We start from the raw sequence: 52767 nt of genomic DNA on the forward strand, positions 1-52767 counted from the left end.
AAAAAAAAAAAAAGCACCTGTGATAGGTTGTCAAAATAATCAAAACCCAGGGCCGTATTACCGCTTAGGCTGTGTAGGCTAAAGCCTAGGGCGGAACATTTTTTTTGGTGTGACTCAAAAACTACATTGAGATATTAGTAAAATATCAATACCTATGTAAATTTCTTTCAGCCTATGGGCGACAAAAACCTTAATCCGGCCCTGTCAAAACCAATAAATAAAATGAATCTGACAACAATATTGATATAATAGACATGTTACGATGTTTACATTAAAAGAGTGCTTGAAATCAAAATGAATAATTAATTTTTTTTAGTTTAATTGTAAAAGTAATAATGGGCGGTTTCATCGGGGTTTTTTTGAAAAAACCCATCAAAAAAAAAAAAGGTATTTTTTCCATGTATTAGATGCACTGTTTTATTAACAGATGTATTATTTTATTAAACCAGATTGCTAACTATAATAATACTTGAATCACGAACTAAGATATACTAGGTATATCTTAGTTCGTGACGTGAAGCCACCATCCACCGATTAAAAAGAGGCCATTGGGGTCTCATATATAGACTTAAAGAAATAGACGGAACATTAGGCCCGAGGACTGGGAGTTGTGGTCGTGCCAAACGGATTAAGAGAGATAACATGAGTTTTATCATAAGAGTGAGCGAAATGTCCTCTGCTCCGAGGACAGCCAATTAGCTTTAATAGTGCCCGATCACGAGGACAATTGCGCGCGTGGTCATACCTAATGTTCCGTCTATTTCTATAAGTCTATGGTCTCATCACACCTATTTAATGTTGATAACATGATAACATTTTTGATAATGAACATAGATAATTTTTACAAACACAAACTATTTAATCGTAGCTTCAATCACTTACACAGGACGAGCTGTATCGCAGTTAGCAATCTAGTGTATTCTAATCAACTGTGGTTTTATTATATTTCTCTTTTCGCTTTATCTCTACAAGGACCCTACCAAAACCTATATGATAATATATTAAATATTGACATTCCAACCTTTAACCAATAATAAATTGTGAATTGTTAATATTTTCAGTGAAGTCAGTGGCGATATTAAGCTTTTTGTTTTGTACTTTTATTGATAGTTGTTAACTTTTTATTTAATCGTTAATTTATGAATCATACCTCCAGTCATTGGAAGTGGACGTAAAGCCGGATGCGAGTTTAGATCTATATTTATTGATGGTGTTCATACACATTTTAATAATAACAACAAGTTAAAAATAAATGTACAGGAATAAAAATAAAATGAATTTCTATTTTAGGCAGAAAGGCATCCCGGGGTTTTTTTTTCAAAATGTCGAGTGGGCTTAAAATATTAGATATACTTAACACAGAAAAGAAGCCCGCGTTTTTTGGACTGAGTCTTTCATGGCAACCCTAACCGAATCGCATAGTTTGCATAAAATTCATATTTATATTTGAAACCAAAAACGATAACGGAAAAGATGAATACCCATATCTGAAATCAAAATCATAAACGGAAAAAAAAAGATAAAATATGTTTTCGGTTTCAAGTCCTGCATAATGGATTGTAAATTATTTCTTTTTGTATGAAAACCACATGTTGTTTAGCAAAAAGATAGTTTAGATATTTCTATGTATTGCAACTTTTGGAACATTTTGCAACTGCTATAATAGGTGTCTAATATAAAATATATTATTTTAAAATAATTACAATTCTTCCGTCATATCAAATTTAAATTATTAATATTATCAAAAACTTGTTGTTCATAAATATTCGAGGGTGCGTACTCGAAACTTTTTAAGTATATTATTACATTATGTTATACAAGCAATGACATTTTTAATTTATTTTTTTGGCAAAAAATTATTCAACCTATTGTATTTTTTCCCCACTCCCCGTATAAAAACGATATACATCTGTTAGCGCCAATATGTTATTCCTTTATCTATCATTTAATTATTAATTGTATAACGGTGGTCACACTGAGCCCTAGGCCAGTGGTCGTAGGCTCGGCGCGCCACAGCGGCGACGTAACAAAAGATGTATTGAGTCAGTTCCTAGTCTTGTAAAGGTCCGGCGACTCCGTAAGTCCGCCGCGCACCTCCGTACAACCGCGACCAGTGACCCCGTTAGTAATACCGTTGTGTAAAGTAAACCTTGTGTTATATTACCGTAAATATATATTATACACCATCACCGACACAGTGTCTGTCGTGTTTGGGTGTACTGAGAATTGTGATATTATTAATAAAGTCTCTTTAATACCGTCTACACTCGCCTAGTGTCCGTTATTTAAAATCCTGACCCGTAATAATATTCATTTGAATATTAGCCGCTAAGGCGCTAACACATCTGTTTAAAATACTCAGATCCACTGCGTTTTATTTAATTTGCATGCTAAATATTTACTGAGGTGATACAAACAAAAAAATAGTACCAATAATGTACCTAGCTGTTTGGCATGTTTTATGACCTACTTATTAGAAACCTTGTTTTAAATTTTTAATAATTATAACTTCAAAAATTACAAATTTGTTACAACAAAATGTTTGAAAATTGTTGATATTTTAATGAATTTTGTCAAGATTTGAACCATATATGGTTATAAAAAAGAATATTTGACCATATACCAACAATTATTCGTACATTTTTATTTTTATGTCTGTTGGATAATGTGATACGGTCATGTGTGCTCAATGATCCATTGTTATTTTCATCTTAATGATGTATATCAGCTTTTATTTATCTTTAAGTATTGAGCTGGAAAGTTGTTGCTGAAGTTGATATTGCAATTAATAAAATTGATAAGAACTTTTTCTATTACATACACCTTGCAATAGTAACTATTGTTTACTCATAACTCATAAGAGTGAAAAATCATTTAAATGTGTTGTTTTATACTAGGCGGACTCGGTACAATTTTCTGAAAAATTCAATATATAATTATTATAATGTAATTTTGATCTATGAGTTCAGACCTATAATTTTCACTCTATCTCTGTATTTCTGTAGAAAAATACACCATATTTTTTTAAAATCAAATAATAAATATCTAATTATAATACGAAATATTAGTTAGTAATGAAGATGTAAAAGAAAAAATGCGATAATAAACTTTTTGGTTTCATGTGGGCAATAAAACGTTATTTACACATTTCGTTCGACTAGGTACTATTTTCCCAAATGGTTTACCCAGTTGCACTAGATACATATTTTGTTTAGTATTTTAGAATAAACTTATAAAATAATAGGTACCGTCGTTGAACAATTCTTAATATCATTCTTACTTCATATTTCTACACGAAATCATTTTTATTAATTTTTTGATGGTACCTAACAATATGGTTAAACATATTAATTTGTTGTCTTTATGTCTCATGTTCTATGTAATTGGAAATTTAGATGCAACGTTAACAAGACAACATCGTGAGTATATTTTATATTTTAATTACATATAATGACAAATCACATAATATTAAAATATTTTTGGAGAATCTTAGGTATACTGCACATAATTACAATTTAAATGTATTCAACGTATAGAATTAGTGCCTGTTATTTTAATGAAATAGTAATTAATGCATATTATTAAATAGAATGAGATTTCTTATCAGATTGTATTTCTAACAGAAAAATCTTCAGAATTTAAAATCATGACCAATATTATGCCAATTAATTTCTTTACCCAGATTAAGGTTTACCTACATTGTCAGTTTTTACTTACTGTGAGTTATGATCATTAGACAAAAATATCTATTCAATTTGTTTCATTATTTTATTGATTTTATTATTACATCAATGGATTACAAAGTATTTTAATAATTACTTGAGAATAGAAATATCATATAAATTATTAAAAGTATGCCAAAGTCTTATCTCACAATTTAACAATTATAGATATTATTTATAATAGAAAATGTTTTGAGTTCTTTATATTTATATATTCATGAACATAAAGGTAAGAATATTATCCTTATACAAAGGCCAATATTGATGTTTAGTTTTAAGGCGAGTAATATTAGGTTAGCTAGTAACTATTTAAACAATAAAAAAAAATTGTTATGTTGAGCTTGAGACACATACGGTTATATGTTGTACAAAACTACAAATACAGATTGTATGTTTGTCAGCAATAGTGACATTCTGTTAGAAGTCAACTTAACCTTGCAATCATATTGTTTGTAAAATAGCTAACACATGTTTTACTAAATATTAAATAATTTAGAGTTTAATCGTGCAGTGGAATGCTTTAGTAAGTACCTACCTAATTTGAATTTACCTGACGGCTGACTGTATAGACATTTATCATATAAATACATTGAGTTTCTCCCAATGTGATCAATTATCTTCTGTATAATTCTAATCGTTATAAAAGTAAGTTGATTGTTTTGAGAGTTGGTTATTATGAAAGATAAATTTCTGAAATCTCTAGTTCTTAGTATAGTTATAATAAATGTTGATTGAACATATTATATTACTTAAGATGCCGTTCTGGTAACGAAAATCAACAGTGAAAACATGCCTTTGGACTTCCCATTGTCCTTAAATGACACTCAATAAACATAGAAAGATGATTTTTGAAACAAATTACAATTGGATTTGAAATTTTCAAAAATGTTTAATATTAAAAAATGAACATAAAGTGCAACATAAAGTGCTACATTAACTACTGCTAGTTCCGTATTTCTTTCGGACACAATCATACGAATTTTGGAATTATTAATTTTAAATTATAAACTCACACACAATTTATAAGTCAACAGTAAAACAGTAAACACAATAGTGTTATCACAATTTATATACGTGAGTACGGTAGGTATCGAACTTGTAACCGATGAGTCCAGATTAAAATTAATTTTTACACTGCAGACTATTCAGATCAGCTAGTATTTTGTGTAAAACTAAAATGATGTGATAACATGACATACATAAATTAATATCGACTATTTTTATGTCTAAAAAATACTTAAAATACAATCGGCAACGTCTTAAATTGGTTTTGTGTGGAAACGTTTGAATGAAAAGGAATATGCGGAATCTATTGAGCGTTTCACTTTTACCACTTTACTATAATAGGTTGTTCCCTCATGTATTATCTCGGTTAGGTTAGGTGAAAATAACTGTTTGTAAAAAAACATTTTCACCTTAAACATCAAAATCTCTGTTTGAAAAACACTCCGCGTTGCACCTAAAGGGGCCAATTATTTTATTTGAACCATATACATACCCACTGAAACACACACAAAAATGTCATCATCATTGGCCCAATCGTTTAGCAAGAGTTTATATAAGTACATAGTGCAAAAAAAAAATATATATAAAGGTAAATATTCGCTGTCATTACTTATGTATAATCTAAACTTTTATAGGGCAAATGTTTGATGAAAACCTCATGGTTGGGTCAAAAGGTTTGTTCACTTTTTTGAATAATTAAAACGCACACATTTTTTTTGAATAACTTTTTGATAAAACTCAATATTTTACTGATTAGAAACAGCCAACAAATATAATCTGGTGATGTTTGATCCATACAGCTTGATCACATACCACATAATTTCACAGAAGGCCAAAAAACAACTACTGTCTAGTTGGTACCTAAGTGCTGGCTGTATCAAAGTTTCCCCATACTATTTATGTACATATAATTAATTTGTCGTTCCCTACTTATGGTGCAGATTCATTTTTTTACTTTCCTTACATTAGCTAGTATCCACATCTGTATTTACTTTCATATAAAAAGGGCATATGAACATTAAATTGTACTAAAAAAATTAATTCAATTAATATTTTTTATAGAATATCAAAATAACCCAAGTGAAACGTTTGATACCGTTCTGGCTAATTTCTGTAAGTATACATTGCTAGTTATTTAAAGTGCAATATTAAAATACTTATAAGTTATGAATGTTGTGATGTATACTGTGCTTATGGATGATAAAATATATTTTAATAGGAAATACTATTACACATAAATGTTTATCATATAAGCAAATATGCATTAATGATAAAACGTCCAGCAATATCTTGATTTTAACGATGTAAATTTCTAAATATCGGTTATCACATAGTTATATTATTACGTGTAGTATTGGAAAAAAAATGTAATTAATAAAATAAAATTAATTTTTCAATATTTCGAACATCGGTGTTGAGGGAAGTAGAAATCCATTGTTGGATTTTTTGTATGTAAAGGTGGGGGTTAGTAAATAAGTAGATCACGAAATTATTACTAATACACTACATACTATCACGTGCGTTACACAATTAGTAACACTGGAAATTTAAAAGTAAGCAACGACTTATTGTTAACTTAATTCTAAATGGTAAGATAGGGTCATTTGAAGGTGATAGTGGCGCTCCAGTCACTTTACTACAAAAAGTCATTTTTTACTATTATTTTAAAAATACCTACCAAATTAAAAAAAGAAATAGATAATAGTTAATCTTTCATCAGTAAATGGGGAATCTATATTATTAGTCAGTCAAATAATTCAAATAATAATTCCTCGAATAACAAAAATATTAAATTGCCGTTAATAGTGCAACAGAAAATCGAGTAAAAATGTTATTTTTATATCGTCCTTGGTTAATTTAATTGTTTCTAAAATGGAAAATATTTTCAATAGTTATAACTTATAAGTAACAATATAATGTGATGTAAATGAAAATGAGAATATATTAGAGACAATAGAAACAGTCAACGAGAAATTTCCAGGAGTAGAAAAAAGTTTTGTAAGTATAGAATATCTTGTGAGTATGTAGTAGTGTAAATGATTATTTGTGTGAGTATGGGGGTATGTGAACAACGAGAACGCACTCGCTGGTACATGTCATTATTTAGAGGAGAGGAGCCTGTGAGATTAGAATTAGAAGGACTAATATATCATTTTGAAATATTTGAATGAACATCTCTCATAAACCAAAAAAAAAAAATACATTAATAATTTACGAACAACATCCATTACCGAGAAGAGACGAAGTATTCAATCATGATATAACGCGATTAAATTTTTTTTTAATTTAATTGTTTAGTGGAAGCGTATTTACAACCTGCAGTGTCATCTGCATGTTGTCATATTTGAACTATATAAAGTATAAACACTCATTAATTATTGTATAAATTGAATAGACTTTATTATGGTCTTGATTTAGCTCCATGTACTCTTCAAGCTGTAATGGAAAATATTTTAATTGGGCTAGAGAATATTCATTTGTCTTTAGATAACATAATTATTTATGGCAATTCTCTAAAAGGCTGTAAAATAAATGGGTGACCATTTGGGATTTTAGCCAACAAGTTGTAACAGTTCAAAATCGTACATCATAAAACGGTCCTTTTCAGGTCCACCAATGAGAATATAATACTACGAAAAACCCTCTAGTACAACTTTACGCTTTTATTACAAATCCCCAAGTCCTCCTACAACTCTAAACACCGGGGCTAAACGTAGGGGAAACTACCACGTTTCTAACGATACTCTCCGTACACTCATAGCCCCGAAACTAAGCAGGTAATATCAAATCCCGTGCCAAAGGTGAACATAACGACCCACGACGGTAATGCAATTACTAATCGGTACGGGACATATATAGGTTCGTAATCAGTATCAGTCTTCAATCAATATCCAAACATCAACATATCTTCGAGAAACCGAAGATTTGGAGATCCGAAGACCCGAAGCCACCAGCCCGATTGTGATCATACCATCATCCTGACATTCCGAACGAGAAGCATCGAAGCAGTATAGATGAGTCAACCAATCCGGTGCCGCGATTCGCGACCAGAATCGCAGAAGTAGTCGCCGACCTCATACAGCAATCGCAGACCAAGTACGAAGTACCTAACCTAACCTACGAAGTACCCAACCTATTAGGTTTGATCCTAACCCCGTCATACGATTACCGACGAGTGATCACTCGACGGAGTGTGGCACGCACGTAGCCCGCCAGTCGCAACCGCTCGACACACACGGAGATCTCCGCCGAACAACGCGCAGCCGAGCGCTAGACCAGAGATCTTACGACGCCGTTAGAGACGTATGAAACTATCAACGGCTAGGAACGACAGAACTAAGCCGCCCGAGACAAGGGACCCAGAAAGGAGAACCGTCACGCAACTGGCGCACCGCACCCACCGTCACCGACACGTCGCTGTACCCCCTCATATCCTCACCCGGCCACTTGCCTTGAGTTGTGCCGTTCCCGAGTCTGTTTCCACCTAGTAGTAGCCGCTTATTTAAGTCAAGCGCCATCGGTGAACAGCTCCATCCCCAGGTATTGTAAATACCATTTAATAAAATATTCCCCTCGTTGTATATGAGATCAATCAAGCATACGCCTGATCGATTACGGAGCTCTCACCACGTCGTCTCGTTTCGGAAAGTCCAGCCGACGCACCTGTGATCTTCACTGTCCATATCTATGGAAAATAACTTATTCGTGTAAAATATAGAGTAAGGCGTGATACCATTTATCACTATTACAACGATAGGTCGCATAGTGCCGGTGTACCGGATCAGAGTCCTTGCCGCGCATAAACTTACAAGTGTTCAAACTAACCGTCTTTCCCCTACAAACAGCTAATGGTCATTGTGTTTAATTTGATTAAAATATTAAAATAATTGCAATCTGATTAACATGTGTAATATACTTCATATTTTTATAGCGAATACAAAATTTCATGATATTTCAAGAGCGGATGTTTTACAGGGAAAACTCCGTAAGTATACATTATGGGTTATTGACATTGTTATATTCAAATATTATTTAAAATACCTACACCGAGCTTATAGACGGTTGAAAGTATTACAAATACAAATGTAAAATACACATTAATCTCACATATAAACAATATGTATTAATGATAATACACAAAGCGATTTACATCAGGGATTGAGGAACCAATTTCCCCAAGAAGTAGCACAATATGAAAAATTGTATTTTCGTTGTATTTCTTATTGACAATACGATCACAATTGCTAACAATCGTACAACAATCATGTTAACCGACTTTAACATATGTTTAATTTTTAAAGCATACATAAGTGTTAATGGCTATTGAGTTATGATATATAACTAGTAACTGCAGTTTCCTTTAAAAATTACTTCTAATTAATTTGTTATCATAAATATTGACGTATCGGGACATCTTACAGCCATTGCCATTTATACACTACAAATTTCGAGTGAAATTTTTTAATTAGATGTTCGATCCATTGTTGAAAATTAAGGCCCTCAATGGGTGGATAGGCCCATCGAGCAATCTTGATATTCCCTGTAGGCCCCCATCAATATTATACTCAGGGAACCCATCCCGTATATTTTGTAATATTCTTAAACTCCATTGAAGCCTAGGGGCCCCTGTATAAACTCGTCGATACCTGTATAAATACATATTATCTATTCTATTTTGTTGTATGTACTATTGTGTTGAAACTAAATTACCTATAAAATGTAAACATAAATAAATGTAATAGATGTTGGAATAACAAAAATAAATAACTATAATAATAATTCATTTTTCGATTAGTGATAGCTAAGTATGACGTATCTACTATCTACGTGATACGGTGCAGTTATGGGACACTGCTGACCGTCTCGTGAAATAACATAATACCTTGGTTTACATATTACGTTATTTTATTACATGTCTCAAAATAATTATATGTAAATACCAATTACTATCCAATTAATGATTCCCTATGATTTTTGAAATCTTTAAATATACTCAAAGACCATATTTTCATATTCTTGAGATTTTTTGTACCACTTAAGGAGTGTGCTGTGGCGATACGAATTACGAACCTTTGTTTTCAAATGAGAATACCACTTTTTTTCTTTAAATTATTTAACGGATAATTTTTTTGAGAATTTTGATGTAACGAAATCAAAATTCGAACAAGTGGTTTTATAGTTAATGGACTATTTGTACTAAGGATAATAGTCCATAATAGGGATTATGCTTATATAGTACTACATATGGAATATTGGAAGAAGAAACATAACTAAATAAATCAAGAAGGATTTTACTTGCTTTTTACCTAAGTGTTTGACTAAATAAATTTAAAATGACGTATTATTTTATGTTATGTATTTATGTGTATCGACTATAGATAATAACGTACACTGTATACTAGAAAACTAACTGTTCAAATTTTGATTTCAATACATTGAAGCGTACCTTGCGGACGTGGAGTGGTGGTCCTGAAGGTGGAGTAACACTCGTGGGTGATGTAAATAAAAAAAAAGACCAAAATCGTTTGATGTCACACGGACATGTGTGATTATATTTGGTAGTTTAAACAAAATCGCGAACAGTAACAAAACAAAGACTGATGCACGGGAACGTTTTACGGTTCGGTCGTGTCGGTGGTCAGCAAAAATAAAACGGTGTTCGGGTGACGGTCGATTAGCATGACTTACTGTCAACGCGTAATACGAAAAAGTGAGTGTCGACCAATCCGGTTCATCTAGCGGCCGGCCGACGGTTCCTGGTGCGGATGTCGCGCGCCGGTGTCGTCCGTCGTTGGTTGGCGGTTGTTTGAGAGGTACAGCGCGGATTTCCGCGTAAAGGACGTTTGAATTCAAACTGCCATCACGCGGGACCGCGTCAACATCAAAATTCTCAAAAAAATTATCCTCTAAATATTTTACAGTAAAAAAATGGGGTTCCCATTTGAAAAACAAAAGTTTTTATCGCTTCAGGACACTCCTTCAGTGGTACAAAAAATCTCAAGAATATGATAATAAGGTCTTTGAGTATATTTAAAGATTCCGAAGATCAGATTTTGAAAAACTTCTTAATTAAAGAAAAAAAGGGGGGTGAACATACTTGTTGGATCACCCTGTATACAATATATAAACGCTAAGTATATGTGGCCCTTATAAATACATCCTGGTAAAAAAGTACCTATCAGCCCATTATACACAATATAAAAGTACGTGTGATTGATTCACTTAAAGTATAAAACAGTACCAAACTGAGATTTATCAACAATTTAATTTATCTTTTAATAGCTACTGATTATAAAAACAAACAATATGATATAAGTAAGTATACATAACTAGTTATTAATAATGTTATATGTTAAAATTGTATAATGTTTTATGTGTTTATACTTTATAATGTTTATATATGATTAAATATATCATAATAGGTAGAACAAATACAAAAACGCATTAATCATCCAACGAAAATGTATTAATGATAATACGTAAAGCGATCCCTATAATTATATTGCTATGTTACAATTTGAATTCATACCTATCGGCTTTCATATGCCTATATTATTACAATTGATTATTTGAAAACAACTTTATGTTTAAGTATATTTTTTTTAATTTTGCATCGGGGAAGAGGAAAATAAATCACTTTGAAGAATGTGATAAATTGAATTATTGTTGCATTTATTATTAATACAACGTTGAGACATATTAGTACGGTATATTGTTCCTATATTCTTTTTTTTTTATTAAGAGAAACGGCTTCAACATCTTCGGTTATAAGCCTGACATAACATTTTTACATGGTATTTTTCTTAAGATAAGTTGTTACACAAGTTGTTTTTACAAGTTGTATAAATTACAATTTTTTTTATGATATCTGTGTTACATTAAAATACTTTCATTTTTGGTGTTTGACTTTTGCCGAGTGCTTCTGCTATGGTAGGTGGCAGGCATGTTGAGATTGGTAAGAGTTGGGGAATATTGTGAGCACTAGTAGGTAACCAACTGAGGTTTATGTACCAAAATATATGGTATAATTAATTTTTTTATAGCCAAGACTTCAGATCATATAATGGGAGCCGTGATTTCATTGTTTGTATGTAAGTACCTATGCACAATACTAGTCATGGTGTAATATTAAAATGCTGAATAATGTGTGCTGTGCCTTTAGAGTTAAATGTGATTCAATACATAACAATATGTAAATCAAATACAAATACGTATTAATCATATATTCCTATACGCATTAATGAATAATGATAATACTCTAGATTGTTACAAAGAAAATTCGAAAATGAGAATTTAGTCAGAATGTTTTTTAGTTTAGTTTTGGCTTTGGGAGAAATTAGTTTTGAGTCTGTATCACTCATTTTATGTAAGTGCTCTTGTCAATTAGAAATCATAGTACCAGACTGAACTTAAAAGTTACGATGTTGCTATCAGAAGTTTGTCAAAACTCGGGATACTCACTTGTTAAATGATCGAACGTTAACTGATGTTTCTCGCCTCTGACTTATGTTTATATCAAACTCAAGGGTCTGAGTGGCAACAGAGTTATGATTTATAACTGAATTATTGTTTTAAATATTTATTCATTTTAAACCATAATTAACGTATCGAGACATCTATTTGTACCTAATTGCGATTATAATATTATTCGAGTGAAAAATGTTGGTTAGATATTCGATTCATTACTGAAAATTATTTGTCATACACCATTAACTCCAACTGAATAATTTAAATATCTTAAGGTATATTATTATGTTCTATTTTTGTACCCGAAGTATGTGTAGTAAAATTGAATGAAATATAAAAACATTAAAAACTATAACGTTAATGTAATATACGCGCGGCGGTAGTCCACTGTGAGGTAATTCCAAATTTAACCACGGTCCGCGCTGTTAGTTATGCATAGAATTGTGATCTCGGATAATCTCAGTCTCGTTACATATTATTCCGTATTTTTATGTTGTAATTCCATAAACACAAGTATTTGTAGTCAATTCTAATGAAATTTAAAAACAGTATCCAACTGAGATGAATTAATAATATAATTTTTAAATTTTATAGTTAATACTTTTATAAAAAGTAATGATTTTGATCAAAGAATCAATGATTTAAGTAAGCATACATAACTAGTTATTTATAAGTTTATAAGTTACTTATGTGCGGCTGTACCTACCATAACAAGTTAATGTTGTGCATTGTTATGTGAATACAAGTCCGTTAGGTTTCAATATATAATGTTATTATGAGCCAATGCCCTAATGTATAATATTTTATATTATACGTTATATAGAGAAGAAAGTGAATAATCAAGAACTTATAATTGGTGAGTTTATTGTTTTTAATAGTCTATAATTAAGCACAATTAGATGTTTCAGTTGTAAGATTAATTTATACTTATGACTGTGTATACTGCAAATATTGATGTAATATGAAATGTATCATTTAAAATGAACCTAACAACACACACACTTGCTAGAACCTAATTCCAATTATTGCAGATCCATTGCGTACGTTTATTGATGGATATGGAAATAAAAACGGTATGTACTCAATAACTCGTTAAACTCGTTAAAGAACAATAAAATATAAAACTCAAGCGATTTTAGAATTAATTATTTTATCATAATATATGCTCTAAGACTATGAGTTTGTACTATAATAATATATTAATCTTCATCCATAAATCCATTTTTTAAATTCAATTAAACTAATATTTTTTTTTTCAGCAAAATTTACTTGTTCAACACCAAATATATTTTGTAATGAATACAGATCGGATGAAAAATTTGCCATTAGTATGAAATATTTTAGTATTGTGACCAATTCACAGATCATCACAAGAATTAACTGTGTTTTTCTGATTATTTAGATAGTGTTTGAAGTCTCAAATATTTCATGTGAGTAAATTTCATAAATATTTCATTCATTATGAAGTGAGATTTTTGGAAAAACTTAAAACATTTATGCATTGAGTTAGGGTGAACGGTATTGAAATCAGAACCGGGAGTGCTATTATATTAGTTATTAGATTTGAAGTGCCGGAATGAAACAGCTAGTATACCGTAAAACCGGCACATACAGCAAAAATCAAACATACTGGAATACGGTGATACAGAAAAACCGTAATACGGTTTAAAAATCAAGATCCACATTATCACGGATTAGTGTGAATCCTGCATATCGGTACTTCGAGCAATCTCTATTAATTTTTTTATGAATATTAATTTCAGAAAAAATCGGTACAAAGAAAAAAACCATCACCCCACGGTATAACGGTATCACGGTATGTACCGGTTTACGGAATACCGTTTCAGCTGTATTTTTGCAAAGACCGGTATGCCGATGAAATACTGATAATACTATTTACTACAGTCTTCTTTTAGACTTATTATAACACAACTTTTTTTTCCCTGGAATCTTTTCTCATATTCGACTACAAAGTATTAATACAACTATGCAAGTAACTAAATATAAGCTAATATACTTAAATAACTAAAATTTATTACATGTCTGTAATTTAGTAGTTGGTCGATATTTTATTTTCTTAGTTTAAATTTGAACATGTTTTTTTCATTTATTTTTTATCATAATTTATCATAAAATTAATAATACATAACACCTTTATTACATGCATGAAAACATTAACAAATGACCAATGCATCTAAAAATAAACAAAAACAAATTATATTAAAATATAAAAATATTTCATTAAATTATTAAAAACTATAGGTGGAACAGCTTAATGTTAAATGGTGAACATTAGTTGTACAAGGTAGATAAATATTATATATTTATATTAATAATATGAACTACCTAATATTGACCAATAAGTTTATAAATGTTTAGCTTTTGTCAAATTTGGTTACTATTTTTAACTAATTTTCCTCCGAACTATAACTAACAGAAAATATAGCTAGTACTAATAAAAACACAACTCACAGAATTAAATAAGTTTGCACTTTTATATTCTTGAATATGAATAAGTACATAAATACAATGTATTCCTCAACACTTTAATATACATATTCTTGTATTTTGAGTACTGATGTAATATTCATGAAACTAGTTCCAATGAGAACTGTACCTACTGTGTTTGATTCCCAGTTATTATTCCTAAACCCACGCATTCTAATTTATTACATGTAAATTTCATATTCATATTTAAGTTAAACATATAGTCATATAGAAGAGAATTTTATAACTATAGAAAAAACAATGTAAATATCGAGGTACCCTGAATTGTTCAAAATTTCATATTTTTACTGAAAACCATTTGGATATAATGACAAAATCTCAATTCTCAATTATGACATTAAATTGCATATTTTGTTTGATCAATACAAATAGTAATGCTGGTTAACATAGAGTAATGCATTCAACTCATTTACGTAATAATATAGTACCTTTTAAATAAATTATGCGATCAAAATATTTATTGTTACTATTATATAATTAAGTATAATGTATTTAATTCAAAATTAAGAAACTAAATTAAGGGTAACTGTTATATTTTTATTTTTATTTTCAGATAAACTTTCAACTCCATCTGAATATTATATTGATTTTATATAATCGAGAATAAATCATTGTATTATATAACTTATGATAATTATCTAATTGCACTTTATATATTTATAAATAGTATATTATATATTATGACAGTAAAGTTTTTGTGAAGCTTCTGATTTATTGTCATCAATCACCATACTTTTAAGAGCACTTTTATTGTATTATTATTTATTAGTTTGTTGAAATATTACGTACTAGTCACTACTAGTGTATTTTTACGATTCGGAATAAATTATTGATTTTAAATTTCTTCATACTTGTTTTCCGTTATAACCAAGGTTCAGGACTTATAGCAATTGCATACTTTTTCATTTATTGTAAAATGTAGCAGGGTGCGAAATAAATTCTTTTCTCTATGCCATGATACCAAATCTAAAATTTGAATGTGCATATTTTTGCATATTTCATACATTTTGCGAAAATTGCTTATTTTTACAATATTGTGCTTAAAAATATGAATTGTTAATATTGTTACTGACGCCAGTGTCGTTGTCAATGTAAGTATTGTAACGTTGCACTGCAAAGTTTGGATTTTATAATTATATTTAATAAAGCATTAAATATATCTTTTCTTATTTTTTGTAATTAAAGTATGAATTTTACATTTTAACAATTTTAATTTGATTTCCAACTTCGAAAATCCTTACGATTTTCCCGAGGGTTTGTAATGACGTAAGAACAAGAAATCGCAGTTTTCCATATTTTTTTACATATGAAAAACGTTGAGTCCTGTATAATGTTTTGCATATCATTTCGTTTTGAATTAAATCCACATGATGTTTGGCAAAAAATAGTTTCCAATTTCCAATGTAGTGCTAATTTTGGAGAATTTGGCACAGCTATTATAGGTGATAATACAAAATATATAGTAGAATAATTATAATTCGTCTGTCATGGCAAATTGAAAATATTAATATTATTAAAACCTCGTTGTTTATAAATATTCAAAGGTAAGTACTAGAAATGTTTTAAGTAAATCGTTACATTATTTTAAATTTATTTATTTTGGTAAAAACTTATTCAGCCCATTGTATTTTTCCCTGTATAAAAACAATTATACATGTGTTCAAAATACTTAGTCACTGCAGTATATTTAATTTGTATGCTAAATATTTACTAAGGTGATACATACAAAAAAATAGTACCAACAATGTACCTGCTTAACAGAATGTGGTATGACCTACTTATGAGTAATCTGTTATTAAATTTTTAATACTTACAACTACAAAAATAACAAATTTGTTACGGCAAAAATGTTTGAAAGTTTTTGATATTTTGATGAATTTTGTCAACATTTGAACCGTATTAAGTTATAAAAAAGAACATTTAGGAAATATACCAAGAACTATACATACAGTTTTAATCTATGTCTGTTAGATAATGTGATACGGTTTTGTGAGCTCAAGGATTTGTTGTTATTTTCATCGTAATGATGTATGTCTGATTGAATTATTCTCTAGGTATTGAGTTGGATACTATTTTTCCCAAGTCGAGAATACAATTATTAAAATTGATAAGTACTTTTTCTATTGCATACACCTTATAATGTCAACTATTGTTTACTCATAAAAGTGAACAATTGCTAAAATGATTTTTTTTGACAGTGGCTTCACTCCTTAAAATTGTCTGAAAAATTAATTTTTTGTAATTTTGATTTATGATTTGTTCTCCATCTCAGTATTTCGTAGTAAAATACCCCACATTTTTTTTGAATCCATATCATAAATGTCTTATAATAACATGAAATAGTATGTAATTATGAAGATTTAAAAGAAGAAATGCGATGAAGGGTCGGATTTTTTAATAGGCTAGAGGTTAATATTTAACATATTATAAACACAAAAAAATACCATAGTTAATGTAAGAATAATATAATATTATATGCACTATTGAAAAATGCTTATTCAATGGTTTCGTTCGAAACATGAATTTTTGGGTGTTATGTTGACAACAAAACGCTATTTACACACTACTTCTTTCCCAAATGGTTTACCCAGTTGCACTAGATCACATTTCGTTTAGTATTTTAGAATAGACTTATAAAATATTACCGTTGTTAAGCATTAATTTTTTAATATCATTCTTACTGCATACTTCTAAACGAAATCATTATTACAAATTTTTTGTAGGTACATAACAAGATGGTTAAACATATTAATTTGTTGACTTTATGTTTTATGTTCTATGTACTTGGAAATATAGGTGCAACGTTAACAAAAAAAGACCGTGAGTATATTCTTATCATTTTACTACATATTATTATGACAAATCACACAATATCATATATTCAAAAATTAAATGAATGCAAAGTATAGAATTATTATTATATTTATGAAATAGTAATCAATACATATTATTAAATAGAATGAGATTTCTGATCAGATTGTAATTTTTACAAAAAAATCTTCTGAATTTATATCTAACTTATCTTAGATGTCAATTATTTCACAATCATCTTGTTTGTAAAATACCTTACACGTTTTTTAATAACTATTAAATTATTTAGAGTTTGATCGTGCAGTGAAATGTTGTAGTAAGTAATTTTATTTTACTTAATAGTTAACAGTAAAGCGTTTACCATAAAAAATACATTGAGTATCCCTCAACATGATCAATTTTATACTATTATGAATAATAAATTACTGAGAGCTCTATAGTTCTAGTACAGAGAAATGTTGATTGATTTTATTTCTAAAATGCCGTTATTTTAACTATATGATAACATGTCTTTGGACTTCCCATTGTCTTCAAATGACCCTCAATAATCGTAGAAAGAAGATTTTTGAAACCAATTACATTATGATTTGATATTTTCAAATCATTTTTTAATTTATAAATTTAAACATCTTTTATATTTGACTGTATTCGATTATTTTGTTTTATTATTGGTTAATAATTTGACAACATAGGCGGGTATAGCAGCCTTCATATTAGGTATACAAGATATTGTTTTTTGGGCACTTATTTTTTTTTTAAATATACATTAATTTTAATATTTTGAATAGTGGTGATTTATGTGCCCTATGTTTTCAGGTCCTTATAATCAATTATTTAATCCATCAATTTTTTAAGATTCTATTCCAAAATAGAAAATTTTTAATGCAGTGCAAATGTAAGCAAATTATTAGATAATTAAGAAAATACTTCCAATATTAACTTCAAACATTGAAAAAATCAGCAAAATGGATAAACAACACTCATTAAATTAAAAAAAATTTAAAACGAAGGCTTGATAAGTACTTTACCGCACTGCTAGGGTAAATAATTTCTACCATTTATACAAAAAAAATACTTACTTCTACTACCTAATTATTTCTCCTATAACTTTAATAATCTGTAATCTTCAACCAATATAGTACACGTTTATACACAAATATTTTCATCGTGAATAGCAAAATATGTTTGAAAAACTCTCCACGTTTCACCTAAAAGGGCCAATTGTTTATTTGAAACATCTAGTGACAGACTGAAACACACACAAATGTCATTATCATCGGCCCAGTAATTTAGTGAAGGTTTATATAAGTACATAGAGTGAAATAAAAATATATATATGTAAATATTCGCCGTCATTACTTATGTTTAATTTAAACTTTTATAGGGCAAATGTTTAATGAAAAACTCATAAAGTGGTCAGAAGGTTTGTTCATTTTTTTGAATAATCATTTTAATTTTTGTTTCATAACTTCTTTATACAATTCAATAAAATTACCGATTATAAATGGCCAAAAAAATATAATATTGTGATTGAGGAGCTATACTGTTTGATCGCATATCACATATCACAGAAGGAAAAAAAAACAACTACTCTCTAGTTGTTACCTATGCACTGGCTGTGTAATAGTTCCCACATACTATTTGTGCACAAACAATTCATTTGTCGTTAACTACTTATGGTGCAGATTCATTTTGTACACGTGCCTTATAATAGCCAGCAACTACATATTATGCTGTATTTATTGACCTATCAAAAGAGCTCATGACCATTGAATTGTACTAAAAAAAAAAGATAATTTTTATCTTTTTATAGATTTACCAGAGGATCAAATGAATAATTTTGATACCTTAGTGTCTATGTTCTGTAAGTACTCAATGATAGTAATTTATAATGTAATATTTAAATACTTATTATATATACTGTGCTATGGTTAAATGTATTATAGGTAGTACGTTTTACTGATACACGTACATATTTATCATATAATCAATATAAATTAATAGTATACCAAAATTGTATGGAGTACATTTGAGTTTCAATATGCTTTAAAACAAGAGTTAGAGGATCTTGTGATAATAGAACTTGTAATGTGTGTACTGTATTTCCCTTTAAAACTATTATTACTAGGCAACAAAACAATGGTTAATAAGAAAAAATAAAGTAAAACCTGATTGTTAATAAATAAAGTATCAGTGGACTGTATTGAGTATGTAACAGCACATCACACTCATGAACAAATGATAATTATAGCACAAATATTATAACACGGGGAGTAGACGCCCACCTACTATATAAAACAAATGTAGTTTGATAATAATAATAAAAGGACGGAACCTTAACTTAATCCGGGATATTACGAGTATACTAACAACAAATAATAATATTTATGATAATACTAAAAATGATAATACAAAAAAGATCATAATTCAAACTGATAAAAATATCTTGTATCACGCATAATATGCTAACGCGTGGGATGGGTATTTTCCCGAAATTTCATGGAGAGGAAAAAAAAATAATAAAAAAAGAATGATAACCCAACCTAGCCAACATCCAATATACCACAACTCGTACCAGAATATACCAGAGATCTAGCAGTGACACCACCAAGAAGAAATAATTTGAAGTGTTGCCTTGTTAGCGGCATTCATCACTATGCTTAGCAAATCGAAAATATCCCTCGACTTGCTATGCAACACCACCTCAAGTTGGTCACAGTGTAACCGCTATTATACCATCGACAACCAAGCTTATCATTTTCGGCCAAAAGCTCATCACTACCGCTCTCAAAATCGGGAAATCTTTTTTTCCTCCATGAAATTTCGGGAAAAGTGCCTGAAATAACCTAACCTTCCGTTGTCTGGTCCAAACAGAACTTGAAGACGTAATATTTCATGATAAAATATGCGAATGGACTTCTACTAGACTCCAATAGTTGTAATAAAGAAAATTAATAATAATAATAAGAAAATATTAGTTTGAGTCGATTTAAAAAATTTTCTAAATCCTTCCAGAAAAGTAGACAAATATCCGTTGCCAAAATAAGAGACGATGTATTCAATCATAATATAACTCGAGACATTTTTATCAAATTTAACTGATTTATGTGAAGCGTATTTACAACTTAAAGTAGCCTCTGCAAGTCGACTTATTTGAACATTATTAACATTCATAAATTATCAATCAATTCAATAGACTTTTTTATGATATAGCTTCGGCTCCAAGAACACTTCAAGCTTTAATGAAATATATTGAGTTAGAAAGTATTCAAGTGTACTCAGATAACTTACTTATATGTGGTGGTTCTCTAAAAGGTTGTAAAAATAATGAGTTGTCAGCATATCATCATTTTTCCGAGAATAAATTATTATTAAAACGGTGAATTAAGAACACGCACATAGTGATTTGGTGTGCCTCTAACTTAATAAACATATATCCTACAATGCTCGGTTCCTTAGCTGTTTGAGTGCACGCGCCAGCCGTTGTTGCTAGATCCCAGATGGGTGACCATTCAGGATTTTCAACAATAAGTCAAGGACTTAAACGTATACATGTACAAGTGTTCAAACTAACCGTTTCTAAATTACAAACAACTTAATATATGGTTGTAGTGATGCATTTAACTGAAATGAATAAATAAATATTTATGTGTAAAATAATTTATGTTTTTATAGTGAATCAACTTGATAACGGTCTTTCATATGAGGATGTTTTAAATGGAAAAATCCGTAAGTATAAATTATGAGTTACTAACATTTTTATCCTCAAATATTTTTTAATATACACTGCTCTTAATTCTTATAGATGTGTAAAAGTATTACGATAAGGAATACAAACACAAGTACAGATTAATCATATATTTCATTATTATCTAAATATGATACAGAGAGCGATTTACATCAGGAATTAGGGAACCAATTTCTTCAAGAATTAGAGTGATATGAACAATTGTATTTTCGTTGAATTTCTTATATTGACAATACGATCACACTGCTAATAATCGTAAAACAATAATGTTAACCGACTTTAACATATGTTTATACCAGACATATTTGTTATTTGCTATTGAATTATAAATTATAAATTTATTTTCCTATTAAATTTTCCTTGATTAATTTAGAAACATAATTATTGATTGATCCGGACATATGACAGCTATTGTGATTTTTACTCTTCACATATTTTTTTTTGATATTTCATCAACTGTTGAAAATTGAGGGTCATGTTCATGACATCAGGCTAACTTTATAATTTTAATACAATCACATATTATGTAATGTTTACTTCACTTCCGCAATATAAAAATATGTGTAGTTGATTCTTTTGAAATATTAAAACATTATCAAACCGAGTTACATCAATAATTTAATTAATTTTTTAATAGCTGCTGATTATAAAAGCGAATACGATCATGTTAGTAAGTACACATAACTAGTTATTAATAATGTTATATGTTAATATTTTATAATGTACTATATGTTCATATAAGATTTACTATATTATAATAAGTAGTATAAACACAAAAACGCATTAATCATCTAATCGAAAATGTATTAATAATAATACGGATTGCGTTACATAGATTCCTGTGTACAATGTAAAGTCATACAAATCGGTTTTCACGTGATTATATTATTAAAATTGATTGTTTGAAAATAACCTAATTATTTTTAATTCTTCATCGTTAAGAGAAAAATAAATCACACACACAATCTCTTATACGCCCTTTAGTTTTTTTTGGAGTTCTGATGCTTTAATACTGTAGTACTGAACATTATTCACGTAGCCATTTATATAATATTATGTATGACTCATGTGAGAAGACTATTAAAAAAAAATACCAATTATTTTAATCCTGTGTAATTGATTAGACCAAAATATAAAAATAGTAACCAATTGAGGTTTATGTACCTTAATAAATGGTATAATTATTTTTTTCTACAGCCAATACTCCAGATATGTTAATGGAAGAGGCGATCACAGTTTTTGTTTGTAAGTATTCACAGTACTAGTTAGTCAAGAGGTAATATTAAAATACTATATTATGTTTACTGTGCCTTATATATATAATTATAATTCCCAATAACTGAGAAATAATATAATATCATATCCATATGACAGTTTTCTGATGGAAATTTTAAATCTGTTTCTTCACTTTAAATTACAAAAATATAATGTCCATGTAATATGAATTCTTTTTTTTTGTAGAGAGATTCCATATTTGTGGTTTCGAATTTAATAATAGTAGTTGATTTTTTTTTTGTCAACATACTAGTGTGATAGTATGAAAATTATTTTTTTGATATTTTAGTCATTATGTGGTTTTAGTTGGAGTTTTAGTTTCGTTTTTGATAGACTTTACCGTAAACACTTCAAGTAGTATAAAAAGGAGAGTTCTAGCGCCATTCATCATGCTGGCTCTTCCCTATACCGGCTTGCTCATCCCAGACCATGCCAGGTGCTCATCCCACCACCGGTTGCGCACGTTTACGCGTTGTATGTTTCTCCCCTCACAATACTCACCGTACCTTTACTCACCCGCCGCCGTACATCACCGAATCTGACACCTTCACTCATCCCCGCATGATTCTCCGCTACCGTCAAGCGTGATATTTAAAAACAAGTTTTTTTATTTGAAAATAATATATAATATTTACAGGGTATAAAAATAAATATAAGGTCTAAAATCATTAGAGTTATAATATATACAAAGTTTACAATTTTCTAACATCTCCACTAAACTTATAGTAATTATAATCTGATCATTTAGTATTAAACAATAAGCTGCTGTCTTTTCTGTGATAACTGTGTCCGTTTCAAAGTCCTTTCGTAGGTCCACGGTAGATGATTTAATGTTATCATTCTGGTACGACATATCAACGACGATTGGCACCTAGTTTTGAAAAATATGTTTTGATAACAATGGTTCGCAATAATCTCTTTCGTAATACGATTTTTGAAAGTTTGTATAAGCTTTGTAGAGTAGGCTGGGGGTATTATTGTTAAAATCAGCTCAAAAGTCTTCACATGGATTCACTTCGGAATTTAAATGTACCTAAAGATTTTTTAGTTGACAGTGAACAAACCGCTAGGCGTCAGTTAACAAACCTTCCGATTCGGTTGGAGTAGTTCGTTTTTCGAATAATGGGTTGGTAGTTTTATTCTTCGAGATGCGATATGAAATAAACGGAATAGAAATACAGAAATTGAAATCAACTGGATCATCGTCTTGCTTGAGATTATAGTATTGGTTGTTCATAACCTATCTCTGGTAAATATGCCGAGAAAATGAGGTATTTACCTTAAACGAGCGATTTTTATAAGTTTAAAATCGAACAATGAGCTCTACTGGGTAACGTAGATATTAGTTTTTTTTCGCTTTGATACACCCACCACTTTTATGTATTGATAAACCGGAACTGATTTTGTATGAGTTTCCTTTATACGGTGTGAGATACAACCCTTTGCCCAAATGCGATGGTGTGTTTCTATTAAATTCATTAGCAACCTTCATAACGTTGACTACGCCGCCAGTCAGGGCTCCCAGAGCTGACAGGTTATCGGAATGTGTATCAAACTATCAACACACAGATTTTTTTTGGAATCGATATTATTCGTGGAACTTTAGTCTTCTTAGTTTTGAATGTTTTTCGCGCGACGGCTAAACATTTTTTAGTCAATTTCATCAAATTGCCCACAGCCTTTATTCTAGTTGCTTCTTCTAGCGAGTGACAACGTGTACTGATAACATTCCCGTCGTTGCAGAGATATTTATTATGAGATTCGTCAAACAAGATTTTCAACTTACAGTTGAAAACGTGGATCCGCCTACAATGTTTAAGAATCAAAGGCATGGACCTCTTCTTGAAAATGAAAACACAACTCTAAATGAAAACAATCATTTTAACTGCTTTTTGTCACCTCTGACTTGTAATTATATGAACCCCTGGGGTCTGAGTGGCTATTAAGTTATGATATAAAGCTAAATGTTGGTTTAAATTTGAAAATTTATTCATTTTGAATCATATTTGACGTATCGAAAAATCTAGCAGCCATAGGTTATTAATTTATTATATTATTCAAGTGAATAATTTTGGTTAGATATTGAATCCATGTTTAGTCAGTTCGAATGAATTATAAGATAAGTATTAAACTGAGATAAATGCAAAACATAATTTGTCTTTTTATAGATGACAGTTTTCTAAAAACCGATGAATATGAAACCAGAATCAACGATTTAAGTAAGTACTCATAACTAGTTAGGTTCATTTTCATAAGTGATTTATGTGCGGCAGTGGCTACCATGTAGTCAAGTTATGCATAATTATATCGCTACATGTCCAATTACTTATACATTCAATATCTATTTTTACGAGCATATGGCCAAAAATAGAAATATTTTGTATGTTATATAGAGTTGAAAGTGGAGAATCAAGAATTTAAAATTGGTGAGTTGTTTTGTCAATAGTCTGTAATTAAGCACAAATAAATGTTTCAATTATGAAATTCAAGTGTACTTATGACTGTATATAATTTAAATATGAAATGTATCATTTACAAAGCACCTAACAATAAACAATTACTACAACCTAATTAAAATAATTTCAGTTCCAATGCGTGAGTTCATTAAAAGATATAGAAATAAATATGGTATGTAATTATTTAACTTGTTAAAAAACAATAACATATACAACTGACTCGTTATTTAGAATTAACTATTTTATCATAGTATATGATTAAAACTATAAATAACTAAACTAACTATATAAACTTAGAATTTTGACAAATATTGTAGAACCCATGAAACTTTTCAAATTATATTCAATTAGAAATTCATAAAAATGTTCATATTCATATCTAAGAATTAAAAATGTAATACAAGTGTTAACACCCGACAATGGGGACGTAACACCCGAAGGACCACTCGGGAGTGCCCGAGAACAATGTTGTTTTTACTTTATGGTGTCGATTGGCACGTTTACCTGCACGCCCGGTTTGGGGGTGGATAGGCAACTTAATCAGCGCACGGCGACAGGAGGGATTGAAGTCGCCGTCGCGCTGATTAACGTCCCGCGATAAGCATTTTAATTGCTTGGCGCGAACATCACCGCCCACTTTGAAGGAATCCCTTCAAGACATTGGGAGTGGACAGAGCTTGACAGCTGGGCGTGTCAACGGTCCAGAGGTAGTGTCTAGAGTGGCCACTCTGGAAGTACCATCGGAGGCAGGATGAAGCTCACGTATTCGTCCAATCCGCCAACGAAGAGGATGTGTCGCTTCTTTCACGAGGACAAGCTCATCAACTCGTAATTCTTGACCTGGTTCTGACCATTTTCTCCGAAGTTGAAGACTACTGAGATATTCGTTCTTCCATCTGGTCCAGAAATGGCGATGTAGATCGGTAATGAGGCGCCATCGCTGATATTTTGACATCGGTTGATTGACAAGACTTGGTTCTGGAAGCGATGTGGAAGGTTCAAGAGTCAAAAAATGGCTGGGAGTCAACGCATCCAAGTCACCTGGATCGTTGCTGATAGCACACAATGGGCGAGAGTTCAATGTTGCCTCAATTTGCGTGAGAAGTGTCAAAAATTCCTCACTTGTCAATTTGTGCAATCCAACGGACCGAAGAATTAATGACTTTGCGGATTTTACTCCGGCTTCCCATAAACCCCCAAAATGGGGAGAGGCGGGAGGATTGAAGTGCCAGGTTATTTGGTGTTTAGCGAGGTGATTATGAACACTTTCTTGAAAACCTTTCGAATGAGTGAATTGATGTAAGGGATTCAACAATCGTGACGCTCCGACAAAATTAGTCCCGCAGTCACTGTGTAATTCCTTGATGGGTCCGCGTCTGGCGGAGAATCGAGTGAATGCCATCAGAAAACATTCTGTGGACAAATCTGAACTGAGCTTTAAATGGAGCGCTTTTGTCGTGGTGCAGACGAACAGGCAAATGTATGCTGCTTTCGGAACCGACCTTCGTCCACGTGCTTCCTTCAACGTAATTGGTCCAGCATAATCGACTCCGGTTATTGCAAACGGTTTCACTTGCTGCACCCGAAAGCTCGGCAGACTGGCCATCTTGGGCTGAACTGCACGCGGCCTGGTGCGGAAACATGAGATGCAGAGCCGTATCCGAGATCGAATAATCTTTCGTACAGATGGTATCCAAAATTCCCGTTGGAGATGCGCTTGAAGGGATGCGCATCCTGGATGCTTCAGTCGCTGGTGATGATAGTCAATCAGTAACAATGTTAATCGATGGTGGCATGGCAAGAGAAGTGGATGTTTGTGAGAGTACGGTAGATCAGCATTCGTGAGACGGCCCCCCACTCTGAATAGTCCATAGTCATCAATGAAAGGATCTAATTTCCGAATGGCAGGAGAGCAACGCAATCCTTTTGTTAGCGAGGATATGTCATCGGAATATGTTGTTTGTTAGACGGAATAAACTAAGGCCAACAAGGCTCGTTCTCGCTCGCTCGCATTAACACTCTGTGTAAATGTAGGAGGACGTGATTTCGAGAAGCGAAGACAGTAGGCGACAATGTGAAGAATTTTATCGAAAGACGAGAAACGATGCAGAACGTCAATAATTGAGCATGTAGTCTTAGTAAGGAGAACAGTACATTTTCGAGCTTCAGTGGAGACGTGATCATCTGTGTTGTCTGAACGAGGGACAACAGATGGCCAATTTTCCGGTGATTCCACCAAGAACTCAGGGCCCGTCCACCACAACGGGTGATCAACAAGTTCCGACGGGAAAAGTCCGCGGGAAGCACAGTCGACCGGATTGTGCTGCGTGGGGACGTGATGCCAAATGTCTGGTGACGTGAATTCATGAATTTGACTTGTTCGATTTGCCACGAATGTGGCCCAACGATGAGGTGACGATTGTATCCAGGCTAGCGCAGTGGTTGAGTCCGTCCAAGCATGCAACTCATCAATTTTTAGACTCTTGGAGTAAGTATCAGCAACGAAGCGTAACAGTTTGGCGGATAATACAGCTCCACACAGCTCAAGTCGTGGGATAGTAGACCTTTTGAGAGGTGCTACTTTGGATTTACCTGTTACAAGGTGACAATGAGCTGAAGTAGCTGTTTGGGTTCGAAGGTAAACTGCTGCCGCGTAACCTTTTTCTGAGCTATCCGAGAAAGCGTGAAGTTGCACAGTGGTTGCCTCGTCAACTGTTAGACGACGAGGGATAGAGATCGATTCAATCAACTTCAGTTCTGATTGATATCGTGTCCAAACTTGAGCAATGTCTGTGGGTATCTTATCATCCCATTTGAGACCAGCGGTCCAAAGCAACTGCATGACGTGTTTGGTCCAGAACGTTATGGGAGAAAGCAAGCCTAATGGATCGAAAACTTTGGCAATGTCTGAGAGGACTGACCGCTTTGTCGGGTCGGTTGACGATGGTTTTGTATCAAATGAAAACACGTCAGCTCTCGGATCCCATTTTAGGCCTAGTATTTTTAATTCAAATTCATTTTTTTCATTGTACACAAGGGCTGGAGACATTGCTTGAGCTTCTGCGGGAACAGCTTGTAAAATATTACTGTTATTGCTGGCCCATTTTCGGAGCTCAAACTTGGCTAATGAACACAAGTTTATAAGCTGCGACTGATATTCAAGAGCATCCTTTTCGGTGTTAGCTCCAGTGAGAATATCATCGACGAAGGTGTCGTTCAGGAGAATTGACGCAGCGATGGGAAATAATTTTCCATCAACGATTGCCAATTCCTGAATTGTACGAAGAGCTTGATATGGTGCCGCTGATGTGCCGTAGGTGACCGTACAGAGACGGTATTCCTGCACTGTGGCATTTTTCGAAAATCTCCAGAAAATTCGCAGGTAATCTCGATCAGCAGGCCGCACCACAATTTGCCGATACATCTGTTTGATGTCAGTCATAAATACATATTTCCACAACCGTGAACGAAGAAGAACAACTTGAATGTCGGGCTGAAGTTTCGGACCTGTATACATGCTCTCATTCAAGGAACACCCAGCACTTGTGCGAGCCGAAGCATTGAAAACGACACGAAGCTTGGTGGTGCTACTGTCCGGCCTAAGTACACAGTGATGCGGAATATAATAATGAAACACATTGTCTAAGTTTTCGAGTGGAACCAGTTCCATGTGACCAGCGTCCAGGTAATCTTGCATGAAGTCTGCGTACTGGTGTTGGAGGTTTTGATCATTACTCAGTCGGTGTTCGAGTGCCTGGAAGCGGCGAAGGGCAACAGATTTTGAATCACCTAACAGAGGTGACGCTTTCCGAAATGGAAGAGATACCATAAATCGTCCAGTACTCAGCCGAGTTGTTGTCTTTTTATAAATTTCCTCGGCAGCACGCTCATCTGGACTGAGATGGCGAACAACCGGTAACTCTTCAAGTTCCCAAAAACGCCTGATAGACAAGTCAAGAGTTTCAGAAACAGATAAACACATAGCGGTGACAGTTGACTGAGCATTACTGTCGACAGGTCCCATCAGGATCCAACCGAAAACAGTCTCGAAGGCAATGGGCTCGCCAGGCTTGCCTGTGGCTTTTCCATTTAGAAGTAGCATTGGCAAGATATCGGCCCCCAACAACAGATCGACTGACTGAGGACGATGGTACGACGGATCAGCGAGTGAGAGGTTTTGAATGTGCCTCCATTTTCCCGGCACTATAGGAGCTTGCGGAGTTGGTCCTGTGATTTGTGGGACGATGTAAGTGTCCACGCAAAACGACGGTGCCTGTTTGCCACGTGGCATCACAGTGATGGTTGTTTGACCACGGACTGGGGACGTTGTACTGCTGGCAAACGTGGTAATTGCTACTGTCGAATGATGTCGCTTTAGCATCAACACACACGCAGTTTGTTCAGTTATAAAACTCGCTTGAGCACCACTATCAAACAGGGCTCGAATTGAATGATGGGTGCCATCAGCAGCAACCACATCAAGTAGGACAGTAGAGAGTAGGACTACGTTCTGAGGCTGTCCTCTGACAATCATTGCTTTGGCACTCTGACCAGCCTCGGTTTGGTCTGCCGAGAGAACAGTGGACGAGGATGGAAGATTTTCCTTTGGGTCGAAATGGAGCAAACTATTATGAGACCGATCACACATTGTGCATTTGTATTTTGAAGGGCATGACGAAGTAGAATGTCCTGTGCCTAGACAATTTATGCAAAGACGATGCGTCTTGGCTATCTGGAACCGATCATTAGGTGATTTTGAAAGAAAATTTGGACACTTCCGGACCGTATGTGATTTTGTACATAATGGACAGGTAACCACGGTGGATGAGCTGGTAGTAGCAGCTAGAACCTTTGGTGCAGCGTGGGGACGAGATTTGAAAGTCAACGATTTTTGAGAAGGTTTTTGCTGAGACGTGAACGACGTCAAACTCGACGTGTACTGTCCAGAACGTGCTTCCGCTGATCGTACATGACTCCTTAGAAATTCAAGGAAATCGGTAATCGATGGTTGATGGCGGTCACCCACAGTGATTTCCCAACGCGCTCGGAGGTCATAATCAAGATAATTTTCAAAAATGTGGACCAAAATTGGGCTCCACTGCCGCGTTACAAAATCCAAGTTATCCAAGGCAGCTGTGTGCTCTTGAATAGACGTGATTAGAGTTTTAATTGACGACGCGTCGTTCGACTTGACTGTATGTGGAGATAACAAGGCGTCCAGGTGGATACGCGCCAAATCACGCTTATTTCCGTATCGCGAACGTAATATTTCCCAAGCTTTTATATAATTTGCCGATGTCAAAGGAATATGTGCGATAAGCGTCAAGGCTTCACCTTCTAGCGACGTTTTCAAAATCTCGAATCGTTCGATGTCTGAAAGATCAGCTGGGGCGTGGGATAGAATTGACGTGAACAAATCTTCAAAACCCTGCCATTCTGTTAGAATTCCAGAAAATATAGGAAACTTTCGTGTTGGAAATTTGTAAGTAGATAGATTTCCGAAACTAGCTGTATGATTTTGTACAGACTGAGAAGAGGAGGCGTCGACAATTTGGTGCAATGACAGGCTATACACATCTGCGAACGCAACCAACTCATAATACAAATTATCAAACTCAGCAGAGAGCTTGAGACTCACAGAATTATCTACAACTTCGACTGGTGCTAATCTTTTACCAACAGAAATCTCCATAACTTGGATGTCAGATTCTGCAGTCGAGCGAATTTCTTTAAGTTCCAGTAGCATAGCTGAAATTTTTGCTCGTTTTCCAGGATTATTTTTTTCAGCTTTGAACTCCCCTGCAGCAAGGACAAAAGAGGTAATTTTTGCAATGGCACGAACCATCCGAGCCTTTGCATCGACATATGTCATAGAAGCTTCAACAACCATGATGACACAAATAAAGTCGCCTTGATACTATAGTAGAACGACAGTGAAACACAATGTTTCAGGAGTCAAGTAACAATTACTTTGACTCAAACGGATCTCGATGTATGTTCAAAACGATCTGTCAGAATAGTGTGGTAAATGACGAAAAATTGATGAACATGTATTTTTTCGGTCGAGGTTTGTAGTTTTAATCCGGCCGCGAAGGACCAAAAATGTTAACACCCGACAATGGGGACGTAACACCCGAAGGACCACTCGGGAGTGCCCGAGAACAATGTTGTTTTTACTTTATGGTGTCGATTGGCACGTTTACCTGCACGCCCGGTTTGGGGGTGGATAGGCAACTTAATCAGCGCACGGCGACAGGAGGGATTGAAGTCGCCGTCGCGCTGATTAACGTCCCGCGATAAGCATTTTAATTGCTTGGCGCGAACAACAAGATTCCTGACAAGTTTGTGTACATTTATCAAACAAAATTAATTCCACCTTAAAGTCTACTTAAATTTTTATGATTGTTTGAAGGTGAAATTTTTTCAACATTGGATATTCCCTCGATTTCTCTTGTAGCGATTTCCTTATTTTGTTTTTATTCAAAAACAAATTACTGTAATACAATTTTCAAATATTCTGACTCGTTTTAGCCTGTCGACGGACATTTCCATTTTCCTTTTTCTTTTCTATAAATGTTAATTAATTTTTATTGGTTGTGTCCTCTTAGACACATAATGTACAAAAGAGTGACATCCACTTACAAGTTTTTTTTTTTAAGCGCCAATTTATTATGTATCATCAATGTCATTTTGTGATGAATACAGGAGGAATGAAAATTTGAACAGTGGTAAGAAAAATTTTGGTATTGTTACCAATTCACAGATCACAAGTATTAACTGTGTTTTTCTGATTATGTAGATAGTGTTTGATGTATCAAATATTTCATGTGAGTAAATATCCAATATATTTCATTCAACGTGTTGTGAAGGATTTCACAAGAACATGAAACTTTTAAGATGTTAATGCATTGAGTTAGTTTTGACGGTATTAAAAACGGAAACCGATATTATTATAAATTAGATTTTGGGTATTGGAATGAAACGGTATACCTTAATACCGGCGTATACAGCAAAACTTGAAACATACCGAAACACCGTGACACCGGAAACCGTAATACGGTTTAATAATCAAGATACACAGTATCACAGATCAGTGTGCATCCTCCTTATCGCTATAGAAGCAATATACATTTTTTTTTATGAATATTAATTTCAACAAAAAAACCGTCAAACCTCGGTATACCGGTATTACGGTATGTAAAAGTTTACGGAATACCATATCAGCGGTATTTGAAGAAAAGTTGGTTATACCGATGAAATTCTGATAATACTATTACACAGACCTTTTATACCAAAACTGTTTTTCTCTGGAATCTTTTTATGTTTAACTATTCATGTAACTTAGTATAAGATAATATTCCGATATAACTAATAATTATTACATGTCTGCTTGTAAAATTTTAAACGGTCGATATTTTACTTTCTTAATTTAAAATTTTTACAAGATTTTTTTATTTAGTTTTTATTTAGTCTTCATTGGTCATAACATTAATAACACATTTATTTCACGATAGAAAACATTAACAAATGATAAATGGATCTAAAACTAAATAAAAACAAATTTAATTAAAATATTGAAATATGTCGTGAAACATTGAAAAATATTTTTTTTTTTTATATATTCATGGTAGAGCATCAACTACTAGGGTTATTAGCTTGCAACAAAAATTGGTAATTAGTACATAATAGAGTATAGTTATACAATAGATTCTTAAATTAAATTATTCATATCAATTTGTTTTAAAAATATGATTATTTTGTTGGTGTTGTCATGGATAGGACTTAGGGCTTCAAAGAGGTCACCGGGCAATTGAAGACTTTTTCTAGTATATGAATATGGATACGGGCATACGGCAGTGGATGGTTCTTCTCTGCGCATAAGATGTCCATGGGACATCTTTGAGTGACCTATACGTAATCTATTGATAACTACTTCATCTTTGCGATTTGATGTATGAGGTTTTGACCAGTATTCGGTAGTATTTTTTATTTCTCTCAGTTTGTTATTTTGTGTACGACACCATTCAGATTCCCATAAATTGGTACAAAAGGTTTTTTGTTCCAAAAATATTTTATTTCATCAAATTATTAAAAACTATAGCTGCAACAGCTTAATGTTGGTGAACATTATAGTATACTAGTATAAGGTAGATAAATATTATATCAATAATATGAACTACCTCATATTAACCAACAAATTAATAATTGTTTAGCTTTGCCCAATTTGGTAACTATTCTTAACTATATTTCTTCTGAACTATAATTATCAGTAAATATAGCTAATACTACTAAAAACACAACTCACAGAAATAAATAAGTTTGCACGTTTATATTCTTGAACAAGTACATAAATACAATATACATATTCTCATATTTTGAATATTGATGTAATATTAATGAAACTAGTTAAAATCAGAACTGTACTTTCTGTGTTCGATTCCCAGTTTTTATTCCCAGACCCACGAATTCTAATTTAATACATTTTCATTTCATATTCATATTTAAAATAGATATATAGTCACATAGAAGAGAATTTAATAATTATAGAAAAAACAATGTAAATATCGAATTTACCCTGAATTGTTCAAAATTTCATAATTTTACTGAAAACCATTTGAATACATGAATACAATGAAACAATCTCAATTCTCAATTGATAAATTGAATTGCATATTTTGTTAGATCAATAAAAATAGTAATGCTGGTTGACATACTTATAATGCATTCAACTCATATACGTAATATAGTACCTTGTACATAAATTATGCGATTAAAATATCTATTGTTTCTATAATTAAGTATAATGTATTTAATTCAAAATCAAGAAACTAAATTAAGTGTAACTGTTATATTTTTATTTTTATTTTCAGATATACTTTCTACTTCATCTGAATATTATATTGATTTTTGTTTTCAGAAATAAATCTTATTATTATATAACTTAGCTACATGATAATTATCTAAATGCAGTCTCATATTTATAAATAATGTGTAATATATTATGACAGTAAAGTTTCTGTAAGGCTACTGATTTATTGTCATCACTTACCGTACTTTTATGAGCACTGTATTATTATTTATTATTTTGTTGAAATATTACGTACTAGTGTATTTTTACAATTTTAAATGAATTATTGCCTTTATACTCCTTCAGTCCTTCATTCTTGTTTTCAGTTATAACCATATATTATAATCTACAGTCGGCTTCTCATTGCACTGTGATTCGCCCGTATATGTCCGGGTTAATACCCGTAAGGGACGGGTACAGATTTCCCGATTTTGACAACAGCCAAAAAATGTTGATGATAATATCTCGAGTTAAATATACCACAACTCGTAACAGTATATACCAGAGATCCAGCAGTGACACCACCAATAAGAAATAATTTACAGTGATCTACGCTCCTCGGCGCCGTCGCTCCGATCGAAAATATGCCCCGACTTCCCATGCAACACCACCTAAAGTTGGGCGTCATTCGATTGCGTCCCGTTTCAACCTTTTCAGTATGTCGATTGCGTCCACAAGTCGGATAGGTAAATTATTTTTTTTTTACCTTCTTATGTTTCGATTGCGTCCTGTTGTATGATATATAAGCATAACATTTTGTAAAACGAATAGTCATAATTAATAATTATTTTGTAAATAATAATAATACAAAAACCAATAAAATAAATCCAAATATATAATAATAAATAATTTAAATAATATATTTCTTGTCAGTGTTATAAAATAATAATAATACAAAAAACTCGATTCTAAGGCACTTGACGTACTAAATCGCTACGTGATCGTAAATCGATAAGAATACCAACCTTCAGATAAAATGTTCGTAAACTCATCAAGTAAAAACCAATTCGTGTTTAAATATACCTCCACACAACGTATGACAAAAATATTAGATTTAATTTATCAATTTATCTGTCACATTATCTCTTACCTACTATACAATAGGACGCAATCGGCACACGGAAAAGGTGGGCAAAAAATCGTTTACCTGCATTTGGGACGCAATCGACAAACTCCGCTAAAGTTGGTCACAGTGTAACCGCTGTTATACCCATAGACTTTATACTCATAGACGGAGCATTTTGGTGGGATGCGCGTTGGTGGTGCGGTCATTCCTATCGTGCCAGCAGTGATACCATTCCTTGCCACCAAAAACATTGTTATTAACACTTACCACATAATATTATAAGACTTTATAAATATAATAGCATAATACTATAGTATAATGCTAAATAATTATTGCTCTAATAAAAATAGTAAATACCTATTGTAGTAATTATAATCTAATGGAAACATTATTAATTATCAGGGCTCAGGAATCTATGCATTTCCATATTAAATATTTATTCAGAACTCCGGAAAGCAAATACAATAAGTTGGATTTGTTACAAATTTTTTTCATAGTGTCTGGATAAAATTTAAAAGTTTTTTGCACATATTTATGCATATTTCCAACTTTTTTCCTAGAAATTGAATATTTTTTTATCTTTACTTTTAAATAAGTATTTTTAATATTGTTAACACAAAAAATCAAATTTTTATACCTATGTATAAAAAAATATCAGATACTAATAATAAGCAAAACTAATGAATTGTTATAAAACATAGTCTTGATATAATATATATTTGTCTGCAGTCTAGATCAAGTGATAATTTTAAGAGTTGTAGGTGTAGCTAGACTACAATATAATAATGTATGTTAATATAAATATTTGATTTATTTAATTAAGTATTTACAACACTTAATTAATTGTACCCTTTTTCTCGCTACTCATTCCGAAATAAAACAATTTTGGTAAATTTTTTCCTCATAGAATTGTTATTTTTTTTTTCTGTTGTCACTACAGCATGATGAAAACCAATGTTTAAATATTTGAGAATAGCCATACCTATTATTTGATACCGGTGTGAATTAAATAATTGTTGGCCTATACAATGGTCATTTAATTCTTTAAAAATATATTTTGTTTCAGGTATATTTTATTTTTTTATTTTATTAAACATTTTGTGCTTATTATTTGGTAAAAAAAACATTAAAAGACCGAAAAGTTCTTTCTGCTTCATTACATATCTCCACAACATCATAACTAGGTTTTATCAAAGCGTTGTTTCGATCTTTTTGGTTTATTAATTTAAAATTGTGATTTGAGCTATCAATCAAAAATGGGTGACACATATCACATATTATTTTATTTTTTTTTTTTTTTACCACAAAACCAGCAATATAACTTGTAACTTCTTCTAAAAATGGTGTCAGTCTATTTAAAGATTGTATATAATCATGATGTTGTTCAACTGTATTGAAATCCTCTTCAATATCATTATTTATGATACAATCTAGACCTACATTTACCACAGACATTTTGGTGCTATCAAGTATTGCACTACAATTGCTGTGTGGAGGCAACCTGATTTCGATCAACCGTGCAGCTCGACGGCGTAGATGTGATCGTCAAGGTATTGCCCGCTCACGAATTGTGTTAGCGTATGGTACCTAATTGTCGTGCGATAGTAGTAGACTGTAATAGGAAAATTGAAATGGGTGGCAGAAAATGAAAGTGAGAAATAACAATGTGTTGAATTTCTGTATAAAAGTATCAAAATAAATATGACGAATATTAAAACGTTGCTACAGGGAAATAAAGCTTAAAGAACTATGTTAGTAGTAGGTGGGGGCCGACGACCACAAGCGGTCGCCAATACAACGGGACAATAATGACAAATAATACACTTCTAAAAAAAATAATGACTCAATGCTCGAGTGACAAAACAATACGAGCTTAAACAATAATAATAATAAAATCGGTGGATGATAATAAATTTGATAATGCGGACGGTACGACCCGATAGTAGCTGGACAAACTGCGTCGGTGATGATAAGCTGATCCGCGATCGATGGTCGTCGGTCGATGCGTGCGTGCGTAGGCTGTCGTCTGACGACGGCCAATACTGAATGCGCGTGTGGGTAATAACGGCGGTTACGTCACTACGCGTGCGGATATCTTGATCTTAACACAAAATATTAAGAGATGGATAGGTATGACGTGATTTTGATAATATCCTATACGCTATATCCAAAAATGATACGCGGTCACGGCGAGAGCGTGACGCGCGAAAGTGCGAGGTGCTCGGACGACTTGGGTAGGTACACCACCGCGTGGTGCGAGGGGCTGCGGGCGGCTGAGTATATAACGAAGTTGAACGGTTTAGCGAGGTGCTAAACGCTGTTGTGATGATGGACAACGAACGCGAGCACTATAATGGTGAGCAAAAACGGCTCGGGCGGGCACGGAATCACAAAACGGATATTGACGGCGACGGCGCACCGGTTCGCACAGAGATCGGGCGGACACACAGACGAAGAAAAACGAACGATATATTTTGTCAAGACGGATGAGGATCGGTGACTTTGCGATTTTGCGACATTTGCGACTTGCGATTCGCGACGACTGAAGGCACTGCGTTGGCGGCGGGGAAGAGACCGCCGGCTGCACACCGATAGCGTTCCCTCTCCGGAGATATCGGAACGGTCGTGCGGTGAACATTATCTGCGACGAATGACGATAACGTTATGGGTAAAGTCTAAAAACTGGCATACGCAACGAACAATTGCTATACTGTGAACCACTAATTTCACTATGGACTAATAGTTTTTTATAAGCTAATTTAAATTCTTTACAAGATGGGTTGTTGTTAAACCCACTTCTTTGTCTTACTGAGCTAAAAAATGTCTCTATATGGTCTTGAGATAGTTTAAAAGACAATAAGTAAGCAAGAGAAATTTTTTTTTGCAAACAAGTATATAATTTTAATACATTTTGTAATGCTTTTATAAGCCCAACAAAGCCAGTTTTTCTACCAGATTCTACCACAGTTTTACCGTTGGGCAACCTTAAGCCTAATACATAATTATAAAATTCCTGTTAAAATGTTCATACTTTTCAAATTGTTTTTCATCAAGTGCCAGGCAATAAGGATTTTTAGAATATTTACTTCTACAATTGAGTATATCAAATGCATCATTCATTAGAAAACAAAACTTGCTGCAGCATCAATATCTTTAAAATCATCACATCCTAAAGATTTGCAAAATTTTAGACCATTTCCAACACTATTACTCAACACTTGTGTTGCTAACTTGACGTTCATTTTCTCATTATAATAGTATATGTGTTTATTTGTCAATTTTGTAGCTGCTTTTAAACCTTCATTCTTTTCTTTGAAGTACAACATTTTAATATGGTTCCAAGTCCAACTTATTTTCTTTTCTTCTTGATTAAATAGATACTCCTCTCCTAAAGTGTTTCTAATCAACTTAATCATATGGCAAGCATCATAAAAAACATATATGGGCTCTTTATTATAGGGATTTTCAAAGCTAAAACTTAATTCGTCATTTATATTAAATTAACCACCCAAATTTGAACACATCTTACCATTACTGTAAGCTCCATTAAAAGTGATCGAATGCACTTTGGCACCCGTATCACCCATGAGAACTAAACACTGTTTTAATAAATTACTTCTTTCATTTCCATTTAGGCCCGCTACAAGAAAATAGCCTATTGGCATTTTCCAATGTCCATTAACTCCTACAGCCATAAAAACGAGTGCATTTTTTGCATGAACCTAGTTGTCATTCACTGTATCGATATTAGTACCCATATCAACAAAGCCATGTATTTTAGTTCCATCCCGTTCAATTTTTTCTCTTATGCTCATCTCATCTAAAACAATGTTGCAAATAACAGTTTCATTCTTGGCTTTCTCCTGTATACATTTTAATGCTTCTTAAGTAAAACCTGGGTCTTCATTCACAACTTTATACCATTTACTTATGGTTTTGGGATGTGGAAGTACTTTTTTGAAACTCTTTCTAACAAAATTATAAGCTTTATTTGAGTAAAACTGCAAAGTTATGGTAAATTTCCTCATTTCTGGTGTATATGGAAGCTTTTTACCCTTCATATTAAGCTCAACTAAAGTACGTAATGATTCAGAACCAATAGACTAAATAAAAGAATAAAAACCAAAATAAATAAAAATTAAAAAGCAAAACTATAAAACTATAAATACATTATTTCATTATTGTGAAAAAAATTAAATTATTATTAGTTAATTTAAGTATTAGTTTACTCAAATTAATAGTAAAACATTAATAGCTATATTTTCATCAATATTTTTACAAGAATTAGTTGAAATTACCAAAAAAAGCATAGTACCCATTAGTGGCGTATTTAGGAATTTGTCATGGGTAGGGTCCAGAAAATTTTCATTATACAGATCTGACTTATATTTGCACAGAAAATAATAATATATTATATATATATGTATTAGATAGACGTTTAAATACGTATTTATGGAGCCAAAGTGGGGGGTCCGGACCCAATGGACTTCCCTGTAAATACGACACTGGTACCCATCAATTAATAATATAAATTTACAATCAATTACACTTTAGTTTTGTTAATATACCAGTACCGTGAGTAAATAATTTTTAAATTGAATCCAAATTGCACTTTTTTGTTTAAATAAAGTGGAACCTCTATTTTACAAAAAAATTGTGAAATAAAAATGATATTTTATCATGTATACAACTCGTTTTTAGTGTAAAAAATGCATATAAATAATAATATATAATATTAGTAAATAAAAATAATTAAATACATTTAAATTATAGGTATTAAATATATATATATATACATTTTGTTATAATATAGAATTTTGTCAAGTGGAAGTTAGTTAAAGAGAAGTACCACTATATTCGAGACCACAATAAGCTGTAAGGCTAACTAAGGTAGTACTTACTTTTAAATTATAAACAATATTAATTTTAATTACACACTTTCAAATTATGTTAGGTTTGTTACAAATAAAGACAAATTAAGCATTAAATGAATGAAAAAGTATTCAATTAAAATAGTATTCAATAAAATTAAAAGTTATACCGAGCAAATAATTCAAAAATAAAAGTATTTTAAATAGTAAACAATACAGAAAAAAGTATTTGGTTATATTTACTCAAATACTTTACAACACTGGTTACAGGTACCTATACAAGGTGATTTTTTAAACGTGCTCACCCCCATTTTTTCCTTTGATAATACATTTATTCAAATTCTGATATTTATAATTTTTAACTATACCTAAATACTAAATAGCATATTTTCAAATTCCTGATTTTTTTTTACCACTTAAGGAATGTCCTGTAGAGATACAAACTTCTCTTTTTCAAATGAGAACAACGCTTTTTTATTATAAATTATTTAGTGCATGATTTTCTTGAAAATGTTGATGTATCTAAATCAAAATTCTAATGAGTAGTTTCTGAGTTATTAAAATGTTTATACTGAGCATAATAATAATTAAAAATGGTTTTACAAAAATATAAATTATATGTGATTTTAAATTTGGTATTAATCACACTTGATAATTTTCACAAATTATTTCTATTTATGGACTAACAGTAATTACTTAATAACATTTTCAAGAAAGGGGGGATCCCATTTAAAAACAGAAGTTTATATTGTCACAGGATCATCCTTAAATGGTAAGAAAAGTATAGGTTTCAAGTGTTTTCAAACATTCTAAAAATCAAAATTTAAATAAATAATGTATAAAAAAATGGGGATGTTTAAAAAATCACCCAGTATAATAGGTTAAAAAATTACATGCAAGTGGACAGATGCATTGTCAGTTAAAAATTGTTTTTTGTGTAACTTCAGAACAAGGTCATCATAAGTATAGACTTTTTCTGTCAGCCTTTTTACTTTTTTTTCAAATTAAAATTTTGAGTTTGTTTTTCTCTGTATATCTTTTTCACCATGTCCAAATGCCTCCGTGCTTTTCTTGGAGTTCTAAAATGACTTGGCAATAAAAGTCCAATAGAATTTGCATTTAGCACTTTACGTTTCATAGGACTTTGAGAGCTAGATTTTCCCGGATAGTCTAGAGGTTCATAACCTTAGATGAAATAATAATAATACATTTAGACTGTTATATTACCTGTGTAACAAAATAATGTTTGATGATAAATAAAGTTTTGCATACCTGTACGACGTACGTCTTTTAGATGTTAGAAATGGAACAGCATTATTTTTCAGATATCCACTTGGTAGATAATTTTCTGGCACAAATGATCTTGGCATATTATCTTGTAGTATGGCGGGTACCATTTTATACTACACACTTTTAACCACAGTTGCTGACGATCTTTATTTTTAGGAAAACTAAAATAATATAACAACAAATATTTAATGCATATTGAATAACATATTAATGTTCTAATATAAATTATTGTACTTACGAATGAAATGATTTCTCTGATCCCTTAATATCATATTTTTTACAAACAACACATATTCTAGGCATAATTATTATTTTTTAGCTATTACACAAACTTAAAATAAGATTGAAGTCTATTAATAAAATATTCTGTGAGGATGCTTACCATATTACGATAAGTATACTGTAGTTGTAACACAACCTGGTTGTGTTTTCGCGCATGCGCAGAAAAAGTTCCACACATGTGCAGCGCACCCTATATTTGCCGCGGGAACTACGATCATGCTTCGTTTATGAGTAGAATGTCTATGGTTATACCATAGAACAACCACTCTTATCATTTCCGGCCAAAATCTTATCACTACCGCTATCAAAATCGGGCAATCTGTAACAGCCCCTACCCATAACTAGCGATCGTCCTCGAGCGGACAATGACTATAATGACTACAACAGCGTCGAATTATGCTGTTGCTCTTATCATTTTGTTTATTCCGCAATAGTTATTATAATTTTTAAAAAAACCAAGTTCAGTTTGCTATTGGTACAACTGAGCATTCAAATATTTTAAAATTGGCATTTAACAATTTGCCTGTTCAAAATAAAAAAATTTTTTTTTTTGTTTTTTCGAAATAATATTTAATGGAACTATTCGACACACACCGGTTCGCCGCCGGACTATTCGTCGTAGCCATTTCGCCGCTAAGTGTACTTTCTCGCGATATATCATTAGAGATTGATATATAACAATGCTAAGACCTTTTTTTTAATAACTTCGATTTGTTCCTCAATTCAAGGTTTGGGTGGTGGGGGGAGGGGGTCGATTAAAATGTTTTATTGCAAATATTTTTAATTAGATTATTATTTATTATTCCTAATGGTGTTTACGAATGACTTAAATGATTATTCGTTTGTATGGAACATTATACTATGTTATATTGTAATCAAAAATAAAGTTAATACTCATATGCTTATAAGTACAATCAATTACCCAACAATCCTGGGAGGCTGAAGTTCACCCAAGCTCCCCCCCCCCTTGTTATGTCTATGAATTGTGCATAATATGAACAAAGTCTCGCAAAACAACACTTTGTGTGTACGATCTACGTTTACGGCTTAATATTATGTGACAAGAATTTAGAAACAATTATTGGTTTAGTTTTCGTTTTTAATAATTTTAAGTTTCAATATAAAAAATAATTTTGGAAAACCTATTTCGTCTATGTTTTAAAAATAAACATTCTAAATGGAATCTGAATTATCACTGTTAAACCATTGAAAACATTGATTATAACGTAATTAATAAAAATTGACTAATGCATGGTGTCATAGAAGACTTCTCGTAATACCAGCATACAACATATAGTTAAGTCGTAGGTAAGTATTTATGATTTATATTTGGTGACAATTTAACCCATTGACCGTGGTGGCTTGGCAATGTGGCATCATGTGGGTACCATACATCATAATGAGGTAGGTGTTTATAAATTATATGTAAATAAACAACTAGAAACAAAAAAAAATTTCAAGTTAAAGATGATGTCAAAAGTTAAAATAATACAGAAATAAATAATAAACAGAAACTTCTGTTATGTTTTCGACTTAATAATATTGTAATGAAACATTTTATGATATAATATTATATAGATTACTTAAAGATTTTCATTTGACGCCTAGTGTATGTCTTCGATACTGCCAGTGCGTTATTGAGTTATGCCTCTATATTACAAAAAATGATTAAATAATTATTTATAATATTTTAAATTTCAGCATCGTCTGTACCTATCGTAATTATAAATAAAAAATGTAAATACTCTATTAAAAATTATAACATCTTGTTTAACAAAAAATAAATAAAACAATTAACTAGGAATGATTGTATTATAATATTGTTGCACGACTCAGTCCGTATGAGTTCACCCCTGCCGCCGCTATAATATAGGCTTAGAGTTTTTCGTTGCATACAGTCAACGTATATAGTATTGTAATGCTCCAGAGCGCAAATCGCCAGTAATCGCGCTGCAACGATAATTCTTTTTTTGTTGTATTTGTTATTGTCAGGAGAATGTTCTTATGTAAGCAAAAATTAAGAAAGTTGAGCAGAAAACTAAAAAAAATCAAAAATTAAAATAAATGTGGAAATTGTATAAAAAAAATTAAATATTAGATGATTTATTGCTAATCAATAATTATTTTCAATTTAGTGCGAAATATTTAAACAGACCATGTTCATATAAGTGAATAGTATTCTATATAGTGTATAGAATAAATGAATATTGGGTGCAATAATAATTTAAAAAATAATGTCACAAGTAGTACAAATCCACTGATTTTCGGTTGAGGTTCAAATAAAACATCAGAAATCCAAAAACCTTATGGGTTTTATTGTTTAAGTACTTATGCCCTCATAATAACTGGGTTTTATGGAGTTTTATTGGCCTGGATTGACATGGAGGCCAGTAGCTTGAATCAATTACACTGGTGCCGTATCCTAGTGTCAGCAATCTAGTTTATTCCAAATAACTGTGGTATTTTTATATTTGACTAATCGCGTTATCTCTATAAGGACCATGCCAAAACGTGTAAGTATAATGTATTCCATAAATTTAAGAACATGAAATTCCAAAATCACTGAATACTAAAATACGAGTATATAATCTTCAAAAAAGATAACAAATTTATAGATACAATGGACACATACCAAGATAGAAAATTTTGAATTTAATTTCTATTTCACTCATCAATATTTGTTTTTTTAGTTAATAATTTAAACAATAAAATGCATCTATAATTTTTATATTGTTTCACTGCGATGATTGGATCTAATAATTATATTTAATTAAGCTATAAACTTATTTTTTCTTTTTTTTTTTAAAATATGAATTTTATATTTTAACAATTCTAATTTTTATTTCCAACTGCGAAAATCATAACGATTTTTCCGAGGGTTTGTATTGACTTAAGAACAAGAAATCGTAGTTTTCCATATTTTTTCTAACATATTTAAAACTTTGTAAAACTATCAAATATTTTCAAATTTGAATCAAACATTTTCTTTTAAATTTTGATACGCTTACTAGTTACTGATAGTATATAAAATAAGGACAAATTATTATTTTAGTATAAGTAGTAAAAATCCACTGTTAGCAACCGATGCAAATAGTTTTGTAAAAATAAATATTTATATTCAAAACCAAAATCAAAAGCGGAAAAAAAATTATATTAGAAACCCAAATTGAAATAGGATAAAATGTTTTCGATTTCAAGGTCCCGCATAATGACTTGAATATCATTTCGTTTTAAATTAAATCCAAATAATGTTTAGCAAAAAAAAATAGTTTCCATCTTTCAATGTATTACAAATTTTGGAAAATTGCGTACTGCTATTATAGGTGACTAATACAAAATATATAGTAGAATAATTGTAATTCGTCCGTCGTGGCAAATTGAAAATATTAATAACATCAGAAACATGTTGTTTAGAAGTATTCGAAGGTACGTACTCGAAATTTTTTAAGTACATCGTAAGGTTATTTTTAATTATTATTTTTTTTTTTTTCAAAATTTTATTCAATCCATTGTATTTGGAAACCGTGTAACAACGATTGTACATCTGTTCAAAATACTTTGAGCCTCTCATTTGCATGAACCTAATTGCATGCTAAATATTTACTGAGGTGATACAAACAAAATCATAGTACCTAATAATAATGTACCTTATTAACAGAATGTGGTGTGACCTAGTTAAAACCCCTGTTTTAATATTTTAATATTCATAGCAATGAAAAATTACAAATTTATAACGATAAAAAAATTGAAAGTTTTTGATATTTTGAAGAATTTTGTAGAAATTCGGACCTTATATGGTTATAAAAAGGTATATTCAGAAAATATAACAATAATTATTCATATATTCTAATTTCTATGTCTGTTGGATGATGTGATACGGCTTTGTGGCTCAATGATTTTTTGTTCTTTAAAATACACCACATTTTTTTTGAAACCATATCATAAATGTCTTAAAATAATATAAAATAGTAGTTAATTATGAAGATGTAAAAGAAAAAATGCAATTAAAGGTCGGTTGTCTTTTTCTTTAGGCTTGATGTTAATATTTAACATACTATAAAGACAAAAAAGACAAAAAAATATCATAAATATAACAATAATAAAATATTGTATGCACTATTAAAAAATGGTTATCTTAGTATAATACCTTAGGTATTAGTAAAACCTTATTGTTTCGTTCGATACATAAGCTTTTTGGTTTCATGTAGACAACAAAATGTTATTTACACACTATACTATTTTCCCAAATGGTTTAGCCAGTTGCACCAGATCACATTTCGTTTCGTATTTTAGAATAGACTAATAAAATAATACCGTTGTTTAACATTTTTTTAATATCATTCTTACTGCTTACTTCTAAACGAAATCATTATTACTAATTTTTTGTAGGTACCTAACAAGATGGTTAAACATATTAATCTGTTGTGTTTATGTTTTATGTTCGGTGTAGTTAGAAATATAGATGCAACGTTAACAAAAAAAGAACGTGAGTATATCTTATCTTTTTACTACATATTATAACAAATCACATAATATTACTATGCTTGAAGAATCTATTAGGTATAAATGTATAATACATATAATTAAATTTTAAATGTATAAAATGTATAGAATTAGTATTATTTTAATGAAATAGTAATCAATACATATTATTAAATAGAATGAGATTTCTTATCAGATTATACTTCTAACAGAAAAATCTTCGTAATTTATATTTTACTTCTCTTAGATGTCAACTATCTTGCCCTCGTCTTGTTTGTAAGACAACTAACATGTTTATCAACTATTAAATTTTTTAGAGTTCGATCGTGCGGTGGAATGTTATAGTAAGTATTTTGATTTCACTTTACAGTATAGATATTTACCATATAAATCGTTGAGTAACCCTCATCAATTTTCTATTATTATTAAAAATATATTACTCAGTGCTCTAGTTCTTAGTACAATAATATATAACTAAATCTATTTTGTTCATGATTCCGTATTTTATTCAGCATCACCACTTTAAAAGTTGATCACATTTGCGAACACCAATAAGTCGTTGCTTATTATAGCTATTAACAACATATATTACCTTACTCGCCTCTCTGACACAATAATACCAATTTCAGAATTATTCATTTTTAATTAAAGTCAACAGTAAAATAAAATAATGCGATCGTAGTTTACGGGTATATGAAGGGGTATCGAACAAGTAACTAATGAGTCCAGACAAAACAAGTTTTACACTGCAGACTATTCAATATTCAAATAAGCTAGTATTTGATTGCAAAAAAAATAACGTTATTATATGACATACCTGTATGTAATATTAATATCAATCATATTTATGTCTAAAATAATTTTTTTAATACAATCGGAAATGTCGCAAATTAGTTTTGAGCTGAATAGTGTGAATGAAAAGCTGTATGCGGAATCGTGTAATGTGATGTCATGAATTCCTGGTGTGAACCATTCTCCGCGTTGCATCGAAAGGGACTAATTGTTTATTCGAACCAGATACCTTCTGAAACACACACAAAAATGTCATCATCATCGGTCCAGTGGTTTAACAAGAATTTTTTATATATATATACATACGCACAGAAACTATAGTGAAAAATATTAGCTGTCATTATTTATTTATGATCTAAACATTTACAGGGCAAATGTTTGATAACAAACTAATAGTAGGATTACAAGGTAAGTATGTTCATTTTCTTGAATAATAAAAACGCACATATTCTTTTGAATATCTTATTGATAAAACTCAATATTTTACTGATTAGAAACAGCCACAAAATAGTATCTGCAGTTGATCTATGAGCCATACAGCTTGATCACATACCTCATATCAAAGAAGGCCAAAAAACAAATACTGTCTAGTTGGTATCTAAATGCTGGCTGTATATGTATTAAAGTTTTCACATACTATTTATGCACAAATGATTAATTTGTCGTTAACTACTTATAGTGCAGATTAATTTTGTCCACGTGCCTTATATTAGCTAGTATCTGTTCTATTTATTCAATTATCAAAATGGCTCATGACCATTAAATTGTTATAAAAAAAAATGTATTTAATTAATCGTTTTATAGTTTATCAAAAGAGTGAATATGATAGTTATGATACCGTAGTGAATAGATTCCGTAAGTATACATTGCTAAATATTTAAAGTGTAACATTTAAATTTTAAATGCTTATAATGGATACTGTGCTTATGGATGTCTAATATAATATTATAATAGCAGGTTTTACTAATACACATACATATTTATCATATAATCAAATATGTATTAATGATAACACGTTCAGCGATGTCTGAAACATAATGATGTAAATTCTTAACTATCGGCTATCACAAAATTATATGTACATTTAATATAAGAAAAAAAATTATAAAATTAATAAATGGCGAATCTATATGATTAGTCGGTCAAATAATTCAAATGATAACTCCTCATTTTTATGTCGTCTTTGGTTATTTTAATAGTTCCTAGAATGGAAAAATATTTTTAATAGTTATAATTGATATTAGAGAGAATAGATATAGTCAACGAGCAGTTTCCAGGAGTAGTAAAAAGTTTGTTAAGTATAGAAGATCTTGAAGTTAAGGCTCTAAGCTATTTATTAAATATCTAATTATTTTCATCTCAATCCACATCTCTTTTCGTCGTCGCAAGATCTCGTGAGTACGTAGAATTGTATTAGTGTAAACTCGGAGTTACATGTCATTAGTTAACAAAATACAAAATATAAAATACTGCAGACACAAATAACTTCACAGTAATATGAATAACTCGCTGTATACTGAATATTTTCATATAATTTCATTTTTAATTGATAACAAACAACATTCTACAGAACACAAATTCAGATTAGTATTTAATTTTAAGAAATGTCATATAATATTTTGTAAGAAAAACTAAAAACATTTCTAAACATTTTTTAATGACCTATAATTAAATTATTATATTCAATTAATATTGAAAAACTAATTTTGATGAGGGCTGTAAAATATTTTCCACTCTCAAATAATAAAAATATTCAAAGTTTGACGATTCTACAATACAAAATCATTATTCCAGTTAGTTGTGTTTTTCGGATAAATTCGCATAACCACCGGATGTGTTATTTTTGAAGCAATATTAATTAATGGTGTACCAAAATTGTATGGCACACTTTTGAGGTTCAATATGCTTTAGAACAAGAGGTAGAAGAAGATCTTATGAGATTAGAACTATAGAAGGCGTAATATGTCATGTTTAAACATGTGAATGGACATCTCCATAAATTGTAATAAAAAATAAATAATAATAATAATAATATATGAATATGTGTCGATTTAAGAAATAAACTAAATCCTTTCAGAAAAGTAGACAAACATCCGTTTCCGAAGGAAAAGACAATTGATTATAATCATAATATTGCTCGAGGAATTTATATGAAATTTAACTGATTCATCAAAAGCGTAATTACAACTTAAAGTAGCCTCTGTAAGTCGACATATTTAAACTTGATAAACTCGCATAAATCATTGTATCAATTCAATAGACGTTGTCATGGTATCGCTTTGACTCCAAGTGCACTTCAAGATATAATGGAAATATTTTAATTGGGTTAGAAAATATTCAAGTGTACTAAGATAACTTACTTATTTGTGGTAGTTCTCTAAAAGGTTGTAAAAATAATATGTGGTCAGCATATAATTATTCTCTCGAGTATGAATCATTATTAAAAGGAGGAATTAAAAACACGCACATAGTGATTTGGTGTACCTCAGTATCTATAATGCTCGGTAACATACACTGCCATATCAGTCCCGGATAGGTGACCATTCGGGATTTTTACCAATAAGTCCTTACCGCACGTACACTGACAAGTGTTCAAACCGTTTCCAAATTACAAATAAATTATGGGTATAGTGAAAAATTTCAAATTCGGCAAAAATATATAAACAAATATTAATGTGCACTAAATTAATCTTTTTATAGTGAATGACTATTTTGAAGATATATGTCATGGTCAGATATTTTAAAGGGGTATCTTCGTAAGTATACATTATAAGTTATTTACATTGTTATATACTTATATCCAAATATTATTTAATACGCACTGAGCCATTAGATGGTTAAAAGTATTAAGATAAGTAATACAAATGCAAATACAGATTAATCAAATGTTTCATTATTATGTATTTATGATAATACGGAGAGCGATTTACATCAGGGTATAAGGAACCAATTTCTTCAATAAATAGCGTGATATGAAAAATTGTATTTTTGTTGTATTTCTTATTGACAATATGATCACACTTGCTAACAATCGTACAACAATAATGTTAACCGACTTTAACATATTATGTTTAATGTTTATACCACACATAAGTGTTAGTGGCTATTGAGTTATGATCTATAACCACAGTTTCCTTTAACATGTACAATTAATTAATTTGGGATCATAATTATTGACGTGTCTAGACATCTGACAGCTATTGTGATTTTAACTCTCCGCAATTCGAGTTTAATATTTTTTTTAGATATTTGATCAATTGCTGAAAATTCAGAGTCATATTCATGGCATCAGGCTAACTTAATAATGTTATCACTGTCGTGTATTTTATGTTTAAATGACGTACACAATATAAAGATATGAGTATTTGATTCTTTTGAAATATAAAAACAGTATCAAACTGAGATATAACAATAATATAATTTACCCTTTAATAGCTACTACTTATAGTTACAACTACGAGGCTAGAAGTAAGTATACGTGACTAGTTATTAATAGTGATAGATGTTAATATTTTATAACGTACTACGCGTTCATATAAGATTAAATATATTATAATAGGTATTACAAAGAAAAAAACGCATTAAACATATAATGTATTAATGATAATACGTAGAGCGATACCTATATTGCTATGTTACGATGTAAATTCATACCTATCGGCTTCCACAATATAATTAGATTATTAAAATTGATTCTTAAAAAGAACCTTATGTATATTATATATGGATGTATTTTTTAATTTTACACCGGGGAAGAGGAAAATAAATCACACTAAAGAATAATATGATAAATTATATTATTATTGCATTTCTTATTAACACAACGTACTTACTAGTATGGTATATTGTTCCTATGTATTTTGTTTTATTACTTAGAGAAATGGACTCAACATCTTAGGTTATTATTAGCTTGACATTACATTTTTATATGGTATTCTTAAGATAAGTTGTTACATAATATATATAAGTTTTATATGTTACAATTTTTTTATGATATTTGTAATACTTAAAAATGCTATTATTTTTGGTGCTTGACTCCGCGAAGCGCTTTTGGTATGGTAGGTGGCACGTTGAGGCGGGTTGAGGAATATTTTGAGCACTCCTCCACTATGTACTTGATGGTTTTCGTAGTGTGGCAAGATTCACATATTGGTTGGGGTTCTATAGTGATTAGATATGAGTGGGTAAAGAAAGAGTGCCCGATTGTGTTACGGGCGATAACAATATGTTGGCATGGATTGAAATTAGGAGGAGTATTCCATTTTTAATAGTTTTTTTTTGTTGATATTTTTAAGTTTATTAGACAATGGTATTGGGGTTTTATCGATTCCGCCGGGTATCGCTTCCGCCGAGCTCTTTATTTATTGATTCCGGCGGATATTTGTTTATGTTTATTCCATCGACTGTATTTTTTTTAATCAATAGTGCCTATTAGGACTATAAGTATAAGATACAATCAGGTAACCATAATTTTTTTATCAATTTTTATCACCTTTTTATTAATGGTATTGAGTTCTTGTTATTTTGCCAGGGTGAGATAATTTTTTGATTGATTTGAAACCTACCCTTGATGTCGAGGGTCGGCAGGTTGTATCTTGGGCTTAAGCCTGTAATGTAATGATACATAATGAAGTATTGATTCTATTGCAACAATATTGTCTTAGGTGTAAATCGTTGGCATACAGCATATATAATCGAAGCGAATATCTAATGACTTACTACATTTAATGCATTTTGTATGCAATCCGTTTTCCCACAAATTCTATACCTCAGTAACATCAAATGAAGCAATTAAAGATGGAGAATTTGTGGAGCATACAGATTATCCAAAAATTGATAAAAATCAAAATTCATAACGAGAATAAAAGATAAATGTTAATTGTTTTTTTCTGAAATTTAAAAATTAAATTGAATTTTTTCTAAAATAAATTGTATTACTACAATACATTTTTATGAATTATCTCTTTTATATCCTTTAGTTTTTTTTTGGAGTTCTGTTGCTTTAAAACTGCAGTACTGAACATTATCCACGTGGCCCTTCATATAATAATATTATGTATGACTCAAATGAGAAGAATATCCAAAAAATATATCAATTCCTTCAATCCTCTGTAATTGATCAGATAAAAATATAAAAATAGTAACCAATTGAGGTTTATGTACCTAAAAATATGATATAATTTTTTTTTTATACAGCCCAAATTTCAAATTTTTAATGGACGGTGCGATCATAAGTTTTGTTTGTAAGTATACCTAGTACTAGTTAGTCATAGTAAAATATTAAAATATTGTGCAATGTTTAGTGTGCCTTAATAGTTATATCTGATTAAATATTTAACAATAAGTAATCAAATACAAATAAGCACTAATCATATATTCCAAATAAAATTATTTTTTTTTTGAGAACTTAGTCATCATGTCGCTTAAGTTGGAGTTTTAGTTTTGTTTTTGCACGACTTTACTTTTAAGGCTTTATAACTCATTTTGCATATTATGTTCAGAGGTAAATATTAGAAATCATAGTACAAGATCAACAGGTGAAGTTACGATGTTTCTATCGGAAGTTTGACAAGTTCGAGATACTCAAGTGTTGAAAGATCGAATGTTAAAATAAAAAAAATAATTTTAAATTTTAATAGATTTTTGTCGTCTCTGACTTATATTTATATGAAACCTAGGAGTCTGAGTGGCTACTAAGTTATGATATAAAACTAAATGTTTGTTTTAATTTGATTATTTATTCATTTTAAATCATAGTTGATGTATCGAGACATCTAGCAGCCATTTTGATTTTTACACTCCATAATTCGAGTGAATTATTTACCCTTATAAAGTTAGCAGCACAACTATGACAGACACATATGCAATACAACCAACAAACTTGTTGGTAACTTGTTGGACATTGTTGGAATGCCCCCAGACTTTGTTGGACTTTATTTTTGTTTGTAGAGCTTTCGACACTTTTGTGCTGCCATCTATACTCCAACAGCACAACATAACGTTAGCAAAATTTCACCCCTATAAAAAATGTCAGGCTTGATTTGTTGGACACTGTTGGATCACTCTGAAAATTTGTTGGACATTATTTTTGCCGGTAGAGCTTTTGAAACTTTTGTGCTGCCAACAGCACAACTTTGCGTTAGC

At 31.1% G+C, this 52767-nt stretch overlaps 4 protein-coding genes across 4 annotated transcripts; 1 reads left to right on the forward strand and 3 right to left on the reverse strand.

The window, feature by feature from the left end:
• The first annotated feature begins 3294 nt into the window (after window positions 1-3294).
• On the forward strand, window positions 3295-22526 carry LOC111034407. The gene is made up of 15 exons (XM_022315629.1): window positions 3295-3419; window positions 4219-4245; window positions 5363-5401; window positions 5790-5840; window positions 8659-8712; window positions 11010-11042; window positions 11771-11818; window positions 12789-12839; window positions 13018-13050; window positions 13226-13267; window positions 13454-13522; window positions 19327-19377; window positions 20727-20828; window positions 21189-21242; window positions 22459-22526. The coding sequence occupies exons 1-15, from the start codon at window positions 3320-3322 to the stop codon at window positions 22524-22526; spliced, it is 822 nt and encodes a 273-aa protein (XP_022171321.1). The 5' UTR covers window positions 3295-3319.
• Window positions 22527-25644: 3118 nt separating this feature from the next.
• LOC111034408 lies at window positions 25645-26598 on the reverse strand. Its single transcript, XM_022315630.1, has one exon. It carries the CDS (start codon window positions 26596-26598, stop codon window positions 25645-25647), a length of 954 nt encoding a protein of 317 aa, XP_022171322.1.
• A 357-nt stretch (window positions 26599-26955) lies between these two features.
• On the reverse strand, window positions 26956-30882 carry LOC111034409. Its single transcript, XM_022315631.1, has one exon. It carries the CDS (start codon window positions 30880-30882, stop codon window positions 26956-26958), a length of 3927 nt encoding a protein of 1308 aa, XP_022171323.1.
• A 7143-nt stretch (window positions 30883-38025) lies between these two features.
• On the reverse strand, window positions 38026-41174 carry LOC111034410. The gene is made up of 6 exons (XM_022315632.1): window positions 41063-41174; window positions 40823-40962; window positions 38802-39009; window positions 38661-38726; window positions 38436-38591; window positions 38026-38294 (listed from the first exon to the last, which is right to left on the reverse strand). The coding sequence occupies exons 1-6, from the start codon at window positions 41172-41174 to the stop codon at window positions 38026-38028; spliced, it is 951 nt and encodes a 316-aa protein (XP_022171324.1).
• Between the last annotated feature and the right edge of the window lie 11593 nt (window positions 41175-52767).

This window comes from Myzus persicae, unplaced genomic scaffold (genome assembly GCF_001856785.1).
Source record: "Myzus persicae strain clone G006 unplaced genomic scaffold, MPER_G0061.0, whole genome shotgun sequence".
In the NCBI taxonomy this organism is placed as follows: Eukaryota; Metazoa; Arthropoda; class Insecta; order Hemiptera; family Aphididae; genus Myzus; species Myzus persicae.

Excerpts from the sequence above, each read along its gene's own strand:
- LOC111034407 (XM_022315629.1), top strand. The coding sequence starts at position 3,320 with ATGGTACCTAACAATATGGTTAAACATATTAATTTGTTGTCTTTATGT. Across the intron at positions 13,051-13,225 it reads TAATCAAGAACTTATAATTG|ATCCATTGCGTACGTTTATT; the intron begins GTGAGTTTATTG and ends CAATTATTGCAG. Across the intron at positions 20,829-21,188 it reads ATGTGGTGGTTCTCTAAAAG|TGAATCAACTTGATAACGGT; the intron begins GTTGTAAAAATA and ends ATGTTTTTATAG.
- LOC111034408 (XM_022315630.1), bottom strand. The coding sequence starts at position 26,598 with ATGGCCAGTCTGCCGAGCTTTCGGGTGCAGCAAGTGAAACCGTTTGCA.
- LOC111034409 (XM_022315631.1), bottom strand. The coding sequence starts at position 30,882 with ATGGTTGTTGAAGCTTCTATGACATATGTCGATGCAAAGGCTCGGATG.
- LOC111034410 (XM_022315632.1), bottom strand. The coding sequence starts at position 41,174 with ATGGTACCCGCCATACTACAAGATAATATGCCAAGATCATTTGTGCCA. Across the intron at positions 40,963-41,062 it reads ATTTCTAACATCTAAAAGAC|GTTATGAACCTCTAGACTAT; the intron begins GTACGTCGTACA and ends ATTTCATCTAAG. Across the intron at positions 39,010-40,822 it reads CACGGAGGCATTTGGACATG|TCTATTGGTTCTGAATCATT; the intron begins GTGAAAAAGATA and ends TCTTTTATTTAG.